The sequence below is a fragment of the Mytilus trossulus genome, chromosome 4 (assembly GCF_036588685.1).
Source record: "Mytilus trossulus isolate FHL-02 chromosome 4, PNRI_Mtr1.1.1.hap1, whole genome shotgun sequence".
Lineage (NCBI taxonomy): Eukaryota > Metazoa > Mollusca > Bivalvia > Mytilida > Mytilidae > Mytilus > Mytilus trossulus.
Window position 1 is genome coordinate 40,543,046 of NC_086376.1, and position 72,089 is coordinate 40,615,134.

At 30.7% G+C, this 72,089-nt stretch overlaps 6 protein-coding genes across 7 annotated transcripts in view; 3 read left to right on the forward strand and 3 right to left on the reverse strand.

Annotated features, from left to right (window-relative positions):
• Window positions 1-7,499: 7,499 nt before the first annotated feature.
• On the forward strand, window positions 7,500-9,338 carry LOC134716613 (uncharacterized). The gene is made up of 2 exons (XM_063579623.1): window positions 7,500-7,960; window positions 9,177-9,338. The coding sequence occupies exons 1-2, from the start codon at window positions 7,763-7,765 to the stop codon at window positions 9,336-9,338; spliced, it is 360 nt and encodes a 119-aa protein (XP_063435693.1). The 5' UTR covers window positions 7,500-7,762.
• Window positions 9,339-20,423: 11,085 nt separating this feature from the next.
• On the reverse strand, window positions 20,424-29,498 carry LOC134715293 (ras-related protein Rab-28-like). The gene is made up of 6 exons (XM_063577395.1): window positions 29,298-29,498; window positions 26,091-26,187; window positions 25,222-25,310; window positions 24,476-24,605; window positions 23,746-23,849; window positions 20,424-23,173 (listed from the first exon to the last, which is right to left on the reverse strand). The coding sequence occupies exons 1-6, from the start codon at window positions 29,370-29,372 to the stop codon at window positions 22,997-22,999; spliced, it is 672 nt and encodes a 223-aa protein (XP_063433465.1). The 5' UTR covers window positions 29,373-29,498; the 3' UTR covers window positions 20,424-22,996.
• Window positions 29,499-29,750: 252 nt separating this feature from the next.
• LOC134715294 (golgin subfamily A member 7-like) lies at window positions 29,751-38,666 on the forward strand. Its single transcript, XM_063577396.1, has 5 exons — window positions 29,751-29,921; window positions 32,244-32,365; window positions 34,076-34,228; window positions 35,026-35,127; window positions 35,692-38,666. The coding sequence occupies exons 2-5, from the start codon at window positions 32,246-32,248 to the stop codon at window positions 35,728-35,730; spliced, it is 414 nt and encodes a 137-aa protein (XP_063433466.1). The 5' UTR covers window positions 29,751-29,921; window positions 32,244-32,245; the 3' UTR covers window positions 35,731-38,666.
• Window positions 38,667-42,793: 4,127 nt separating this feature from the next.
• On the reverse strand, window positions 42,794-45,256 carry LOC134713929 (complement C1q-like protein 4). Its single transcript, XM_063575205.1, has 3 exons — window positions 45,170-45,256; window positions 43,543-43,623; window positions 42,794-43,192 (listed from the first exon to the last, which is right to left on the reverse strand). The coding sequence occupies exons 1-3, from the start codon at window positions 45,249-45,251 to the stop codon at window positions 42,813-42,815; spliced, it is 543 nt and encodes a 180-aa protein (XP_063431275.1). The 5' UTR covers window positions 45,252-45,256; the 3' UTR covers window positions 42,794-42,812.
• A 2,871-nt stretch (window positions 45,257-48,127) lies between these two features.
• LOC134713930 (histone-lysine N-trimethyltransferase SMYD5-like) lies at window positions 48,128-64,033 on the reverse strand. The gene is made up of 12 exons (XM_063575206.1): window positions 63,933-64,033; window positions 59,817-60,065; window positions 58,441-58,568; window positions 57,619-57,688; window positions 56,650-56,754; window positions 56,184-56,246; window positions 55,126-55,196; window positions 53,250-53,356; window positions 51,432-51,488; window positions 49,999-50,093; window positions 49,252-49,322; window positions 48,128-48,252 (listed from the first exon to the last, which is right to left on the reverse strand). Exons 1-12 carry the CDS (start codon window positions 63,987-63,989, stop codon window positions 48,144-48,146), a joined length of 1,182 nt encoding a protein of 393 aa, XP_063431276.1. The 5' UTR covers window positions 63,990-64,033; the 3' UTR covers window positions 48,128-48,143.
• A 172-nt stretch (window positions 64,034-64,205) lies between these two features.
• LOC134715295 (cell growth-regulating nucleolar protein-like) overlaps window positions 64,206-72,089 on the forward strand; it is a 9,269-nt gene continuing 1,385 nt past the window's right edge. The window contains exons 1-6 of one of the 2 annotated variants that reach the window (XM_063577398.1): window positions 64,206-64,307; window positions 65,271-65,403; window positions 67,726-67,846; window positions 69,052-69,159; window positions 69,859-69,942; window positions 71,326-71,677. In XM_063577398.1, the coding sequence (XP_063433468.1) occupies window positions 65,279-65,403; window positions 67,726-67,846; window positions 69,052-69,159; window positions 69,859-69,942; window positions 71,326-71,677 (790 nt within the window). In that variant the 5' untranslated portion in view covers window positions 64,206-64,307; window positions 65,271-65,278. Of the gene's footprint in view, window positions 64,313-65,270; window positions 65,404-67,725; window positions 67,847-69,051; window positions 69,160-69,858; window positions 69,943-71,325; window positions 71,678-72,089 lie in introns of both variants that reach the window. The other variant, XM_063577397.1, reaches the window with a different exon arrangement.

The following is a 72,089-nucleotide window of genomic DNA, read 5'->3' on the forward strand; positions in this document are numbered from 1 at the left end:
CAAGTTCAATTAATTCTCCATGAAGAAACAACCATTTTTTTCTGTGTCCAGCAGCATCGTATATTCTGAAAATATTTTCTCGCCTAATGCCTGGATATCGGTGATCATGCAACATTACACAGTGTGACACGTTTACAAATGAAAATCAACACTCAGACTAGTCATTCAGTAGGACAATAAATGAACAAAAGACAAATCCGGGAAACAGAGGTAAAAACAATAGACCATCAACTCTCAAAACCAAAAGTAAAATAGAAACATGGATTATGTAAAACATGCAGGGGCGACACCAGAGAGTAAAGAGAACTTGCTTCTTGCAAGACACTTTCCTTTGAAACAATTTGATATGAAGACAATCTTTTTTTTTTTTTTTTGAAATTTAAAACATGAGGCATTTGCCTCATTTGCCTCAATGTAGTTAGGGCCCTGAAGTCTACACTTCGTCAAATAGTAGTCCGACAGATCATGAAAATCTTCACCTTGAGCAAAGCCCTGAAGTTGAAATTCAACCGTCTCCAGAATGCATTGAAAGTCAAGATGTACAAACAGAAACAAGTAACTCTACCAGTACACTGACCATTGTATCCCTGAACTCAGAAAATACGATAATCACAAATATCAAAAGAAAAGAAAAACAGGAGTTGACAAGAAATGGCTGATAAAATTCCCTCGGTTAAAAAATGTTAATGATGGATTTGGTAAGATTTTTATGTTTTCTGGTCTGTGGCTCCGTATGTTCGTTCGTTCGTTCTTCGGCAGGTTAAAGTTTTGGTCAAGGTAGTTTTTGATGAAGATGAAGTCCAATCAACTTGAAACTTAGTACACTTGTTGCTTATGATATGATATTTCTAATTTTAAAGCCAAATTAGACTTTTGACTCCAATTTCACGGTCAACCGAACATATAAAATGAAAGTGGGATTTTCAGGTTAAAGTTTTTGGTCAAGGTAGTTTTTGATGAAGCTGAAGTCAAATCAACTTAAAACTTAGTACACTTGATGCTTATGATATGATATTTCTAATCTTAAAGCCAAATTAGACTTTTGTCCTCAATTTCACGGTCCATGGAACATGGAAAATGATAGTGCCAGTGGGGCATCTGTGTACTTTGGACACATTATTGTTTTATTTAGTTTCTCTATTCTAAAAGTTTTGGGCAATTGACAACCTCAGACCAAGATATATATACACTAATGTGCAGCATAGGTGACTTTATGGTGCATTAAAAGACTGTATATTTTAATTGTATTCAGTCTTGTGTTATCATGTTTTGTAAATTTTAGAAATATGTAAAATAAAGTTGAGATTGGTACATATATATATATGTGATTATCTGACTTGAAACTCTATGGAATTTTCTAATTGAAAGGGGGTGCTTAGCTTTAAGCACATGTTTTTATATACAGCCTCTTTTCCAAATAGCTGCTGAAGGAAAAACAAATACAGAAATTTGGTGACATTCAATTTCATAAAATATTTTAGTCCTCCCCCTTTCCCATTCTTCCACCTTGAAAAGAGGTTTTCATAAAATATTTTAATCCTCCCCCTTTCCCATTCTTCCACCATGAAAAGAGGTTCGTTAAAGGTTGATTCAAAGAGCGGTATCTGCTTCTAAAAGTTGAAATGTTTCGCTGTTATTAAAAAAAGTTATAGTCAAGGGGAGATAACTCTAAATTAATTGACTTTAAAAAAAAAATCAATTTCAATAAGTGATAACATTTGTCTTTTCATTTATTTCAGAATTTTCTCATTAGTTCATATTAAAAGTATATTGTATATTTAAATTCATTATATGTACTTATAATTGTAGTGTATGCAAATTTTATACATGTATCTTTTGATATGATTGATTTTGAAACATAAACTGTCACATCTGTGGCCTGCATCATCATAATATGTGTTAGTTGTTATTTTGACTTTAGCGGACCATAAATATTTATATATATGTTTAGACGAGTTGGATACATTTATTGTCGAAATCCGGATCTGGTGTACTAAAAAAATATTGACACCTTATGTTTGTGGCATAACATCGTGGCCACAAATATTTTTTTTTCTGTTTAGTATTAAATTTATATTAAGATCCATTTTGTTACATCTTGTTATCAATTTTATTTGGCAATCGCCAATAGCAGTCAGCAGGGTTAAAGAACCTCAGTTGTCCAACCTGTTAGACAAATGGGTTTTGTTTAAATATACTTTTTCACTTTTTTGGTCTTTTGGAAAATGTTGTTTGTGCTGTTTTTAGACCCTTCTACAACGAAATTTGATTTACATGCACATGTATAAAAATTGCGGTTTTTATCCAACGCAATCATAGGTTTGAACGTAGTTTTCAATTTAGACACGTTTATATATATATATATATATACGAGGGTTGTCCGTAAAGTTTGAGGACAATCTCAATAAAATATTATTTACCCGCCTGAAAAGAATAAAACAAGTATGTAACACATTTCATGATTTACTGATAAAGTGTACAAAATTTTATTTCAGTACCTGCTAGAATAATCGTATTTTCATCACTTCAAAGATCATAAGCAACTCTCACCCGGAGCACCAAAAACAAATATTTCCGACGTTCTGACGTTTGACGACGACAGCATTTAAACTTTTCTCAACCTAGTCTCCTTTCAAAGCAACACATTTTTACATCTTTTTACCCAGTCATCAAATGTTTTCTCAAACTGTCCTTTTTTTATTTTTAAGATTATGTTTATTACCTTCCATCTCAGTTCATATAAATCGTCAAACGTTTGTCCACGGAGAAAAAAGAGTTGGTATGCAGGAATACCGCAAAATCCATTGGCGCTAAGTCAGGGCTATAATGTTTTAGACATTTGAATCCAAGTAAATCAATGTCTAGACTAGTTTTTAAAGAAGTGTGGGTCGGTGCATTGTCTTGCTATATTTCTCAGACTTTTGAGATTTTTTGTGTTTCTGTTGGCGTTTTTCTGATGTCTACACAAAAGTTGATAACTGCCCATTGCTCCACCTTTTCCGAAAACGTCCATTCTTTTAGTGATGCCGATTTTGGATTCAATACTCCAAATCGAAATTTCACTGCCATTTCAAAATTTTTACCATTCAATTTTTATGTGTAACGATAAGACTATTGCAGACGTCACAATGCAAGTGTCATGCATTTTTGGCAGATTTTGAAACTAAATATTACAAAATTATGAAAATGCAAGCCTGTATGTAATGTGATATTTTCGCCGTGCTCTGGATCCCTATTGCTAATATCTATATAAAGTAAGTGTTATTATTTCGCATTTAAAATTGGACAAATATTGATATAACGGAACTAGGATATAGTACAGGATTACAAATATGCATAATGAATTCCCCTGAAATGCTATTTTTTAGCAGACTGTAGCTTGTCCACGAACTTTACGGACAGCCCACGTATATATAAATATACAAATTACTTTATTTATTCTATAAAATTTCCATTGCAAGCATGCATGCAGCAACATCACTGCAAGGTACAAAATATTTACTATAATCATTTTGAACAACTGTTTTAAAGATTTTTGACCAACTAGATCTATTATTTTCTATAAATATAATATAAATTGATCTATTTAATTAAATTTTAAAATATAATTTCCAGGTCTGTTGTACAATATCTGTATCACCTTCAATAAGATACCAATGAACGGCAGCCTCATATGGACATGTAAGCCTTGTTTTACTGTCACCCTTGAAAGTATTAGTAAGCATGCCAAATCTGATGCCCTCAAGGAGGCAGAACAGTTGGAAGCACAATGTATTCTGTCTGGGAATGGTCAAGGACTAGTGCAAGCTGTAGCAGCTCGGGTATCTCTGGAGAAGACTGCCTTGATTGGAGCATTTAGAAGTATGTATTCATTGGCCTGAGAAGAGATACCACGCACTACCAAATACTCAGGCTTCTCTGGCTTGATTGGGGCATTTAGGCAGCAACTATTTGATTTTCTGTAGGGGGCTATGGATATTTTTCCAGACAAACTTTTTTTCCATCTTCGACGAAACAATTTTTTTCTTTCAATTTTAGCATTACAAATAGTGGCAGCTGAGGCTGAAACAAACAATTTTTTTCTCAGGGTCAAAAACTGATTTTTCTCTCTGAAAACTGGAAACAAACTTTTTGTTTGTTTAAACAATTCACCATGCATGATACTTTTTTAATGAGACCTGTTTAAACTACCGTAAATAATTCAAACAAAATATTTTTTTACTTCAATTTTAATTTCGAAAAAAGTGGATCATACTATATCAAAGTTTCCTGATGATCACTTTCTAAAGTTTTTTCTCCCTCAGCTCACTTCTGATGACCTCCATTTTTCAGCTGGTGACCCAAACAGGAAGTTATATAAATTACTGTTTTTCCCAGAATGGACTAAATAGTGATAAGGTGTATAATTGCAGAACAGATTGCAGCCTCATTACTGCAGGACATATGTATATCACATTATATTACAGTATCCTGATTTATAAAACCACTGGATCAAGCAAATGACCATCCTAGCCAGATATATAACAGAAAATAACCAGTCAGTAATGTTCTTATAATATACTTATTTGTTATACTACTTTAGGTAATATTACTCAATCTAATTCAGACATAAAGAGGTTGTATTCATAAATAAACATTCTAAAATAAATTGCATTAGATAAAATATTTGTGATAGTTGATGTAATTGAGTTTTTTTTATTATTGTGTAAGGTAAAAACTTCATTTCTTGGTTATACGGGTGCCAGATGGGAAAGCAGAGACAATAATGACTGCTTTGGACACATCTCTAATTATCTTCATCTGCCAACAGAGCATTTGATAGGCCTTGGAGCTTATGATGCCTCTGTTATGGTGGGAAGAAAATCTGGGGTAAGCAGAGATATAAAACATTTTTATCAGATATTAATTTATATTTATTATAAGAAAGCATCATTGACTCTTATAAATAAATAAAGGACTTTGACTATGTCAAAATACTTTAATCAGTATACCTGTAAGTTAAAAGATATTTTAGTAAACAAGTAAAATGGTGTTTCCTCTGTAATCTTGTATCACCCATAGTTGACTTGCATATCAAATGTTGTCTTTGTTTCTACATGTTGCTGCAAGGCTAAAACAACGTAATCCTAAGCTTGTAAATGTTCATTGTATTGTCCATCGATTGGCACTGGCTGCAGCTCAGGCTACAGACAATATTCCATATTTAAAGAAGGTCAAGGACTTATTGCAACAGATATTTAAATTCTACCGACGCTCAGCAGGTAGAAATTCTATGTCTGCAGGACTTAAGGAAATTGAGGTAATAATGTGTTATCTACATGCATGTACAACACTTATACATTTTTATGGTAGTCCCATTGTTACTAAATTATGATTATATTTTTATATGAATACTAATAGTAAACAGAAAGTCATTACATATTACAGTATTTGATTAACTTAGTTATTTGAGTAGCTTAGTTTGAACATACAATCCACACATTATTCCTTTATTCTATATTCAGACAATACTAGGTGGACCACAATTAAAGATGAAGGAAGTCCTTGATACAAGATGGTTGTCACATGATAGAGCAGTGACTGCTATAAGAGAATGCTTCCCTGCACTTATATTGCTAGTTTAGAGAGAGAAGCCAGTGAGAGGTCAGATGCAAGAGTACTGGCCATGGTCTTGCAATGTTTTTTAATACAAAAAAAAATATACAACTAAATTTGTTGCATCGACAATCAATATGATGTCTGACCCCTGGCAAGATAGTCAAAAAAATTCCAAGTAAGTTAAAAATTACTTCTTATTTTTTTGATTCATTGTTATTTATCAAATTGAAAATACCATGTCTGTGCTTTCTTACTCTCAATTATATTCATATATTTAAAACTATTCATCAATGGGTCAAGAAAGACAACTCTTTCTAAAATGTGAAAGGGAGAGAACTTGTGGGTTAATAGAAGCTATGTATAGGGGTAAATTCAGTAAATAAATATGCGTCTTCAGGGACCACCCATTTCGGGGAGAGCTTTCTGTATAACACTGAAGTTATATGCTCTTCTGATTGGCAGATAATGTTTGCTAAAAAAAAATTTTGGTAGATGGATCAATACTAGAGTTGGAAAAAAAAAGATATGCTGAATGTACTTATTTCTTCCCTTCAGGGTTGAAAAGTAATGGGGGTCAGTATAGGAATTCAGTGCGAATCTACATTGTTTGTAAACAAGGCCATGTGAATGCCCAAAAATCCCGCATGACCCTATGTTTTTATTGTTGAAACAGATAGGGCTACATTTGTACTTTCATGAATGAGATATGAAAGATTTTAATTTCTAAAGGTAAATCAGGTATAAATTTATTTCCACATATAGATTAGCATTAAAGTCAATGGGAGATTTTTTACTGAATTTACCCCTATAGGAAAATATGCACTTTTTCACTGTACTTGTCCAAGGCCACACAATAATCACAAAACTCATTTCCTGTAAATGTTAATGTAATGGAAGGATTTTGGAACCATTTAAAGCTGTTTGTTACACACATTTCTATCTTTAACTGTGGCTATCCATGATGCACTCAATGTACTGTGAGAGAAGCATGAAGTATATTGTAAAAAATCAGTTTTTGTGTCCAGATTGAAAGAAACAATAGAAATTACACTTGAGAGTTATGATATCAATGAACGGCATACATATTCTCCCCATTTACATCAGATTTTACACATATTTCTCCTCATAATGTATAAAATCATATGAAAAAAATGGATTACCTCCCTTTGACATAGTGGTGTTTTTTTTAGCTGTGCTACCCATGTTAAGATGTAGAACAAGTGGTAAATAAGCAATTTCTAGTATTTTAACACTCAAATAATCTGACCGCATGAAAGTATTCATTTTTTTTTACACAACGCCTTGAGTTTCTTTATTTAAAGAATATACTAGACAAGTTTTCATGATAACAGGTCCTTCATCCATGAAACAAGTTTTGAAATGTTTGTAATTGGATTTTTATGTTAAATAATTGCTTTTAAATATTCTAAATTGTTACTTCAATCTCCCAAATGTAAAGTTTGGTCATACCTAATCTTTTGTTTTTCATATTTGGCAATTTTTTTCTACTTCAGTTCTAGCTGTATAGTTTTGGCGAAGAACCCATCCTGATGTTGGGGTGAAACATAATTGTTGTTTTATTTGGTATGAAACTGCATAACAAAGCCTTTGAAAAGTCTTTTTGTGGTCTTTTCATGGTATTTAACCAAACACTTCCATAAAGGAAAAAGCTAACTAAGAGTACGCCAAGACTTTAGTTTCTAGATGTACTTGCAATACTAGTCAAAGCAAACACAGAAAACAATTCATATTTATTAATATTATTTTACACCATTCTTTTAAAAACAGTCTATGCGCAACTTCATATACCAAATATACATTGGCCGCAGTATGGGCTGTAGTATAAATTTTGCTCTATCTTTACAAATTCAGCATTTATGAAGGTTGTATTGAAACTGGAATTTGAAAATTGGATACATTATATGTTTATTACCACAAAAGTTGGAAAAGAAGTAAAAAAGTCCCTTATAATAATGCCTATGCTTATATTAATTAATTTATTAAGTTAAATTCAATGGTTGTAGTGGAATTCCATTTCTTTCATATCTATCTTTGCAGAAAATAGATGTTGACTTCACCTTAATTGAAACTCTTGTGTCAGCAACACAAATAACCATCACAAAACTGATTAAGCAACTTGGACACTACATGTAGTCATTGCCAAATGTGTCAGAGTGTTGTGGGTGTAAGAATGAGACAGTCTAACATTGACAACTTCCAAAGGCCTTACCTGGAAAATGTGGTCCAGAATCTAGATGACAGATTTCCAGACAACCTAGTACTTGTTGCACTATCTGTCATGGATCCAGACCTCTCAGCTGACCCTTCATTGAATGAATGGATTCAACACATAAAACTGAAGGTATGTACATTGAATTATTCATTAACTTAAATTGTTATGAAATATACATAATAACTAAAGGGGCTCGCGGGTCTAAATCAACTTTTTGTTCTAATATAGGATTTTGTTATTTTTATGCCCCACCTACGATAGTAGAGGGGCATTAGGTTTTCTGGTCTGGGTCCGTTCGTTCGTTCGTTCGTTCTTCCCGCTTCAGGGTAAAGTTTTTCTTCAAGGTTGTTTTTGATGAAGTTGAAGTCCAATCAATTTGAAACTTAGTACAATTGTTGCATATGATATGATCTTTCTAATTGAAGAGCCAAATTAGACTTTTGACCCCAATTTAACGGTCCACTGAACATAGAAAATGAAAATGGGAGTTTCAGTTTAAAGTTTTTTGTCAAGGTAGTTTTTGATGAAGTTGAAGCCTAATCAACTTGAAACTTAGTACACATGTCCCCTATGGTATGATCTTTTTAATTTTAATGCCAAATTAGATTTTTTACCAAATTTCACGGTCCCTTGAACATGGAAAACGATAGTGCGAGTGGGGCATCCGTGTACTTTGGACTCATTCTTGTTTTCTATGACTAAACTTTATCTTATACCTAATAGAAATATAAAATAAAAATATGGGGTCACTGTTCATTTAAGCTCACAATCTGCCTCTGAAAGAAGCATACATTTTTGTTAATGTCCTTTTTTTCTGTTGAACTAAAAGGAGAAATATTGGTAATATCAAAATAAAAAAAGAACTAAATTACAGAAATTGCTTAAATTTTACAATTATCTAGTTTTTGTACAGCTTGTTTGAAAACAATAATAAAAAATATAGGTCACTGATGAGTTAAAAAAGATATTTCATTTTAAATGACATTTTTAAACCAAAGGGAGATAATTTGAAGCGTTTTCAATGATATGAACATTTTTAAAGTCATCTGTGGCCAAACCAAATCGATTTGTCTGGGTGATTTTTGTACCATATTATAAAATAATAACTAATAGTGTAATACATAAAATTTGTAATGAAAAAATATTTGTTTATTTTTTTGTTGAATTTTTTATACCTGCGAGCCTCCTTAACACAAATAAATCGTACTTCTTATTGTCTGAGGATAAATGAAAAACTTAAAAACAATTTGTACCAAATTGTATTTATCAAGCTGGACCATACATATGCAGTATGATACTTGAACTGTAGTTTTTGACAAATAATCCCTGCACTCCATTTTTTCAGACTCTAGCCAAACATTTCAAGTCAGTTGGTATTGAAATAAAAGTTCTGGAAGAATGGGAAACACTGAGAACAGGGTTAGTGAAAGAATGTAAAGACATGACATTTAGGAAGACAATGAACAAAGTTGCCAGTTTCGGAACTTTGTATCCTGTGTTTGTTTAAGTATCAGCAATTGGCCTTTTTTTGCCAGTTTCAAAGCTAACTGTGAAAGATGTTTTTCATGTTGGAACAGAGTGAAAACATCTTTGAGAAACAGATTATGCCAATAGTGCTAAATTGTTTAATGCACATATCAATTGAAGGACCAAAGGAGGAAGCTTTTGATTTTGACAAATGTGTAGTGACCTTTAGAAAGTTAAAACAGAGGAAAATATCAACAAAATAATGTGTACATGACATTAATAAAACATTTTTTATCAGATATTAATTTATATTTATAATAAGAAAGCATCATTGACTCTTATAAATAAATAAAGAACTATGACTATGTTAAAATACTTTAATCAGTATACCTGTAAGTTAAAAGATATTTTAGTAAACAAGTAAAATGGTGTCTCCTCTGTAATCTTGTATCACCCATAGTTGACTTGCATATCAAATCTTGTCTTTGTTTCTACAGGTTGCTGCAAAAACAATGTACTCATCAGAGCTTGTAAATGTTCATAATGTATTGCCCATCGATTGGCACTGGCTGCAGCTCAGGCTACAGACAATATTCCATATTTGATGAAATTCAAGGACTTATTGCAACAGATATTTAAATTCTACCAACACTCAGCAGATAGAATAGCTGCCGTATTTTAGGAAATTGAGGTAATAATGTTTTATTTACATGTACAACACTTATACATCTTTATGGGAGTCCCATTGTTACTAAATTATGTTTATATTTTTATATGAATACTAATATTAAACAGAAAGTCATTACATATTACAGTATTTGATTTGCTAATAGTTATTTGAGTAGCTTAGTTTGACCATACAATCCATACATTATTCCTTTATTCTATATTCAGACAATACTTGGTGGACCACAATTAAAGATGAAAGAAGTCCTTGATATAAGATGGTTGTCACATGATAGAGAAGTGACTGCTATAAGAGAATACACTTATTGCTAGTCTAGAGATAGAAGCCAGTGAGAGGTCATATGTAACAGCTGCTGGTCTTGCAATGTTTGTAAAGACAACCAAATTTGTTGCATCAATCTACCAAAGCTACTGCATATGATGTCAGAACTCTCCCACACCTCGCAATATTGTCAAAAAAATCCAAGTAAGTTAAAAATTATTTCTTCTTTTGATTCATTATCTAATTAAAAGTTATTTATCAAATTGAAAAATAACATGTCTGTGCTTTCTAACTCTAATTAAAACTATCCATCAATTATGGGTCAAGAAAGGCAACTCTTTCTAAAATGTGAAAGGGAGATAACTTATGGATTAATAGACTATCTGTCAGAGTATGGTGTTAGACTGAGGTAGTCTAACATTAACAACTTCAAAAGGGACATATACCAGCCCTACCTCGAAAATGTTGTCCAGATGACTCCAGAACCTACATGACAAATTTCCAGACAACACGGCCCGCTAGTACTGGATGCACTATCTGTCATGGATCCAGACCTCTTAAATGCTGATGACCCTTCATTGAATGAATGGGTTCAACACATAAAACTGAAGGTGTGTACATAGAAGTACTCAATATATAACAAGTTATGAAATATATATTATTCTAATATGACGTGCTTCTTTCGCTTTGTAAACAACACTGTGATAAAATTCTCGATATATCTATACTTAGCGCAGACTCCGTGGTGTACATAGTAATGGCTGTTACAATATACTTCCCACGTAAATCCACATGTATTGAAACCTATTTGCAAACCCTTTGTCGATTTAATTGTTTTTAAAATTGCAATTCAGAAAAGACAAAATCACTTTTATTCTTATTCGGATGCATAATAAAAAGAAGTCATGCATAAGAGCTCGGAGAAACCAACAATATAAAAATAAAATAAAATTCCGCGAAAGTCTATTAATGTTTTTGGCGCATTTAAGTCATTTCAAAACATGACGTCATACAAATGAAAACTCTAGAGTTGAACGTTTTCTGTTACGTTAACTATTGACATGTCGTTTACTATTGTATTAAAATTGATTATCAAGGTAGGTTATGTTTGATTTTCTATTCTATTGCATTATTCGCATATGTACTGATTTCAGCAAGTAAACATGGCGGCTCATTGGTTACGAAATGTCAACTTTGGATTTGACGGTAGCTCACGGGAAAAACATATAAATCAACATGACAATTGTTGGTTTTGAGAATGAAACATATTTTTTTTCAACGGTTGTTCACGAAATAATCCGTGCAAGCTACGGATCTATTAAAATGATGAGCTTTATCTAACAGGGAGTAAAAAAGAACAGCCATACACACAGATTTACCCACCCTCGCTTCAGTTTTTTTAATGATCGTATTTGTCCTATTAGAATCGAAATAATTCATGGAAGCCATAGATTATTGGAAATTTACACATGGCCTGGGCCGTGATATTCGTTGATTTTATCCCTCGCTAACGCTCAGGATAAAATTCGAATATCACGGCCCAGGCCATGTGTAAATTTCCAATAATCTATGGCTTCCATGAATTATTTCTTAAATAAAATACAAATAAATCTTTCTACTTATTGTCTGAGGATAAATGAAAAACTTAAAAACAAATAGTAACAAAATTGTATTTATCAAGCTGGACCATACACATACAGTTTGACACTTTAACTGTAGTTTTTGACAAATAATCCCTGGACTTCAATATTTTTTCAGACTCTAGCCAAACATTTCAAGTGAAGTGAAATAGAAGTTCTGGAAGAATGGGAAACACTGAGAACACTGTTAGTGAAAGAATGTAAAGAGGTGACATTTAGGAAGACAATGAACAAAGTTGCTTGGAACTTTGTATCCTTGTCTGTCCAAGTATGCAGCAATTGGTCTTGTTTTTCCTGTTTTTTTTTTGTTGGAACAGAGTGAAAACACCTTTGAGAAACAGATTATGCCAAAAAGTGCTGAATTGTTTAATGCACATATCAATTGATTGAGGAGGAAGCTTTTGATTTTGACAAATGTGTAGTGACCTTTAGAAAGTTAAAACAGAGGAAAATATCAACAAAATAATATGTACATGGCATTAATATGTTAAGAACTATTGCAGACTGGATTATTTTTATTTTTGTTTGTAACTTAGGGTGGCTTAGGACTATTCGACTGCGCATAATTTCACGCATGAATTACAAAAGTATTTGTAGTAAATTCGATATAATTTTTCTAAATATTTTGATTGATTAGAAATATTAAATCATTGTTGTAAGAGACTAATAGACTAATAGACTAATAGAATATTTTCGTTTTTATCCGTATTTGTTAAAGAATCGGAATGACATTTCACCCATTTTCAACATTTTCCCGCCAAAATTTGGGTATTAAAGCAAAATATTTTTTTTTCCTTATCGGTGACCTATGTTTTTAATTGGCTCTTTCTTTGAAGATATATTCCAGCTTTTCATATTACAGTTTTGAACCTATTGTCATAGAACGTTTTTTTGATATTCCCATAAAAATATGTCAACACCTCTATTTTCCCTATCATTTCATTGAAAAATGGTCCCTTTTACATACCAGTTTAAAAGTAAAATTTTGAGCTTAAATGGTCCGTGACCCCCTATTTTTTTTCAACCAATTTGATTCATTTTGTTTAAAGAATAAAATAACCAAAAATACAGCACTTCTGATAGACACTTCGAATAGGACCAGGCCACCTTAAAGTCTTTCATTTATTCCTCTCATCTGTGATAAAAACTTTAGAGCTCCATGAATTGTATGAATTGCTATAGAATTAATCAAACAAATAGATAGGTATGACTTTAACATGTTTAAATATATAGTTCAGAAATAAAGCCCATGTTTAAAGATATAAACCTTAATGTTGTTTGAATTGCTCATGATCTGAAATCCTTAACCTATATATAAATGATATTTAGCTGCTCAGATTATACATGTATGATGTGTTTAACAGATATTAAAAGACCTCAATCTATCAAAACTTTTAGTGTTTCATCAACTTGCAGATGGATGAGCAATCAGAATTGAAAAATTATATTTGTACCACTTTTATGATTTAAGGGGGCTATAAATAAACGTTATCCTATAACTAATAGAAAAATGAAATGAAAATATGGGGTCACCATTCATTTAGGCTCACAATCAGCCTCTGAAAGAAGCATACATTTTTGTTAATGTCCTTTTTTTCTGTTGAACTAATAGGAGAAATAGAGGTAATATCGAAATAAAAAAAGAACTTAATTTCAGAAATCGCTTAAAGGAGAAGGTCCGTTAAGGACCGATTTTGGCCTCAAATTTCAGTTTCATCTGGCGAAAGATTTTGACCACTTTTTAAACACTTAAGTGTCTATTTCACATTAATTAATTTATTTAATTGTTTAAATAAACCAATTTTTCAAGACGTTTCGGCAAATGGCCTTCTTCAGTTCTTTATTTTTCCTCTCAACTACATGAAAAATAAAGAACTGATTGGCCGAAACGTCTTGAAAAATTGGTTTATTTAAACAATTATATAAAGTATGTTCCCTATTGGAATTTTGAAAACAAGAATTAATTTATTATTGTGAAAGATTTTAACTTATTTCCATTAAAAACGATCCGATTCAAGCTCAAATATGAAAAATATACATACATTTTTAATCTACCAAATATGCGAATAAATGTCACTTTTCAGATGGTTTTTGTCAAAAATGAAAGTGGCCGCATCCGTGTTCATCCTCAATCTTTATATATGTTATTTATAATCATCAAATACAACTTCCATTTCATTATTTTGGATGAACACGAATGCGTCCACTTTCGTTTTACACGGAAGCCGTCTCAAATTTAAGTAAAATGCTTTAATTTGTGAAGATTTCAGTATTTTAACATGACTTAATAGTGCTAGTACCCAATATATGTACATTGTATTGTCAAAAACAGCTCATATTTATGTAGCAGAACCATTCTACTATCCAATAAATAACTAAAAGTTTACATTTTAACAATTTTGTAAAACTTCCATATTTTGGGGCCAAAAAGGGGTCTTTCTGGACCTACTCCTTTTTAAAATTGTTAAGTTTATGTACAGCTTATTTGAAAACAATAATAAAAAATATAGGTCACTGAATAAGTTAAAATAGATATTTCAATTTTAATGCCAAAAAATGGCATTTTTGCACCAAAGGGAGATAATTTGGAGCTTTTTCAATGATGTAAACATTTTAAAAGTCATCTCAGGCCAAACTGAATCAATTTGTTTGGTTAATTTTTGTATCACATCATTAAGGAATAATTAATAGTGTAATAAATAAAAAAAAAATGTTTTTATTGGTGGAGAAATCTGGAGTGCTAAAAAATACCAACCTTAGTTAGGAAAACTAAAAATCCTAGTCAATTTATTTTGGTCTTGATTGCACCTGGTTTCAAACTCACAGCCTCAGTGTTGACTGGCTAGGGATTACAGTAGTTGAACTACTCAGACCACTTGGCCAATGATGCCCCATTTTTTTTTAAAGAGAAGTCAACATTAACACAATGGTTAAAAAAAAGGGGAGATAACAACTTTGATGTAAAAATGAATAAATAGAATGCTTGGTAAATGCAAGTAAAAATTCATATAGATATACGATTGGGGGTTAAATTAGGAATTTAATTCAATTAACTTTTTCCTTGGTGATATGATAATTTTTGAACAGATCAAGATATTTATTTTATTTTGATTACCCAAAGTTGAGAAGACCTCAAGAATAACATTGATTCATTTATTTTCAAACTTTTTTTTAATATAGTAGTTTTTACCACAGTTTTCCTTATATTATAAAGAGTTGTCATATCTTTTAAATGGCCTTTTTAAAAGTACTAGTCAAACTGAATATTTATTTATTTTCATTAAATATTTTTTAAGGTTGTTATAAATTTATTGAGTTTATGTTAAGATATATTTTAATAGACCCTATTAAATGCATGGTAAAAAAAAAGCCGGTAATACAAATATTTCAAATCAGAAATGATCTTCATACAAAAACAGATCTATTCAAAATAATAGACAGTACTTTGGATTCTTCATAATATACCAGGAAATATGAAGAATCCACAGTGTTGTCAGTTATTTAAAAAAATCTTATTTTGAATAATTTGTTTCCTCCTTTTCATTGTCAAAATAATGTACAACAGTAACAAAAAGCTATTTGCTATGATGATATTTTGTTTATATTTATACAACCCTGAGGAAGCAGATTGTGTCTAATTTCTTTTTGTTTATTATGTATCATAATGCATTGTTATTATATATGATATAATGGTAAATAAAGTTCATTTGAGAAAACCTATCTCATATTTTATTTGATATGAAAAAAAAACAGAAAATGAGGCATGATTGCCAATGAGACAACCAAATTACATAGATTATTAACAAGGGTACAGCCTTCAACAATGAGCAAAACCCATACCACATTGTCAGCTTAACAATTTTCATTGAATTTAGCCTGGATGGTTGCGTAAACGGAAATGGAAAAAGAAATAATTAACATATTTTCTTTTTTAATATTTTATCTTCATAGGCATGTTGTCTTTTTTTTATACTGTTTACAAAGAAAGGTAAATAGATGAATGTATTTAAAGTAAAAGATTTTAAAGCATAAAGTATTGAAATAATAAGCAAGATATGATGAGACTATGTTTTTTTTAAAAATATTTAATAAAGTTATGTGTGCATCGTTCATGCAATTCAATATAGTCTGTGTGACTGTTCTTATTTAAAAAAAAAAGTAGGATAAACGTCAAAAAGACAGTAACTCATCAGCAACAAACAAATCTACATATGGCATAAAAAGATGGAATCTATAGATAGGTTGTGAAGTGATCAAATTTTGGAAAAAGTGATTTCAATAGTTTTTTCTTTGTTTCTTTTTTTCAATTGCCTTGAATCAGAATGAATGATGTGGTGTATCTTGTTGCATTGTTCTGCATTGGTGATTTTCGTTGTATCTTTTTTGTATAATGCCAATGGAAAGAAAACTTACAATAAACCTAATGGGACAATGATATATGGACAACAACCGATAAGGAAACGTGGGAAGTAGAATAGAAATTTGTATTTTTATGTAAAAATTGAGAAAATCACTCACTATACAAAGCCTTTCTTGCTCGATTACATTACCGAAGTATGTTTTTTTAGTTTTAATGTCAATAACACATTACACTCCTGGAATTTCAAATCAATAGTAACGAATTGGTGTGAAATAGTGGTGGAAAATTAGATTCCTACATTGATATACAATTTGCACAGTGCTCGTATCTAGTTAGTCGTAGTCGTGTCCTAGAGTTTTCAAACGAAAATTTTCCACACTGCTTGAAATGGAATGCTGCTTAGTTCTTCTCTGAACATTCAACCCTCAGGTTATTCAATCCATCTCAAGAAGCCATGAGTTTTATTTTATAAAATTACAATTAAAAATTGTGTCACTGGTTCAGTATGCTGTTTTGCCTTAGCTGAAAAACTTAAAAAGAAAGGTGAAAGTAAGATACTAAAGGGATATTCAAACTCACAAGTAGAAAATAAACTGGCAACGCCATGACAAAAAAAAAAGACGAAAAAGACAAACAATAGTACACAAAACACAACATAAAAAGTAAAGGTTGATCAACACAAATCCCACCAAGATTGGTGATCTCAGTGGCTCCAGAAAGACCAACAGATTCAGCTACACATGTGACGCCTTTCAACGGACATGAATTTATAGTCATTCACACTAGAGGAAAGTTGAAATTTGCTTAGGTAGTTTTTATTAAAGATTTGGATGCTATTTCAAGACAACTGAAAAACCATTCTTATCTGTTCTTTTCAAGTTTTGATGGAAATAATTTACACTATGCATCTGGACGTTTGGATGTTTCTTCTGACCAAACACCCAGTAAAATTCAAGATATCACTACTTAAAACACCTGACCCAGACAAATTCCTTGAGATTCTACAAAAGCAACTACCGCAAAGACCAGAAAACATAATGCCCATAAATTGGGCACTAAAGAAAATGCAACATTGACACTCTTATCTGTCTAACAAAAGGTACACTGATCAGTTCAGAAGGATCACTTTACTCAGTTAAACTGGTACAATAGACATCAAAAGCATTGGTTAGGGTCTGGATGCGGTATACAGAATAGTGAATAATGGTTAAAACGTGAAGAATAAAGAAATAAAGAACCCATTCAGACCCTCAAGATGTAGTGTGAGCTACAGCTTACTGCTTTATGACCCTGCTCTTGCTTCTGTGTGAAAGAAATACATTTACTATTAAAAATGTTAATCGATATCAGAAAGTAAGAGCATACTTTATAAGCTTGCCAGTTTTAAACTTGGTACCAAATATGTAGAAGCTATGAAATGTATTTGACAAAAAGTAATGTAAAATAGATCTTTGAAGGTCTAAAATTAAATTACACAACCAATATGCAATTCTATAGTTTTTGACCGAATATCTAATCTGTCCTTAAAACTTAGGCTGAATAATAGTTTATGAAAATAACTTCCATGCTTCCTTGTTATAATTCAAACTCAAATTATCATCAAACAAGAAGTGACTGTCAAGCAGACATGTTACAAACATGTGGTTACAACTCAAAAGTTCCAAACTATATTTTAAATCTTTCAATAATACAGATGTTGAGATATATGTAATCCAAGTTATAAATTTATGAACACCTGAATGTTTGAACATACAAACAGACTTAATGAATGCAGTACACCACCCATTCTGTGTCAAGAATTTGGTAGTATTTACAATCAAAGCAAGCTTGTCCACCAGTGTTTCTATTCTGTATTCATTATCTAAATGAAGAAATCCATTTTTGTCAAGCCTGCGACTTTTGTCGCAGAAAGCTCGACAGGGATAGTGATCCAGCGGCGGTGGCGGCTACGGCTACGGAGGTGGCAGCTCACTTCTTAAAAGCTTTATATTTTAGAAGGTGGAAGACCTGGATGCTTCATACTTTGTAAGTGGATGCCTCATGTTACGAAGTTTCTGTCAGTCAAGTGTCCAATGTCCTTGACCCCATTTTCATGGTTCAGGGACTACTTGAAAAAAAAGTTAAGATTTTTTGTAATGTTAAATTCTCTCTTATTATAAGTAATAGGATAACTCTATTTGATATGTGCGTACCTTGCAAGGTCCTCATACCCATCAGACAGTTTTTTACTTGACATCGACCTCATTTCATGGATCAGTGAACAAGGTTAAGTTTTGGTGGTCAAGTCCATATCTCAGATACTATAAGCAGTAGGTCTAGTATATTCGATGTATGGAAGCGTTGTAAGGTGTACATGTCCAACTGGCAGGTGTCATCTGACCTTGACCTCATTTTCATGGTTCAGTGGTTATATTTCAGTTTTTGTGTTTTGGTCTGTTTTTCTTATTCTGTATGTAATAGGTCTACTATATTTGGTGTATGAAATGATTGTACAGTGTACATGTCTAGCTGGCAGGTGTCATCTGACCTTGACCTCATTTTCATGGTTGAATGGTCAAAGTTAAGTTTTTGAGTTTTGGTCTTTTTTTCTAATACTAGGTGTATGGAAATATTTTATGATCTATATGTCAGTGGCACAGGTTTTATTTGACCTTGACCTCATTTTCACGGTTCATTGCTCTGTGTTAAGTTTTTGTGTTTTAGTCTTAAACTATAAGCAATAGGTCAACTATATTTGTTGTTTGGAAGCATTGTTAGCTGTACATGTCTGCCTTGCATGGTTGATCTGACCTTGACTTCATTTTCATGGTTCAAAGGTCAATGTTTAGTTTTCTTGGTTTATGTGACAGTTGTAATAAAGCTTTATATTTAGGACTTTCAACATAATATCAATGATTAGTAAAGAAGGCGAAACATTTCAGTGTGTGCACTCTTGCTCATAAAAATGACAAAAACAACTTCTGATTTTGTGTATAGATTTAATCAGTAAATTCAGTGAAACATCAGATAATACTGACCTCAATAACAACAAAAGCATCATGCCAATTTAAATTCATTCAATAGAAAAATACATCCAAACATTTTACAATATGCATGCACAAAGATATGGATGGAACAATAAACTGTGAAAAAAATTGATGATGATCAACCAAATCTGTTATCTAGAATAAAAGATGAAAGGAATACAGTGTGTCCTGTCTCATCTGGCTGGCAACAGGCAGCAAAGTTCTAGACTTTCAGTAGACTTGTGATCATAGACATCTACATAAATGATACATTTTCTATACTATTGTTATATGCCTGAAATGTCTAAAGATGGCAGGAATCTTATAATAAAAAGAGGAACAACTTGTATTCCATTTATTACTGTGCATGGACGTCCTGAAAATAAGTTTACTACAGACACATAAAATATTTTTTAAATTTTAGTCCTTTTTCTAAGAAATTATGTCAAATGGAGGAGGATTTTTTTTCAATCAAACGGCCAGAAATTGAATGGAATAATACAATTAAAAATAAAAATTACCATTAAAATATAAAAATAAAGGGAAAAAATATCAGGTAGACAGAGGCAAGAATATAAAACTTAATTCAATTTGGCTTCATAAGATTTTCCATACAAAATTTAACATGCTAATAAACAGTCATGTAAATCCTCAAGGAGGCTCGCGGGTAGAAAAATTTCAGCAAAAAAATAGCAGTTGTTTTTTTCATTAAATTTTTTATTTATTACACTATTAGTTATTATCTTCTGATATGGTACAAAATCAACTGAAAAAATGGTTAATGTTTGGACCCAGATGACTGTAAATATCTTTATATAACTGAAAAAGCTCCAAATTATCTCCCTTTGGTACAAAAATGCAATTTTTTGCATTAAGATTGAAATATCTTTTTTAACTCATAGGTCACCTATATTTCTTATTGTTGTTTTGAAATAAGCTGTACATAACCTAAATAACCGTAAAATTTAAGTGATTTCTGTAGTTTAGTTCTTTTTTTATTTCGATATTACCTCTATTTCTCCTATTAGTTCAACAGAAAAAAAAGACTTCAATAAAAATGTATGCTTCTTTCGGAGGCAGATAGTGAGTTTAAATGAAAGGTGACCCCATTTTTTTATTACAATTTTCTATTTAGTATATGATAAAGTTCATTTATCAAAAAACATAGCAAAATCTTTTTTTTTATTTTTTACCCGCGAACCCCCCTTAAAATGCCAATTTTTATCACACATAACCAGCACAATTTTAATATGAAAATAACATTGAATGGTGCACTGCTATGTCATGTGTTGATTCATCTTCACTCTATCAAATGTATTTCACATCACATCAATAAATCATGTCGTAGATATTTAAAATAGTTAATATATATTGTACTATTTAATCTGTTAAATAGCCAATCCCCCCTTTTTCCATAAAATTACATGTAATAACATCTCAAATTTCAATATGCAAGACAATAAATATACACACATCTACTGTCTTTACAAAAAGACCAAGATATTCATTGAAATAAAATTAGAGATTCAAAACAACCTTTTTCAAAATAAATGCAAAATATTTGTACCAGTAAATTCCACCTATATGTCAGCTTAATTCAACTGAAGTCATTTCACACCTCTATTGGTGTTATATAAGAACTGTAACATTTAAAAAAAACCAATATATCAACTCAAATTTACTAAATCATTTCATACACAAAATAAGATAAAAAATATTGCAGCTGATATGTGACAACAAAATGAAAGGGAACTTATCATAAATAAACAAACAATAAAAATACAACAAATAAAAATACAACAATGACTGAAAGTCTATCAAAACACAGATCAACACTTCTGAATGATAGATCTTCTTGTTCATTCCAGAAACAGTTCTGAGATTATACAAGTTTTACTGTTAATCTACCTAAGAGTGACAAGTCTCCTTTTCTGTATAAAAATGTATTAAAAAAACCAACTTAAAACAAGCAGATTCATTAGTAAATAATTCCTTCGTTTATCAATTCAATAGAGGTAAAAACAATCTTAATATTTGTAAATGTGTTATTTCTGATTTTGTTAGCACTTATCTTCATCTTCCATTATTACAAATTTAACTTGACTATCCTATGTATTTGAAACATGTTAGAGAACTTTTTTCTGGAGTAGATTAATGGTAAATAAATGAAGTCAATAAGTTGTACAAGTATGAAAGATACAACCTTCATTAAAACAAAAATAAATAAACAAATGTTTACAGTTAGGATAAGCTGAGAAAGAACTGAATATCATAATTCGGAAAATTATTGCTACATGTATGTGATGTAATAAGTTGCTGCTTTCAAATTACATGAATCAATATCAATTGTCAAATATTCAAATTTTAGTATATAAAAATTAATTACAAATATCTTTTCCAAACTTAATCTATCTTTTAATGATTTTATGAGTATGGTGGGATGTGGCTATTTGATTGATACAACTTATTGTAAATTCTCTACAAAATATTGAAAATTACAATATTCCTTAAAAATTCTAAGTTTCATTCACAAAATGGCAGGCTAGGATGAATTCAGGTATTCACACATATTTGAAATTAATGCATTCTAATAAAATCAAATTGTTACAACAAAAATGAAAATCATAGCAAATCTTCAAGTAGATAAACTCCTTGCCATTTTGTTATAGACATTCCTACTTTTTACAGTGATTAAGAGAAACTCTCTTATACAATCCTCTAAACAACCACTGCCTAGTTTATAAGAAGCAATGAGTACTGAGTACTATCTTTTTAATTAATGCATACTAGGGTGGTACCTAACACTACAGGGAGATAACTCTGTAAAATTCAGCTAAATGTTTTAATCACATTGATTTGTTAAGGAAATATTAAAAGCTTCTCAATGATCAAAATCAGTGTTTGTCAAACTACTATATATCCAATGAAATTTTTCCAAGAAAGTGTGTGTTTTTTTGAAATTTTCATATTTTTGTCAAAGGATCAAAGTTTTATGAAAATGATACAAGCCAAATTAATTTTAGTAAAGGTTTTTGGTACCACCTTAAGTTAAAAAATATAATGCATTAATCTTGGGTACTCTGTACTTGAATAGGTACATTTTCGTGGAGTAGATAGGATTGTCGTTTATTAGCTAGACTAACATAACAACTATCATACAGGAAAATATTGATAAGTTTACAGGTCTATTCCAAGGATAATATCCTCATCTAAACAGAAAACTGATTCAGATTACTTCTCACAACAAAACATATAACTAACTCCATTACTTCAATTTTGATTTCAAATCTCAACATAAAAAAACATTAAAAAAAAAATATTCCTCAGAAGCAGATCTTTTTACATTTTTATACTGATTATAATATATGTGACTTGTAACTGGAAATCCTTCATCATGTTCTTAAAGTCAAGTACATTTTCTTTAAATGATTAACAGTTCAAAATAGGACCAAAAAAAACCTTCAAAATTTAACTTTTCTTATTAAGTTACACTGTAAAGGAAATAACTTTTACTTTGTGCTCAAATAAATCAGTATTATTTTTAGTGGTGAAATAAAACATTACTAGATAAAGGATCCATAAAATTGAAAATATTAAATTTCCACTAATTACACCAACATAAATTTTAGAATGACAAACATTTTGTCTAAAATTTCAATTCTTCACCCAAACCATGAAGAAAATTAAAAATCCCAAATGCACTGTTCCAAATCTCCGAACCAGCAGAGATGAATCATCATAACATTATTGTAGCGAACATAGAGAACTTTTCTGCGGTTTATTTGTGACAGGTTTAGCCGAAGCTTCGTTCTTATATTGTACAATTTCTGCCTTGATCACTTTCTGATGTTGTTCTACTTCAGGCTTAGTCAGTTTTATACCAAGTATGTCTGCTGCTACTCGTTGAAAACACAGAGACACCTGGAAATATATATTTATAATTTTCAAAAAATATTCTTGAACATGACTTTTATCAAAAATTTTCCTCATTAAACTAAAAATTTAAATGTACAGATAAGTGGTAGAAATCAAGTAATTTTAAAAACATGGATTCACTGTTCACATACGAAAAGAATTGTGTGTTGTGCTGCAGGAAAAAACCCATCTATATAACATTCTTTATTCTTGTTATTTAGTGAAATGATGATAGTCACATACTATGGAAAAACGAAATGGCCAGTTAGCTCATCTGTTGGTAATTACTTTAAGTGTTTCTATTAATACAAGGAAAGTATGTTTGCTGTGTGTTGTTCTCTCTCAAACTGCTCTAAAAATTCAGAGTTTCATTGTTCATAAATCATGTTTTTAATTTATGTGTATGGTTTCTGGCTTTTTTTTTTCATTTGTGCCCTGTTAATGTTTAACATTTTTTCTATATTTCTACAATCTATTATATATTTGAAAAGAAAAAACACAGTTCATGCCATCTCTTTTTTTTTATAGACTGTTTGGACATAGACATGATAACTTAAAAACCTGTTATAAATACTTACAGAATCTCCCGTTTTAGCGGAGACAAAATGACTTGACATTCCTTTTTCCTGAGCAAACTTTTGATGCTTATCGATTTTCACAGTTCTCATGTGTTCTAAATCAACTGTAGAAAAAAAATTAGTTATGTTTATATAAGTTTTTACTCAATAATTTTCTTTTGCATATATTTCATAAAAGTATAAAACACAATGTAGAAATCTATATTATAGCAATGTACTTTTAAAAAACAATAGTAAGTTATGCAGAGACTTATCATATCCAACATTTCCTTTATAAACGGTATGTATATTACATCAAAAAGTTTGTGCAGTTAATAATATAATTATTTCTTCCAGTACATATTTATGTGCTCATCAACATGAGGAGACTACTCAGTGATAGTCATCTGCTTTGATTTGTTCAAAATTCGGTGTTTAAGATGTCAAATCTTTAATTGTCCATTTGTTTGAGTTTATATTATGACCTTTTTTTAGGGGCTAGCTGAAGGACTCCACCGGGTGCAGGTGTTTCTTGCTTCATTGAAGACCAATTGGTGGCCTTTCGGCTTTTTATCTGCTCTATGGTCGGGTTGTAGGCTCTTTGACACATTCCCCATTTCCATTCTCAATTTTATTAATTGACATTTATCATTCTAATCATATGCTGTTGGGCTATTTTATCACAGATTTTCCTTTAAATACTTTTAAAATCTTTAAAGCATTTAGTCTTTAAAAAGAACAGTTTACTTACTTTTATTTCCAACTAAAGCTACATGAGGCAATTTTGTTTCTTTTCCAAATACTTTCTTCAGTGATGAATACCAATCATCTAAATTTTCAAAGCTTGCATAACTTGTAATATCATAAACTAACACGATACCCTGAAATACAGAAGAACAGGCTTTTCATTTATTTTCAAAATTGATTCACAATATAATATATGAAAAGACAAGTTGTGACCAGGATAATTCTATTCCAGGATGCTTATGTTTTCAGAATCATGTTTAAAAAAAAAAAAAAAATCTGACACAAATAATGCATGATCTGTCTTACTTCCCCTTGTAATTCTGTTTGGAAATTGCCACCTAAATCTGAGAAATTACATATGTAGGTATGTGTAAAATACTTCAATGCCAAACACCAAGTTTTCATCTTTGACTTAAAAGTGGATGATCAGAAAGGTTGGCAAAAAAATAAATCAAGATGACAACCAATAAAATTATCTCCCCTTTAATCTTAAAAAAAACTGTAAACCACCCTACTTTTGCAAGTGAGTACAAATCATTGGCATGTGTTAATCTTGAATCTTCTCTAATAAACAAACAAAGATAGAAAATTGAAAATGAATCCAAGGATATTCAACAAGAAAGGACTAACCATGAGATAAAGTATAAGTTATTCTTTTAAAAGTCTCTTCAATGATAAGTATTAATAAGAGCAAACTTTGCTCCCTTAAAAGTTAAAATATCCATGACATGTATGTACATTTAAACTTACATGTGATCCAAATATGTAGTTTTCTAACATTTTACCACCTAATGTCTGTCCACCTATATCCCATACTTGTAAAGCTACATGAACATTTCCTAAAACAAATACAATTTATTTATAGATTGTCATACATTTAAATAAATAAAAGTAAAACTAAAGTTTAAAATTAACCTACAACTTATATGGTAAAAAATAGATTATAAATGTAATAAAAGAATATTTGACTTTATTAAATAAAGAATACCAGTTGAGGGATGAATCAATTTCTAAATTTTTCAATGAAAAGTAATTTAAATGTTATGATTTTATAAAATTCCATTCATTCATGGATTTAACAAGCTTAAAAATTATAATGTAAATTCAGAAATTAAATGCATGGGTTTATCCATCAATTTGGATCTGTGAAAAAAAGTTGAGTTTATTAGTATATATTGTGTATTATATTTCTGTCTGTAAAACAAGAGATAAAATAGTTAGATGCTAACATTCTGTATGCAGATACATGTAATCATCTAAGCAGAATTTTGTATTTCTACTAATATAACTGTGCAAGGAACTGCTTCCCCATTATCCACATAATTGCAATAACTATCCATAATTTGATATAAAGGATGACAAGTCATTTTATCTTTCATTAATATGACTACATTAGGTAGACATTAACTAGAGAAAATCCAAATGGAAAATTGAATAATTGCAATATTTTTCCTGTGATTTTTTTGACACTGCCTTTATTTTCACATTCATAGTGGTAAAACTGCTAATTTAATATGAAGTACTTAAATGAAATACTTGTGTATTAGACACCAAATTTCATGCATTAAAACCCTTTCAATTTATTTGTCAATTTTTTATCAACCTTATTCAACAAATACCTGGTAAAACTATTCTTTTCAAGAAAAAGTCAATTCCAACTGTCTGTTTATACTGCCTTCCAAACTGTTCTTGTGCATATCTAGTAGCAAGAGATGTCTGTAATGTGAAAGAAAAGTACTCCTTTAGTTAATACTCAAAAAAGCTAATTTTAAAATGTAAGTTGCACAAAAGTATCAAAGTCAATAAGTGGACCATGATTACACGAACAGGGCTTAATAATAATAGTGTAATTTTTGATTTTATAAAAATGGATAATTACCACGTGAATCACTGTTTACATTTACTCGGAAGAAATTGTTCTGAGTATTCTTTATTTTGATTGGTTAATTTGTTACCTGGATACAGGACACTCTTATATATTTCTGTGTTTCGGGATTCACGGTACATTTGAAATTTTTTGTTGAAATTATTTATATAGAGATTTTCTTATGTGAGAAGCCTGGTAATTCAATGTATAATTTCTAAAGAGATGAGATGTGCCTGTGACAATGCTCAGGGTTCTCGCTAAGGATTTTTGAAGGCGAGTCCAGGGAGTCGTCATTTTTAGCCATGATGAGTCCAACAGAAAGAAGAAAATATTTTATTGCATTATAATGTAATATTTTAGTCTCCATTTCCTAACAGAGCAATGAAATGACGTTAAATTCAGATCACTTTTAAACTTTTGCTATAAAATGCAAATATTTGTGTTTAACTGTGTTCAGTTTATACAAAATGTTTCAATCTTGATGCATCTGTGGACTCACCAGTTTTGAAAATGGTGAGTCCAGACAGATTTTGATGAGTCCAGGACTCATGGACTTGCCTTAGTGAGATATATTATTATTATGCTACGTGTACTACAACTGCATATCAAATACATGTAGCATTAACTTAGCATAAGTGGTTCCTGTTTAACTGACTTAATAACAAACTCAATTGTTGCATCACATACATACATGTATCACTATGAGGCCACAATTAAAAATATTTTGGTTTGCCCAAACCCTACCCAAAGGTTGAGACAGTGGGTAGGTACTTAGGTAGGCATTTTCTTTTTTTTTCAAAAAGAAAAATTGAAGTATCGGGTGTTAATTATTAGTCTTCATGCCTATCTGATTAAAAAAACCTTCTTCAAATCAGGACAAAAAAAGAATTTGAGGCAGTTTTTTCTGGGTAGGTAGTGTTTGGGCAAACAAACTTATTCTTTTTTATGGCCTGACAGATGCTATAAATTTCACAAATACATATACTTTTTACTTCCAAGACTTTGTCTTAGGAGAGATCGGAATAAAATAAATGTCTATGTAAATTGTAAAGAAGGACTTTTTATTTGTATACCTAATCTTCTGGTGCATATTTAGACAATACAACCCAAGGCATGCAGTATCTTTAACATATTTAGATTAGTTAATTTAAAGGACAATTGATTATTTATAAAATTGTCTTGTTCATTATTGATTGTGACCCACACATGTATGTCATGTATGTATTCTTCTGACCATTTTGTTTGCTTTTCCTTGTTAATTAATGTTTATCAAATTTAACATTATTGATTCTTTTTTTATTTCAAAAATCAATTCATTTTTTACAAATTAGTTAAAACTTCATTACCGTAAAGTTAAACAATTGTTTGCAGTTCTCTTTATAAAGTTATAGTCTGTTTAAGATCTGCATATTGACTTAGATTTTACAAATTAATCAATACTTTAAGTTTAACAATTTTTTGCTGTACAAAATGATAAATTGGTACTGGTTAATTAATACATGTACATAAATGTTCAATATATAAGAAGTCACATCTTAAGTTTTACAGTAAAACTTTTATGTTTGTCTTGAAAAAAGTAATTGATTGTTTGCCTTACATGTACATGTATAAAAGCTTGATGAACACCAAAATGTACTGTAAAATCAAAAAAGATGTTCCCATAGCTAGGTTAAAGTATATCGAAATCACTAAATAAGCAGTTTTTTTCTCTCTTTTTTCATCATTGTATGTTTGGATTGGTTGATTCATAATTGTTATTCATTACAGCCAATTGTGATTTGTAGAAGAAGATGTACATGTAGTAACAAGGCCTCTGCAATATTTGCCCATATACATGTATATATATATATATCTGTTAAAAAAAATAATACCCTTTCACATGAAAACAGGCAATCCTTGTACATGCTACATGTTCTAGTAAATTAAGAGTGGAGTCAAACTCCTCTTGTAAAGAATAAAAAGGAATGTGGTGACTATACAATGTACTTATGTGAAACAGTAATCGATCATTTTTTATAGAAAAAAAATGAATACAACTTTTTTAATAGTATATAAATGTAATACAGTTTGGAGATCAGGAATTATTCAGATATTAACTTAATCCTGTTTGTAAAACATTATTTTTTAGGCTGTTATGTCCCAGATTTTCTGTTTTTGATGCTGAATAAAACAGGAAAAAGATTTTCAATGGCAGACAAACTGGATTTTAGTGTACATGAACTTAAAGATCAAGTATGTACAATGTACATGTATGTACTTCAAGATTACGCCAATTTAGACGCACCCCTTGATTGACTGCAATACAGCAGATCCACTCACTAAGGATTAATGGAGATGTGTCCTTTACAATATTTTCCCACCACCAGAACAATCCCCACCCAAGGGTGCAGGACACCGTGAAGTCTGTTACATGTATTATGGTGGAGGAAACCGAAGTACTCGGAGAGAACCACCGGGCCAGTCTGTGGAAACAGACAAACCAGAGAGATATCAGAAGATTGAAAAACATGAAACATGTCAAAATTTGTGCAAAATTATATGTACAAAATTTTTAGCTAATGACAGTTATTTGACCTTTATCAAATGTGTGTTATGACTCAGTCTGCCATAGAAAAAATAAATTGAAGCTTAAGATTAATATTTGAGTAGTTACTTTGTTTACTTTTACTTTTATGTGTGATTAAGAGTTTTTCTGAGCTATCAGAAGAAGATATTGAGTGATCAGATTTATATTTTTTATGATCTGATTTTATGTTTTTATGTGTTCAACTGTTCAAGGAAGTGATACACGAAATGTGGGTTACAATAAATATTTTATGGAGTATGCTTTATTCAGTTTTACAATCACAAAAACAAACTTTTCATTGTTTCCTGTTTAACAGATATATATATGCCTTATATCCTTGACACGTTTTATGTATTCTCGGTTGCTAAACACAACACTGATGGAATGTTTTACCTTTCCTGAAGCACCATCTCCCATAATAACAATTTTGAGCTGTTTGTCAGGTGCTTCATCTTCTGAGTCCGACATATTGAACAAAAATCAAACAATTTAGACTATAAAAACAGGGATTATTTCTATTTAATCATGTTTTACTCCTGTATTTACATCTACGGTCAGGTCACCCAGGTCTTTCTGTCAGATTAATGCTTGAACTTTTACCTTCTATTTCTGCTTCTAACAAGCGTTCTGTTGACAGGAATGTACCGAAAATAATTAAGGGCACCCTACAGGGGATTTGATGTAAGAAGAAACGCCTGTATAGAAATGCTGCAAATAAGTTATGCTTGCACATATTATCTATTGCAATTTTAAAAGATAAATACGAAAGAACGATATTTTTCACATTTTATACTCTATAAAAGACTTTTCATTCTTCCGGAATTAAATTATCCGGATTTTGTCCTAAATTATCATAACATTGTACCACGTGACTTGACAGGAAGTGCCCGTATCGTCACAACATTGACATTTATTATTATGAAATTGAAAATGCTTTGTATTTAGACAGGCTTTAATTCTGTTTACAAAATACCTACAGCTTTCAAATAAAGACCAAGGAAAAAAGGTCATCCATAGGTAAATTCATATCAAGCTATATTTCTAGTCGAGGTTGTATATTCACCCAAAACCTCTTATTTTTGATAAATTTGACAGGATTTTTGTGCTTTCGAGACGATTCGTACACAACCTGTTCGGCCACAACACCATTTCGGCCATAGATGAAACGGCAGAACTCAAAACATTTGATGGCCATACTGGTGTTATGTTGCAATAGATAACCAACCATATTTCGTATAAAAAACTTATACACCTTATAATGTCTGCCATCTCTGTACATCACAAAAGATCTCTTAAATTGTAATAGAAAATATCTGACACCACAATGTAAAAGTGATAGTTTTCTGCTGTTTAAAGTTCAAGCTGGACAAATTTCCAAAAAGCAATCAGGTGTACATGTATATGAGGAAGGCATTGGCATTAGCAATTTTCTGTGAAAGGTGCAAAGTCTGTATGATTTTTTTTTAATTGAAACAAATTTCAACGAATGTATGCTGTTTCGTAACCTGATTGTTGTAAACCTTTGTGATTTGTAACAACGTTAATTTTTAACTGAGACGTTCGTGTCTAGTGTAATTATATTTGGTTATAAAGTGTTAGTTTAAATTAATAGACCAATTGGAGTTCATCCGTCACCAGGAAAAAAACCTTATCAATTATGCATGCCTTAATGATGTCAATAACCAGTTAGAGGGTCGCCTGTATTTGTTTTGTAGGTCCTATAATTACTAATTACAATTCCCTAATGACAGCAGTGTTGATTGTCAATTAATAGAATTTCATTTGCTGAATGATTCCTGCAATATAACATTATAGTTTACCCGGCAATGCATTGAATTCGAAAGTTGTCTATTAGTTTAAATGAAACAGTTAAATTTACTATTTAAGGAATGACTGTAATATTTTTTTCTGTCTATGAAGAAATAACATAACAAATTTGGAGAACGCTGAATAACGCGTGCACCAAATTTTTTATGTTATTTCGAATAGACAGAAAAAATATTACAGTCATTTCTTATAAATTAATTCTAATTTCCATTTTAAACCGTAGAAAAACGTTGATGAAGTCACGGTCACATGACAAAATTATGTCAGCCAATCAGAAGACGTGTTACATCCAAAATTAAATTATTTATAAATGGTCAAATTAATCATTTAATAATAACAGTATTGTAATATTTTTATTTTAATTCAACTTTCTTAAATCTTTTTAATTATTGGCTAATTGGAAATTATGGTCAGTGACAGCTTTAATAGTTTTATGACAACTAATGACAGGTAATAAAAAGTAATTGTAGCTTAGTATGTGTAAAGTGATTAAGTTGATGAAAGGCACATTACCTATGAATCTAAGTTACTGTCACTGAAAAGGTTTGGTCTGCCAATAAGTATATCTGGCAAGCTTAACACCGAACCTGTGTTGGAGTCACTGTCACTGAAAATGTTTGGTCTGCCAACAATTGTATACATGTATAGTGAGCGTAACATCAGACCTGTGTCTGAGTCATTGAAATGGGCTACATCATGTACATGTGTGGCCGGTCTCTGTGAGACTAAATCATGATCTGATTAGAATCACTGTATGCTACAAAACTTAGTGCCAGGTATAGGTTGTTGCTCAGTTGGTAAGGGTTGGTCTACAATAATGTAGTTAGAAAAACAATATTGGCCTATGCTTTGACCGCTTTTCTGTATGCATCCCTGGTCAAGCCTGTGTGGCATGTACAATCGGAGAGCCTCTTGGTGGGGTCTGATGAAAGTCTTGCATTCAATGCAGAAGTCCATCAGAGGGATGATGTCTGACATAAAAAAATTGTCTTTGACTGCCTCTATTTTTGATACAAAAATTAACATAATCGACTGCCATTTTTGATCGTATATACCATCTTCTATGTTCTGTTATAATCCTCCAAAGAAGGAGCATATCCGAATAAAGAAAGATGAATCTTATTTTCTCCTAGCATTGAGTTACCTACTATTATAAAAAATGTTCTAAAATACATGTATATCTACTTGCTTCTGGCTTTAGAATTTATATGTAATGTTTAGGTCTTTTGAGTTATGTGAAAAGTTAAAGAGAGTCTTAGTTATAACTGTTTTAAGGAACTTTGACTCATATAAATAAGTGGATATTGTCGAGTGCAAAATAACTTTCCTTATTACTTGATATAAATTCATAACAATTAGTTCTCATAAATTTTTTTACATCTAGTTTTTCATAAAACCACAAAAATAGATACCTACAAATAAAAGTACTTTTACAGAAAAAAAACATATTTAGTAGTTTTATTATACTTTTGGTACACACGTAGTTAGTTTTAATTTCTATTTATTTTGTAGATATGGATGACATAAGTGGTATACCACCCAATAATTGTCAGAAGGTCTTTATACAAAGAGATTTCTCAGAAGGCACATCAGTCAAATTTCTTACTAAATTTCCAGCAGAGCTCAATGGAAAGGTAATTTGATATGGATTGTCTCCCATTTTCACAATTCGCAACATTATCTTCATATGCTTACACTTGTTAACAACTTACCATGACAGCTCCTAAAATAGTAATGCATGTTGACCTAGATCTGTTAGTTGAACTTTCAGAAAACTATATGCAATGTACATGTGTTGTCAAATATATTGCTTAATTAAGGGGACTTCTAAACATAGATTTGTCATCTATGTGAGTGAGCGCAGTGACACAGACTCTTTAGAGCCTCCAATTTCATTTATTTCTACAAAAAAACGATACAAACTACATGTATATACAGTCAAACCTGCTTAAGAGACCACCTGTATTAAGTAAAAAACTGTGTTAAATGAGCACCAATTTTTGATCCCTCTGTAGTACAGTTCATATAAATTGAACCTGAATTGAAAGACCTCCTGTCTTAAGAGCAGAGATGGGTCCGATTACTTACAATGTAATTGATTAAATTACAATTACTTTGTCATTTGTACGATTAAATTAAATTAATGATTACATCATTTCTGGAAGTGTCTGATTAAATTAATGATTACATTGGCAAAGTAATCATAATTACATCTGATTACAATGAATTAAAAAAAAAATGTTTTGAATAACGTTTAATATATAACTATAGTATTTTTTAGAATCGATTTTTTTATATATTTATATTAAAATGATAACTTCCAACTTCAACTATTTAATTAACCACAAAAGTTAACTACAGACATACATGAACATTATGTCAACTTTATTATCATTGGTCTCTGAATTATTTTGACTTCAATTGAATATGGCTAAGGTCTTTATAAAGAGTTTGCTGTTAGTCTTCTGACCTCTTACAGACTTTATATGTATGTCAAGGTATGTCAAGGTGCAGTTTTTGGAAGTTAATATATGGATGGAATAAAGTTACCAGATAACAATTATGTAAAATTTAATAGAATTGTTTAAACAAATTGTAAACAAAATATAAGTACTAAAAGTCGATGCATTTTACATACAAAAAATTGCTTATTTTAAACAAGATATTTGTCCAACTTTTAATTTAGTTTGTGCTAATTAGTGTAATTTTCACATGTTTGATTAATCTTTATCATATATATTGTCCTACAGCTATACTTAATTAGAAATAGCAATAAAAACAAATCTTAATTAATTGGTTTTCTACCTGTCAATTCAAAGTTTACAATAATCACAATATCAAATATTATATATGTACATCTTTTATAAATTGTGAATATATGTACAATATTTTACACTAAGGCCTTCTTTGGCTAATGATGACTTTTTAATATTGTAACAGTTTATTTTTTACTGAAGTATACAAATCAATTCACATGTTTTATAAAGTAAACCAAACTATCTTAACTTGTTAAATATCTACTAAATAAGAATAACAAAAAGGTTCATTTATTGACCATAAACACAGTTCAAGTTTTTTTCATTGTAATCAGAATGTAATCAAAATGTAATCAGGATTACAGGGCATTTTTAAAAGTAATTGATTAAATTAAATTACATGTAATGATTACAATGATTACTTGAAAAATTGAAATCAATTACAGCTGATTAACGATTACAATTACAATTACCCCAAGTCTGCTTCAGAGATCGCTTTTTTGTTTTCCTTTGAGTGGTTCCTCAAAACAGGTTTCACTGTATTTCAAAACAAAGTTAACATTTAAAATGTTGTTGCTATTTTTACAGCTGGAGACTGATGTATTTGTAAGAACTATCACTCAACTGAATAGCATGTTCAGTGAGGCAGAAACCTTAGGAGGCAGGAATTATTGTGAGAGCTGCTTAGCATGTCTTACAGCTTATACAAGTTATATATGTTTTGATACACATTATGAAAAGGTAAAGTTCATTTATTAAGCCCTTATTGGTTGTAGTTGTTATAACATATGTACATGTGTACAGTATCATGAGTATATAGAATTACAAATTTTGATTTGTAAATATCAGAATGAAGCAGGAAATTAATTGTTAGCTCTGAAAAACTTTGTATTAGAGAGAAAGCAATGGACAGAGCAATATGCGTAACTACTTGTATTCCTTTCCTTTAAAAAGCTGCTGCTACAATTTGATGTTTGATTTATATGCTTTAGGACTTTTTGTACATACTCAATACATGTAACAAAGCGCTCCCTTTTATGGATGTAGTAGATGTTTGTTTTAATGATAGTGTGTCTGGCATCCTTTTACTTAAATGTTAGGTTCTTATGACTTCATGTGTGTGTATGTATATAGATATTGTAATGGATGGTGACAATTTAAGAAAATAAATAGTATCTTATGTTATCTTATCATGTAACCTTAATTGAGTGTGAATTTTGTTATTTTGAAGTAACAATGGCATAAAATTTAGTGTTGGATTTATATCTTTACGACACTTGTAAACAATATTGGAAAATCTTTAATGTGCACACAATGTCATTTTGATATATGAAAATCTGGAGACAAAGAAACAAATTAAAATGCAGCTATATATATTTTTTTTCTCAGAAAAACAAGTGTAAAAACTAGAAAAAATAATGTATTCTTTAACTTGGGAACTAACAATAGTCATATTGATATAAATTCTTTAATATTCACTTTCACAATTACAAATCTTGCACATAAGGCAATAACATGACTTTGATTTAATTTTGTAGATGTTAAAGAAAATAACCAAATTCATCGCAGAACAAAACCAAGATTACTATGTACCAAGAGGACTGATGTTAGTTGATCCAGTAGAAAGAGGACTAAGAACTGTATCCTTTTATTTCCACATTTGGCTGAAGGGCCAGTCTTAGCTGTTGCCACCATTAGGCGTTCAGCAATTTATTAGCTTTTCTAAGAATCTTTACGTGATGCTGCTTTCAATATATAAAAAGAAAGTGAATTTATTTCAAATCTTTTTTTAATGACATTTAATTTTTTGTTTGAAGCTATTAAAATACTTTTGATACCAGAAGTTTATTTTCACTAAACATTTGTAAAAAAACTGATATATCACTTTCAACTTATCATGCTTTGTACATACATGACAAAATATAAAAAAGAAGATGTGGTATGATTGCCAATGAGACAACTCTCCACAAGAGACCAAATTTACACAGAAATTAACAACTATAGGTCACTGTTTGGTTTTCATGATAGCACGTAATAACAGAATCAAATCAGTGAATGGCAAATGTTCCTCATGTATTGGCACAGTGTACTGCAGAAACCTTTGCAATGTTTTTGTTTTCTCTACTTGCCCAGTTTTCTTTTTCCAGCATGGCCATTTTGATTTTATCATACATTATTTTAACTTTTCCTTAACTAATTTTCAGCTTGAGATATGTTTATTGTCTGAAAACAATGGAAGATGAGAAAAAGATTTCAGAACTAACTTTATAGTCTTCTATCTGTGAATAGTTGTTTTCTTCCGAACAGCTATCATGTTATTGAATGATATACTTTGTGCTTTTAAACAAAATATTTCTTCAAATTTCAGTTAAAATATTGTTAGATATTATTGTACTGCTGCTAAACATCAACTCCAAATTAGGTTTGCTGACATTTAAATTTTTAAATAGATTTTTCTTTTTATTACCTGTTTTTTTTACCAATTTTAGAGAAGAAAACTATTAAATTCATTTACATGTATATAACGTACAATTGATCTCATGTTTAAAAAAATAACAATTTAATTTCTATTAATTTGGTTAATTCCAAGCAACTTCCATACCTGCCAACTGTCACTATTTGTGCGAGATATCCCCCATGGAGGCCCCCAATTTGAATATTTGAAAGAGGAAATTTGTCCACATTTTAAAACAAATCAATTAATTTTACCATGGCAATAGAATTTCAAATACACGAAGAAGCAAATAAACAACATTAAAGTAGATTTGAAGGTCCCTTTAAAGGTTTTGTAGGACTATGAGAGCAACCTTGACCATAAAACCCACATGGGCATTTTAAAATGTTGGCAGGTATGAACTTCATACATATATATATGAAACATGTGTAATGCTTATGTCAACATAGCTAATGTCAATCAACTGATTAATTCAGAATTTGTGTTGCATTATGGGAACTTGTTTCTAATGTAACTAGGTGTTTTTAGGATGGAGTTAATTTAACCTATTTAATGAGAATTGAATATTTTATAATTCATACATTTTTAACACAGTTCTGTGTGCAGATAGAAATCACAATAGACATTATCATGTGAACATTTGTGTGTATCATCTAAGTAATTTATTATACTTCACTTTCAAATGCCAGATTTTGATTGGTTAATAGGAGCATGATAATTTACTTTATCACATGGCTCATATATTCTATTACAGTTCACAAACACACTTGATCAATTGTGAGCGTTACTAATTATAGATGGTTGTCATAGTTTATAACGTTCAATTTTCAAATTCAAATGACAGTAATAACAGAGCATTCAGTATAATAAATTAAATAATACACAGCTTAGCGGGTGAAAGAGCAGATTGTTACATCTCAATAAAACATTGTCAAATTTGGCTTGTCTTCTTGGGTTACAGTACGCTGTTTCACACTCTCCGCTATGTGTTATTTATATAGAATCATTTACATGTAAGTATCTAGGATGGTCATGCTATCTTATAAACTGATTAAAGATAACAAGGTTTTTTAAAGACATTACCATCATCTATTGTTATCTTCCCTGTGTACATTAATGACATCCTTTTAATGATTACTATCCTACATCCTTTTAGTGATTATTATCCTTTTGTAGAAATGGATATACATGTGATCAAAATTTCCCATCACAAATTTCATGTCATTGTATTTATGTCCAATTTATTGGTATAATTTTTTATGGTCCAATCAACCTGAAACTTCATTCACGTCTTTCCTATGATATGATCTTTCTTATTTCATTGCCACATTAGATTTTTTACCCCATTTTCACGGTCCACTGAATATGGAAAATGATAGTGTGAGTAGAGCATCTGTATACTATGGACACATTCTTGTTTTCCAAATGATATACAATATATCACAGACATTTCATTATGATGTTGTATCTATTTATTTTTTCATACATATATATACTATGTATGATATATACTACAGTGTGTAGATAAGTTTTCTGGATGAAGTTGTAGTTTTTGGAAAGTATTTCCAGAAGTAGATGTATATAAATTCAGACTTTATTTATCTTTCCAGATTGAAACAAAGAGGTTGACATGTGACTTATATCAAAATCATGTTTACACAGGTCGTCAATCATATATTCATATTGTATGTTTTCACGTGTTATATTGTAAAATATTTTATTTAAGTTAGTTGTGACATATTGAGACATAATTTGACTGTGATATAAGCTTGAGGTTTGTGAATGATGGAAAACAGGGAGATGCCATATACCAATTATTTTTTTTTTGTACATTGTTTGTGTATGTTTTATTCTTCCAAATACAGGTGCATTCATGTTGTATTTCAATCAGTCATCTTAGTCTTTGATATAACTAGGATTTATTTGTACATTCTAGATCACAAAAGAGCAGATGTTGAGCTCTTGGAAATAAATTCTTCTCATTATTCTGATACTTGAAGAGTTTTTTCTATTGTTTTTCAAAAATTGTATCTTTGATAAAGTGAATGGCCTAACAATACATCTCCCCATGTATCTATCTGTATAGGATGAAATGACTTGTGTGTGATGAGTCATTATCATTGTTTTTTTTTTGTTTTTTTTCTCTAAAAATACCTGCGTAGTATAGAAAATATCTTTTAATGCTTTATTAGTTTATATTTAGTCATAGACATTGTGATCATGTTAATTAAAATTTAAAATGACCAGAGGGGTATTTAAATCACACTTTTACATGATGCATACCATTTCAAGTTTTTGTCTAATTTCCATGTAAATTTTGTCTTTGGTTTCCATATGATTAAAGCTGTTACAGTAATGAATGTAGCAACACACTTCATAATATTATGGTACTACAGTTTCAAAAAGTGTATGAGCTATAGTCAAACCTTCCTCCCACAGTTTGTTTTTAACTAACTCTTGGTGAGAGTTGTCATTTTGTTGTTGTATCATTGATGCAAGTTTTGATGGATCCTGAAAATTCCCAACTAGATTATCAAATAAATTTATATAGCATTACTGAATTGTATGAACATTAGTGTTCAAAACCTTCCTTAATTTTCACAAGGCCATAACAAAATTTGTTCATATTGTGACATGAATGTGTTTTCCATCATCATTATTTTCAATGTACTTAGAAATATTCAATTTCATTTAACTCTTTAGACATATGTTATTGAGAGACAATGATACACCTATCCTCATCCCTAATTGTTAGATATTGTTGTATTGAGTAAATCTGATTCATAATTGTTGTAATATCATAACTCCTTCCAATATTACTTGGTACATTTTTTCTCATTTTTTGAATTCAGGATTCATTTGTGAAAGCTATGGTATGATTTGTTTCAGTATGTTGTGAACCTATATAACTTGATTATAAGTGTTAGTACAATTAATATTACAAAGTCAAAAATTTTGATCAGTTTTTCATTTTTTCTTTCCTTTTGCTTTATTAATTTCAACCTATAAAAATGCACACTTAAAACTTAGCACTTCTACTTTATCATTACATTGAAATTAACTTTTTATAAAAATATGCAGAATGTGTACTCTCTTTTTTTTTTTTTAAATTTGAAGGATGTCAGAAATGAAGTTATTACACTTGAGATAAAGGAAGATTTGTCTTAGTCAAAAATTGGATTGTAATGAGATACAATGAAAGCATTTACAGCTGATTTCAATGAGTGTTTAGCTAAGGGAAATATCTTTGGTTAGCTTGCTTTCTAGCTGAACTGTGAAGTCATTGTTAGATAAGGTAAACTTAATGGAGGGTAGCTTACCTCACCTAACAATGACTTCACACTCATTATAATCAACTGTAAATTCGTCTAAATTTAACTTGATTATTGATTTCAGAAATAAATTTAAAACTCCTCTTTTTAAAAAGTTTTGTTCCTGGTCTATTCCAAGAAGCAAAAGCCAATACCATAACATATCTATACAAATGATACAATATTAGTAATATTTTGATAGAAAATAACTCACCTTATTAGTAATCAAAAGAAAATATCTTTTTATAGTTCATCATTCATGATTTGAGAATAAAAGATTTGAGTCTTATTATTTTTAAGCTTATTTTATGAGAACATTGTATTTTAAAAATCAAATACATGTATTTATTAATTATTTGTATCTTACACTGCCTGGTTTCACCTTTGAGAACTTTAAAATAATATGAGTTTTTTTGTTACATTTGCAAGAATACTAAAGAAGAAAATAATTTTAAAGAAATATTTTAAAATTATCATTGTGTATGAATTGAAAATATTATTTCCTGTTTATTTTTAAAACAAAATTTGATATGCAGTATCAATGTATCATGATTGTCAAAAAGTTTAATGCATGTACAACCAATAATTGTGATTTGCAAACGTTTTTCAAATTTATAAACAAAAAATCTTCTTCCTATTCATACTCTCCAAATCCAAGGCATCAATAAGCTTGTTTTTGCTTTAATGTCTGTAGAATCAGCATTGTAATATGTAATCAGTGCAATTTTGTTTTGATATCATCATTAAAGTCTGGTAAAAAAAGACAGTGTTTTGTTTATTTTGTCATCAATTTTGAATAGTATTGCATGCATTTTATACTGGTTTACTTAAAAAAAAATCAACTGATTAAGGAATTAAATATGAGTGCTTTATTTTTCTGTCTTTTTATCAAGCATATTTATCTGTGCTCTGAAACAATTTAAAAAGAACAAATTTGTTTATGCAAAGTGTGACAATCCCCGCACAGGCTGTACCAGTTTTTGTCGAGCCTGCAGAAAGCTCGACATAGGGATAGTGATCCGGCGGCGTCGGCGGCGGTCTTAGCTCACTTCTTAAAAGGTTGATATTTTAGAAGATGAAAGACCTGGATGCTTCATACTTTGTATATAGATGCCTCATGTTACAAAGTTTCTGTCAGTCACATGTCCAATGTCCTTGACCTCATTTTCATGGTTCAGTGACCACTTGAAAAAAAAGTTCAGAAATTTTGTAATGTTGAATTCTCTCTTATTATAAGTAATAGGATAACTATATTTGGTATGTGCGTACCTTGCAAGGTCCTCATGCCCGTCAGACAGTTTTCACTTGACCTCGACCTTATTTCATGGATCAGTGAACAAGGTTAAGTTTTAGTGGTCAAGTCCATATCTCAGATACTATAAGCAATAGGGCTAGTATATTTGGTGTATGGAAGGACTGTAAGGTGTACATGTCCAACTGGCAGATGTCACCTGACCTTGACCTCATTTTCATGGTTGAGTGGTTATAGTTATGTTTTTGCGTTTTGGTCAGTTTTTCTCATATTTGATGCAATAGGTCTACTATATTTGTTGTATGGAATGATTTTAAGGTGTACATGTCTAGCGGGCAGATGTCATCTGACCTTAACCTCATTTTCATGGTTCAGTGGTCAAAGTTATTTTTTTAAGTTTTGGTCTTTTTATCTAATATATGCCAAAGGTCAACTATATTTGGTTTACTGAAATATATTATGATCTAAATATCATTCCCGCAGGTTTTATTTGACCATGACCTCAATTTCACAGTTCATTGCACAGTGTTAAGTTTTTGTGTTTTGGTCTATTTTTCTTAAACATTAAGTAATAGGTCAACTATATTTGTTGTATGGAAGCATTGTTAGCTGTACATGTCTGCCTGGCATGGTTCATTTGACCTTGACCTCATTTTCATGGTTTATTGGTCTTTGTTTAGCTATCTTGGTTAATGTTAAGTTTAAGTGACAGTTGTAATAAAACTTTATACTTAGGACTATCAACATAATATCAATGATTAGTAAAGAAGACGAGACATTTCAGTGTGTGCACTCTTGTTGATATTCTTGTAAATATACCAAAGGGGATTACAAAAGTTTAAAGTCAAACAAAAACAAACACCATGTTCTTACTGTTACCACTGTAACAGATTATGGGAGGGTTGGCACACCTTCAAAGTAGTTTAACCAACCCCACCACACAGTATATGTGCCTATCCCAAGTCTGGTGACTATAATTCAGTGATTGTCATTTGTTGCTGTACATCAAATTTATTTCGTTCATTCTTTTGTAAACAAATCAGGCCGTATGTTTTCTTGTTTTACATCTGTCAATTTGTGGAAATATATAGTTGAACATGAGATATGGGTTTTATTTGTTGTTGTAGGGTGTATGGTGACCTATAGTTGTTCATTTCTTAGTAATTTGGTCACTTGTTGAGAGTTATTCATTGGCAAGCATCTTCTACAATGTATAATGCTCAAAGGAAATTAGAATAACACACAAACAACACTTGTCAAAACAGGTTGAGAAACAACATATACAATAATCTATGACCTTTGGTTCTCTAAAAGTATCCCTTTTTATATGACCGCAAAATAAATAAATTGCGTATATTGGAATCACATGGTCTGTCGTCGTCGTCAGCGTCATCTGAAAGACACTTAGCTTCCAGACTATAACTTTAGTAAAAGTGAATGAATCTCTATGAAATTTTAAAACAAGGTTTAAAACCACAAAAGAAGGTTGGGAATGATGTTGGGGGTTACGGTCCTAAGAGTTTAGGAACAAAGGGTCCAAAAGGGGTCAAAATAAGTATTTTTCTAGTTTCCAGACAATAACTTGTGTGAAAGGGTATGGATCCTTATGAATTCGTATCAAGAGGCTCTATACCAAAAAGAAAATTTGGTATTTGGTATTGGTTTTAGGGGTTAATAATGACCCAAACTGTTTAGGAATTAGGGGTTCAAAAAAGGGCCAAATCAATACTTTGTATAAATTGCTAATTTTTTTACCAATTTATTCTTGAACTATTGTTTTTTTTATAATATGCTGAATCTAACAGTGTTTAAAGTTTTTTTAATTTGATCCCGTTTTTTTTTTAAATTGGTCTACATGAGGTCTACAGGGTCCAAAATTAAACTTTGTTTGATTTCATCAAAAATTGAATTATTGAGGATCCTTGATATGCCGAATCTAACTGTGTATTTAGATTTTAAATTTTAACTTAAGTTTGATTTTAACAAAACTTGCAGAGCATTTTATTAATAAATAAGCTAAAGCAGTTAATGTGATTGAACAATCTGTTCTCACTCTGAAGTAATAACATTGTGACATAAGAAATGTCTTGGAAAATGCACAGATTTGAGAAGTCCTATAGATTCAAACTAAATTAATCATAACAATTTGGAAGCTGACTTCTTGTTGCAGCAACAATATAATTCAGAATCGTTATAGTGACACTAAATGACAAAAAGAGCTGACAGTGCAAGACCCTTATGGGTAGTCAAGGTCTTAGAAACCTTGTCGACAAAAAATGAAGAACGAAAAAGATTAACAATTTATTGTTACAGTAAGTAACCAGAAAAGTAGGAGTACTGTTTTTGAACATTATATTTGCTACCACTTTTAACATAAACATGATCTCCTTTATCCAGATCCATTATCACACTTTTAGTTTGTGATCCATAATTGGTATTAACAATATAACCTCGTAGATAAATACTGCTATTCTTCATCAAGTAGAAGTATTTATTTCCAGCCCTATTGACCTGAATCGTACATGAAAAGTAGTAAAGGCCATCCCTTGGTGCTGTAAACTCTCCAGTGTACAAGTTGTAGTTGTTTCCTTGATTCACTTTAACTTCATCAAATTTGAAAACATAGTTAACATTTACTCTTATATTGGTCTTAAGGATAGCTGTAAATGCTGTTCTAGTATTACTATCTGAAAAAATAAATATAAAATGAAACATTCCATGAAACATGACACAGAAAGTCTTGAATTGTGAAACACAAACATCGCATTAGACAGAATGTTAAAGTCTATTTATAGATCAAAGGGAGCAGCATAATTATGGAAGAAAAAAATCTGTGTCATTTGTAGTATTTTAATATTTGCATTGCCAAATGGTGTTATTTTAATTGCTTGTCATTATAGTATACATCTTTTGTAGTTTGTGTGTACACTGCATGCCGGGGATCTTTGATTTTTTAAGCACAGTTGTTTAGGTATTTTCTCCCTGTAATTTTTAAAAGGAAGTGACAAATATCTGATTATGAAATATAAATAATAACCTTTGCATTCACATTTACTGGAGGAACTTAGTTTCTTCATCAATGTATGGAAAAGATCCTCTGTTATAGATATGGTTTTACCTGTTAAAAAAAAATCTGTGAAATACAAGATATATGAAACAAACCAACATGTCATATCAAATAGATAATTCTATAATTTATATGCTCACAGTTTAATATTATACCTCACTGAAAACTGGAGGCTATATTGTAATTATAGGTTATCTCAGTCTGTCCCTTCATCTGCCGTCAGTATATTGTCCATCTGTTTTTCTGTCCATTTGTTCTTACATCAAATATGTTTATCATACTTTTCTAAGGAACCAGTTAACAGAACAAACAAAAACAATGTAGAAAACTACAACTGAAAATCATGAAACAGCTCCATGTTTATCAGACAGTTTAGCACTGTTTTTGACATTTCAGGACCAAGTTAAACCAGTACCTGCAAGTTTCCCTACCTTTTTCTGTTGCTTTGTAGTAAATATGAGTATATGATAAATTTTATTTAACAAAAACTCTAGGTCTGGAGAATACAGAAACTGTCCGCAAGTAGGCGAATTTACCCTAGTGTTTGAATACACATTTTGATATATATATTTATATATATATTATTTGTTTTTAATATATAATATATATTTAATAAAGCTTACTGTACTATGGAATTAGTGAAAGTACAAGTAATGAGTATTTTTCAACATAAAAGACCAGGATACAAACCAAATGAGTTTAGACTGACAGGCCAACAAGACTGTGCCTGGGAAGACTTTGGTATTGATGACTAGACTTGACTATATATAGATTTAGTTGTTCTCAACTCATATTTTTGAAAAGGATATAAATTCAATTCTGTTCTTTTGTTTTAATTATTTTTTTTCATTGAATCAACCTAAAATGCAAAAAAGGTTAATATAAAGGTTAATTTTTGGTCAGGTTATAATTCCAATAGGTCAGGAAAGTTTGGCGTGTTCTTATCCTATTTGGTAAGTTGAACAAAAGATTATTGCAGAAGCCCTGAGTAAAATCCCTGATAAGTAAAATTCTATTATTCTGAGTGAGTAAATGTATACCAAATGTCCCCATCAAAATAAGAATAATACCTAATAGTATCATCAGAAAACGAAATGGACCTACAAAAAGTTAATAAAGAATACAATTACATTTTATTATAACAACAATTAGATTTGAAATTGTTTGATTATGACCCTCCTATAATAGCTCATTTTGTTGAGCAATTTCAGTGGTGGATCCAGAACTTTTCCTAAAGGGGGGGCCTGCTCCAGTCTTGCTTCAATGATTCCCTATATAATCAACCAAATTTTTCCCACGAAAGGGTGGGGGCCTCCCTGGATCGGCCTATGAATCTCTGCATCTGTCAGTCCAGTATCATATAAATGTTTGGTTCAGATCGAGTAGTTTGTGACTTAGATTTTGACTAAAATTTTGATTGAATATAAGGGAGCTGAAGCAAAGTGACCTGAGGACACATTTTTTTTTTTATTGAAATAACTACAAATATTAATGGGAAAAGTTGCAATGTACCATCGAACAAAAAGTGTCACACAAAAGGGGAAACAATTCATAATTTGATAAAAAGAAGGAATCTGTATTAGTTAAATTTGCCTACCATGTCCAGGATTATAATTTCCTTCTACATCTAGAAAATTTATCCTGAATATTATTATTGCAAGAACTAAATACCACATCATTCTCACTCTTTGACATGGTTCTATTGAAGAATTTAATTTGGTATATATATATTTTTTTAGAAAATATACCATGACATGCATGACTGTTACATGTTGCAATTGATATTGATTGAAAATGGATCCTGGTAATTATCTTCTATTACATGCAATTTTTTAGAAAGAGAACTCTTTACAACATATTCAATCCTTATATGTAGAGAACTATTTTAACTTACTTCTTCAAGTTATATTTAGACTGTATCGTATGTATGTATCACTTTTCAAATGAAAAAAAGATGTACGTATCTTCATTTCTTCTTGTTCTATATTCTACCTATTCCCAATAATTTGTAAGCTTTTTTTTCTGGTGTTGACTATCAGACAAGGAAAGTTCAGCACTCCTTGACAAATGAGAATGATGAAAAGATTTATATTGATCAAGTCTTAGTTGTTGAGTAGATAAAACTGATTCCTCATCTGTCATTCTAAAAGTCCTCTGTATGTTTTCTAATGGAATACATTAATTGAAACCACTGAAAAACAACTTTGAGATTATTAAATTTTACTATATGTTCTTGTAGATGCATTTTTATACGACCACAAAAAAATTTCATCGTCATGGTTCACGGCGTCTGTACACTTAGTTTCTTGACAATAACTTTAGTTTAAGTGTATGGATCTCTATCAATTTGTGGGTGTAATGGCCCCAACTGTTTAGGAATAAGGGGCCAACAAAAATATAAGTTTAATACTTTGTATAAATTGCTTATTTCTTGGCCAGTTTTAAAAGGGTTTTATTCTTAAATTATTGGGGTTCTTTGATTAGCCGAATTTAACTGTGTATTTATATTTCTGTCCAGCCTGCAACTTAGAAAGCTTGACATAGGATAGTGATCCGGGGGCAGCTGCGTTAGCTAACTTCTTTACAGCTTTATATTTTAGAAGGTAGAATACCTCGATGCTTCATACTTTTTTGCAAGGTCCTCATGCCCTTTGGCCTGTTTTCGCTTGATCTCGACCTCCTTATATATAATTCAGTGGTTATAGTTAAGTTTTTGTGTTTTGGTCTGTTTTTCTTATACTGTATACATTAGGTCTAATATAGTTGGTGTATGGAATGATTATAATGTGTACAATGTGTCTCATTGGCACTCACACCACATCTTCCTTTATCTATGTCTAGCTGGCAGGTGTCATCTGACCTTGACCTCATTTTTATGGTTCAGTGGTCAAAGTTAAGTTTTTGAGATATGTCTTTCTTCTAAAACTATATGCAATAGGTCAACTGTATTTGGTGTATGGAAATATTTTACGATCTATATGTCAATCGAGCAGGTTTTATTTCACCTTGACCTCATTTTCACTGTTCATTGCTCTGTGTTAAGTTAGTTTTTTGGTCTGTTTTTCTTAAACTATAAACAATAGGTGAACTATATTTGTTGTATGGAAGTATGTTAGCTGTACATGTCTGCCTGGCATGGTTCATCTGACCTTGACCTCATTGTTCATTGGTCAAGGTTTAGTTTTCTAGGTCAAAGTTAAGTTTATGTGACAGTTGTAATAAAGCCTTAAATTTTGGACTGTGAACATAATATCAATTATTAGTAAACAATGGTTATGAAGGTGAGACATTTCAGTGTGTGCACTCTTGTTAATTTTTGGGGCCCTTTAACAAATTGGTCTACATTAAGGTCTAAAGGGTCCAAAATTAAACTTAGTTTGATTTTAATAAATATTGAATTCTTGGGGTTCTATGATATGTTGAATCTAACTATGTTTCCAGATTTCAAATATTGGAACATAATAGGTAAATGTATAATATATAATTTCTAAGCTCTTAGACAACATCCATTCTGTATCAGAAACCTATGCTGTGTCAAATATTTAATTTCAATTCAAATTCAGAGCTGTATCAAGCTTGAATGTTGTGTCCATACTTGACCCAACTGTTCAGGGTTTAACCTCTGCAGTTGTATCAAGCTGCCCCTACAGAACATTTTATTAACAAATATTTTGAAGTGCCAGATGACAATCCCCTAAAAGGCAAATACCAGCTCATATCCTGCCAAGCTAGCTATGTGTCTTCAGAAAATCACTGAGCAGGTAATGCCAGCTTTGAATTTCATCCCAGGTTAACAAACATATCTTGATGTGTCCTTGAACATTACAAAAGGTTGTGTACAAACCAATTCTTTCCTGTGAAGCAATCTCCCAACTTGCATACAACAATATAAAGGGACATAACTCAAGAACAGTAAAAGTGATGTTTACCAAATTTGTATTTGATTTGAGTTTTGTGGTAATATGCATTATGTATAAGTTTCATAACATTTGGTTGATTCAAATTTAAGTTTGAAATCAGAAACAAAAATTCCACAATTTTTATATCTGTAAAGGGGCATGACTCTGGAAAGGTAAACGTGACGCCACCAAAATTCTAACTTGGTTTGTGTATTGCTGTCATAAGCATTGTGAATAAGATTCCTAATGTTTAGTTGAGGCAAATGTGAGTTATAAAATAGACACATAAAATTCAGCAATTTTTCAATTAGTAGCTTGACATAGCTCTAGAGGATGGTAAAATCAACACCACCTTAATTCAAACAAGATTTATGCTTTGTGATCATGACAAAAGCAATGTGTTTAAGTTTTATAACATTTGGTTCAAGCAGACTATAGTGGACACCACCTTATTTCAAACTTGATTTGAGTTTTGAAGTAAGAAGCATTGTGTACAAGTTTCATAACAATTGGTTGAGGCAAATTTAAGTTTTTTTTGTCTTTGTACTTGCCCTGTGACGTTTAAATAAAAGTGAACAACAGAAAATGTTATCAGGCCACATTATCTATACATCCATGTTCACATCACTTATTAGAATCAACAACAAATAGAAAAGTAAAATGTAATTTTTATTATTCCATATCCTCATCTTCTTCATCCTCCTCTTCCTCTGATGTGACGTCTGCTTGATCTGCTTCAGACAGACACTTCACACAACCACAGGTAAATAGGTAATTCTCTCTGAGGAAGATATAATTTATACTTTTAAATGATATCAAGAAATGTGTACAATACATTTGAATGAATCACACTTAAAATCCAATACAAACATAATTTTTTGGGGCCCTTTAAAGCTTGCTGTTCGGTGTGAGTCAAGGCTCCATGTTGAAGACCATACCTTGACCTATAATGGGTTACTTTTATAAATTGTGACTTTGAAAGAGAGTTGTCTCATTAGCACTCATACCACATCTTCCTATATCTAATAGTAAATACTGCTGTTTTAAATTAGATGAAACTTCTTAAATCCAATTTATTCATTATATAAACAGAGTCTATGAGAAAGAATTGAAGACATCTCAATGTTATATCATATTATGATCACCACTTAAAATTGGGAATGTTTCATAACTTTTAAAATATGCAGTCCTTAATAAGGTATTTCCACTTTTTAGTTGAAAGTCCTATTAGTATTGTTTTGAGTTTTTTTCTTTCACCATTTCTTTTTTCTTCCACTGTATTTTTGTTTCAAAGATGTGGCTGATATTTTTGGTATACATATAACATCATCAGGAATTATCTGGAAACCATCTGTCTTCGGACAACAACAACAACATGATACCAATATACGATTATAAAATGTTTTGGCGGTCATAGAAAATGTATCTCAGTCATTTGACTAGAGGATATGTCTCCTAGATAAATAGCTGAAGAGAGTAAGATTATTGCCCTATGATTCCAAACTCTGCTCTTAAGTAGCATTAAGAAGAAGTTTTGCCTTCTGGATCCCAATGAACATGATTTTGATATGTTGCTATTTTCTCAGTGTTTTAAAAGTAAGCTCCACCTGAACTTTTATTCAAGGTTCCAATTCATTCAAAATTAACATGTCCTCATTCTCAATGAAAATGAAAGATACCAACTTGATGTCAAACATTCATCTATCAATCAAGTTTAAAAACATGACTAAATTTTAGTTTTCCAGGGATTTGTATACAAAATTACAAAATTAAGACTTACTTTAAATATTTCTGTCTACTATGCCTACTTCTGTTAACATCACAATCACTCAAGTAGCAGGTGCAAATTTCCTATGAAAAAGGAAAAAGTTTACATAATAAGTTGGAAATAAAAAGCTAGATAATTTCACAATTGAGTATGATTAGGTCTGTTCCAGTGGTACAAAAGTACACCATTGAATAAATGGTAAAGTAAATTAACTCGAAGTCAGATTTTAATATCGAAAGTCAAAAACAATTTTCCAACACCTGACTACCCAAAAAAATCAAAATTCTTAGCATTGTTACAACCAATAGTTGGTATTTTTTGTTGTAAGAACCACCCTTTTATATATTCTTATCACCTTTTTTTTAATTTATTTCATTCAATATTTTGTCATAAACAATTTAGTTTTTCCATAACTGTGTGGAAATTAATTGGTTTTCTGTTGTTTTACTGTTATATAATGAAAATATAGCTTTAAAAATATATGGACCACCACACAAATAATTCTTAATGGGAGACTACTGAAATCTAGACCCACTTTGTCCTGGAATAGGCAAATCCATCTTGTAAGGGAAGCAGCTATATATTGATCATTATAGACATAAGAAAAACATTGTCTTTTAAGAGAAAATAAGAATGTGTTAATAGTATATGCATGTCTGTGGAAAGGACAATTTTTTTTAAGCACTTACATTTTGATATGTTTTGTTTACTACAAAAAGCAAATTACAAATGTAAGCGGAGAGTAGTTTGATGACTTACCTCCCCTTGACTGATATTTTCTTTAGCTACCATGACTAACTTATGGTTGTTGTTTGGAAAAGTTATTTCTGCATTTGGTATGCAACTGTGGTTACCTGAAAAAAGACAAAGTATACTGTGGATTCATTTTTATTCGTGGTATACCAATTTTCGTGGTTTTCGTGGGTCACAGCAAACCACGAATTTAAGAATTCAACGAAGAATAATCCCGATAAATGTGTATGAAGTCGGATGTTTATTTCCGGTTATGGTATGCAGTTTTAGTATAGTGTTGACTAGCGATAAACATTATAACATAAAACGTGTTTTTTATTAAAAGAAGATACAAGTGTTTTAATTAAATCAATAAAAAATATATCCAATATCAGTGATAATTTACTTTTTAAAATTGATTAAAACTGTTCATGGAAAATAACTGCAAGTTGTTAATTACCGTGTCATAGTTTGGTTTACAAGTGATTAAAATTCAATAGGATTAAGTACGGGGATATTGCCCATAGGTAATATTGTTTATGACAGGAACATTCATTTTCACACCTTTTACTTATATGACTGTTTATTATATCGTGATTAGGGAAATGAGCTTTCAATCATAAATTTTTGATTGTCTTATAGAATCCCGACAAGCATTTATAAATTGTATATCAAACAAATAATCAGTTGTCTTTGTCCATTATTGTAATAGAAGTTTTCAATGAACACTTTAACCTAAAATGACCAAGCGAGGATTTTGACAATTCAAAACTTTTTCAATGAATTCCTTCTTTTTTGTTTGTTTTATTATTGATCAAACCAAGGAGGTTATATGAGCTTCTAAATCAAAAAGAAATACACGAATTAGGCATCTGATTTTTTTTTCTTTTGTAGTCAGCGATCCACGAATTTACGTATACATTGTACCATGAAACGTCTTTTTTTCTCTATCCACGAAAATTGATACCCACGAAAATAAATGAATCCACAGTAGATCATTAAAATATCACACCTTAGGTAAGGGTGGATGGTTGACAGGGGAAAGCAAACATAGGAAACTAATGGTAGAAAACAGGGGGAGGAAAGCAGGAATCAAGGGAAGAGGTGTGGTAATATTATTTTAGTATTTTACAGGTACATAAAGTGTTTTTTGATCAATTGTTGTCAGGCAGTTGATGGGTAGGAAAGTGGGAATCAAGAACCCCCTATCCACGCCTCTTAGAAAGTGTTAATGTTTCAATAAAATTCCTGCATATGATACAAATTTATAAGCATTTTTTAGTGAATTGAACATTAAATATAAATTAATTAATCAATGCACACAAAACTTACATCTTTACCATTAATTTTCATCTAAATTGATATATTTTTAGGATATTAAAGTTTATATATTAACTAAAGATCTTTGTATCAACATTACCGGTAGTATGATTTAAACAAATTGTCATATATTTACTTACATGTACTTTGAAGTTGATATAAGCCAGAACCTTCACAGTCCAAGAATGTCCCAGATACTGAAATCAGAATTTTACCAATATTACAAAAATTTCTAACTGGAGTTGATTTTTTTAAGTATTACTACTGAGGGGCAAGCTGCACCAGGAATGAATGATGCAGCCACCCCCTGGATATGTATAAATCATCACCTGTTGCCATATTTAATGATTTAACAAGTTCATACCTGTCAACCTGTGACGATGAAAATGCAGGTCATGACCTGCATTGAAGAATCAAATCTCAGGTCATAACGCGTACAAACTTTTTCGAGCTGAACTTGAAGTTAGAAAGTTAGATAATAACCTCTTTGAATTTAGTTTTTGTTCCCTATGTTTTTTAATCTATGCAAGAAAGACACTCATAAGTAGTCAAAGTAAGAGCTTAAAATGATTATTAACTAAAATAACACTGCCATGTAATCATAATCAAATCATATGATTCAACCATGATTAAGTAAAGTTAAAATGAAGAAGCATTACTGTATATTCTGAAAAAAACTTCATACTTCTGGACTTAACATTTTTTTTATAAAAACAAATAAAAGCTTATTTTACTTAACAATATTGAAAACAATACAATGCAACAATATAGAAAAAAATAAAAATAAAAAAAATATTGAACAGCCGTAATCCCCCCCCAGCTTGAGTAAACAAGAAGGTTCTAACAGAGAGTTACATGTCATTTCAGATCTGTATCTGATATAATAACATCTTAAAATAACCATAAATTGGCATAATTTATATGATTTTTTATTTGATCTACTGTCTACCAGTGCAATCAATGACTGCAAATGATCTTCAGGGGGCTCGCGTGTCTTAATCAATTTTTTTTATTTAATATAGGATTTCACTATATTTTTCTATAAATGAACTTTATCTTACACTTAATAGAAAGATGAAATAAAACAAGAACTATCTTTAAAAAAGATATCTGACGTATTTAAATTTGAGTATATGTTAAAAACTATCATTTCGATAACACCAAAACCCTGCGGAAATCTCATATGCGAAGGTGTGTTCTAAAAGTCATGTACGTTCATACAACAAAGTTTACATTGAAAATTATATAATTGTCCCGAATGAAAAGCTGTCATGGATGCAAAGAGCTATTTGAGAAACAATTATTTTAATAAAAATATAAATCTTTGTAAGATCTAGTTCAAATATTTATAGTTTTTCACTTGCTTTCCATCACGATATAATTAACGAGACATTTTTTTTCAAACACAACCAAATCACCTCTCATGACAGCATTTTGTCCAATCACAGAAAGGATTTTCGAGCATGCATATTCTGTTGCCATAGTTAAGCGTCCTAAAGTTCAAAGGGCACAAACCGAAACTATACTGACTACATTGGAAAAATGGGGTCACTGTTCATTTACGCTCACATTCTGCCTTCGAAAGAAGAATACAATTTTGTTAATGTCCTTTTTTTCTGTTGAACTAATAGGAGAAATAGCTATAATAAAAAAAGAACTAAATTACAGAAATCTCTTCAATTTTACAATATTTAGTTTATGTACAGTTTATTCGAAAACAACAATAAAAATATAGGTCACTGATGAGTTAAATAGATATTTCAATTTCGATGCCAAAAATTTTTTTTTGTAACATATGATAAAGTATCAACTACTATAGGTAATTAACAAAATTTATAATGAAAAATAAATGTTTTATTTTTTTCTGAAAATCTTATACCCATCAGCCTCCTTAAATAGTTTTTTTTTAAAAAGTCTTCCTTTATTTCTGAATGTTTTGTTTTTTTAATTCATCTTACCTTTATCCATATCGTCATAAAGTTGATCAATAAAAGCATCCAGTTGTTCTTTCTCTTCGTCTGGTATGGCTAAATCTTCACAATTCTTCACCCATACACTTATAGAACTGTAATAACAAATTTTTAATTATTCTCTAATCCTTTTAGTAGTTTAGTGTACAAGGTTAAAAAGATAAGTCAAAAAAATAACCTGACAATGCCATGTAAATAAATTGTGTGTGGAAAGCTTCTGCTGAGATGTGACAATCCATTAAATTAACTAACTTATTCTCTGAAAAGCCTGGTTGTGATCTTTATGATCAAGAAGATGCACACATACTTCCCCATTTTCAGAACCAGATAACAGGAAGTGAGAGTGTAATGAGGGTGGTGAAGGGGGGTGCTTGTTAAAAAAAAATGTGAAATAAGACATAATTTCACGTTGAACGTGAAATAATTTCTGTAATGAACGTTGCAAGAAAAATAATTACTGTCTTCTTTTATATATTAACTCTTTGTTTTACTTGATTTTCTCGATTTAGTATATACATTCATGATATAATTAGTTTACGGCTTTTAAAAAAGTATTTCTTGGCGATCCATGCCAAGTGTTTGAATTTTATTTGAAAAATAACAAGCACGCAAAATAAGACTTTGAAAATCACGATGCACGTAAAATTAAATATTAAGCAGAACATGTTGAAAGGGGCACCGATCTTGCACGACTGAACGTCAAATAAAAAAGTAAAAACACGTTGAACCTCAAATAAAAAAACGTCTATCACGTTGCATGAAATTAACCCTTAACCTCCCTCTGTTATGATTTAAAAAGTGCCCACACCGTACAAAACAAATCTCTTCAGAATTGTTTTACATTGACATTTCAGGGCTTTTTATAGCAGACCAAAGTCACCATGTGGAATGGGTTTTGCTCGTTGTTAAAGGCCAAACAGTGACCTATAGTTGTTTATTTCTGTGTCATTTGGTCTCATGTGAAAAGTTGTCTCATTGGCAATCATAACACAACTTTTTTTTTATATCTATTAAGATTCTGCCCAAGTATTAAATCCCTTTGTTTTGAAAACATGGAAATATTATGTGTGACAAAAAAATATCAAGATTACTAAACATATAGGGAAGTTATTCCAAACTGATGCCTTCTGCTGTGTGAGATTGATAGATTCTTTAAAAAATGACAAAATTCTTAAACAAGTTCATCTGGCAGACTTGTCTTATAGATCCTACATAAAATAACTTATTTGTTATTTGTTAATTATGAATATTCATGAAATAAATGCAACTTAACATTGAGCAAAAGATGTGCAATCAAGCAATATAATTCAATTATCCTAAAATTTTAATAACTTAACATTGAGCAAAAGATGTGCAACCAAGCATCATAATTCAATTATCCTAAAATTTTAATAACTTAACATTGAGCAAAAGATGTGCAATCAAGCATCATAATTCAATTATCCTAAAATTTTAATAACTTAACATTGAGCAAAAGATGTGCAATCAAGCAATATAATTCAATTATCCTAAAATTTTAATAACTTAACATTGAGCAAAAGATGTGCAACCAAGCATCATAATTCAATTATCCTAAAATTTTAATAACTTAACATTGAGCAAAAGATGTGCAACCAAGCATCATAATTCAATTATCCTAAAATTTTAATAACTTAACATTGAGCAAAAGATGTGCAATCAAGCAATATAATTCAATTATCCTAAAATTTTAATAACTTAACATTGAGCAAAAGATGTGCAATAAAGCATCATAATTCAATTATCCTGAAATTTTAATAACTTAACATTGAGCAAAAGATGTGCAACCAAGCATCATAATTCAATTATCCTGAAATGTTAAACTATCTTGTTTTTACAATCATACCTAGACCCTATTCCTTGCCCATTTGTACCAATCAATGCAAATAGGGATCGGAATCCTTCAGGTGTAAACCACTGAAAAAATAAAAAAAGAACCTATGTTAGCATGCCTAATGAAAATTAAGGAGCATGCTCACAGACCCCCTGTCCCTGTCAAAGACTTATAAATCCTTGTGGATATGCATATCTTCATATTACGTCCTCATTAAATACAAAGTATCACAAAAATCTGTTGTGTAGTTTCAGAGTTACTATTCTGATAAATGTTCCAGTAGTATATTTCGTTAAAAAAACTAAGGTTAAAGGGGCATAACTCCTAGAAAAAAACTTGAATCCCAATTTCCTGTCAAAGTACAAAACAACATAGTATGTCCTAATACAAAGTTTCAGGAAATTATGTTGTGTGGTTTCAGAGGAGTTGTGCTGACAAATTGCTGCAGTTGTATAATAAGGTCAAATTTCTAAGTTCAACAAAAACAGAAAAATAAATTAAATCATAATTTCCTGACAATGTGCACATCTATATTGTATGTCCTCGACTCCTTATTATCTACAAAGTTTCATCAATTTGTCTTGAGTGGTTTCAGAGGATTTGTGAAGAGAAGAACAGGACTGATGACCGGGTTAAAAACTTAATACTTGCACAAATTATCTGTTTTGTATATAAAAACTTGGAAGAAACAGGCTCAAGAGTTTCCTTTTTTTGAATAAAGATGTTATACAGGCAATCACTTAAGTAACTATTATATAAAAACACCAATATATTTTTCAAATTCCAAGTTTTTTGTTTATTCCGAGTCTAATTGAACTTGTGCCCTTTTTTCAAAGAAAGTATTAATCTTCCGCAAACCCTTTTCCCTGTGACATTACAACTTTAATATATGCCCATCATCTATCCTGGTGAACCCAATTTTGCAGAAAATACCTATTGTTTTTATTTTTTTTCCCCTGTTGTTGAGTATTATAATTTGTAGTTCACCTTTAGCCCCTAATCTACAGATATAAGTACCCCACTTAAAATAATAAATCCACAGTATATAATACAATTTTTAGAGATTTTACCTGGGAAACATTTTCTTCAAAAATAAAATCGGCAGTCATCTGTCTTAGTAATTCAAGTTGTTCCTAAAACAAAAGATAAAAATTTAAATAATCTTTTCAAATTTTAAAGTTTAATGAACTACATAAACGTATATCCTTTTTTTATTTTGTGTTTGAAGAAAACTACAAGGATATGTTGCTGATGCTATATCTTTATTCATGTCTGTTGAATTGGGACATTTTATAAATGTCCTGTGCTTTGCGATCATTTCTCAAGCTGAAGGCCAAATTTTGATCTATTGATGTCTATATTTGTTAGCACATTTGTTTTATGTCAATAGAGTCTCACTGACATTTACCCTCAAACCTTCTATCCTTCTTATCATTAGTATTATATCAAGTAAAAACGAATGTTCTTGACTAACAATGCATTAACTAAATGTAATTATCTGATACTGAACTATCAAGAAGTTAATGTATAATTTACCTGGAACTGTTTACCAAGAAGTTTGTGCACAATTTCATCTTCCTCATTTACTGTGTTTTTTACAAATTGTGAAAATTTCTGTAAAACTGTTGACTTGTCTTTTGCCTATTTAAATGAGAACAAATTAAATCATGTCTAAGTTTATACAAAGAACCATCAGATAATTTTTATCTAATCGTCAAAGACATCATTAAAAAAACTTAATGTTCCATTCTCCTAGAAGCAGAGGAATAAAAAGTAGGAGATGTACAACAATATACATAGGGTACTAAATGATCTAGTCAAATTAAGTTCCAATTTCTATAATAACGTAAAGGAAAATGTTATGATGTTATCCAAGTAAGATTTCTTCAATTCCTATGCTGTACAAAATGTAAAATGTAGATGATTTTGAATTACCAACTACTGTGAATAACTAATACAGGAACACACAGACAGGAAATTAAATACCCCGTATATGAGGGAGATTGATACAAACTGTGCTGGCAAATACAAATATGCATAGCAATACATAATAAATACTATGCTAGCTAATATAACATTGTGTACTGTTTTATGACATATTATCACTCTATGGTAGGAAATGTCATGGAAACATCTTTGGAAAGTGTTTTTTTTTAATAATTATAAAAGTTAATTTTGTGACATGATATTGAAATAGAAACTGTGTAATTAAACTATTCTGTTTAAGTTTGGGTCGCACATGAACAACAGAAAGTGTAGATGATGTAAAATTACCATTGCCATGGCTGCTTAAATGTAGAGGAGCAGAGCACCAAGGAACCATTGTTGGTAATATTGTTTTGGATTCACTGAGCTTCAGTAGGGATTAAATAGTATAACTGTACAATTAATTCATTAAAACAAATAAACTTATATTTATACCAACTGCTGATGAATTATTATAACTATAAGAGCAAAAGAGAATGTTTCAAATTAAATGATTTTAAATCCTAGCAAAATAATAACCTGTTTGACTAGGGCTACCATCTTTACTATAAGCATTATGCTGGAGGTCTCTGGTGGATAATGGATATTTCTGAAAAGACAATCAATTAAATAAAATGAGCCTGACTTATTTCATAACGTCATCTTAAACATGATAGAAAATGACTTTGTTTTCGTAGCAAAATATAGTACAAGCTCATTTAGTTACAACAAATTCTTGGTGGTTAATTTTCAAAAAATGTTTGCAATCTTCAGCGCTTTACTCTAAAATGTCTCTCTTTTTTTACATACATTATATATGAACTTTTGGTAAATCAGAAATCATTTCCAATGTCCAAGTATAATCTTTTTTAACAACAACTAACTAGTTTTTCACATTATTGAAAGTGATTTTTCACTAAAATGCATTATTTACAAGTTTTTCCATGACACAAATTGTAGGTTGTTTCTCCCTATATCCCCCCCCAAAAAAAAACCACCAAATAATAGAAAAATTTTGATTTTTTTTTCTTCTAGTAAATTTTGGATCATTTGAATAGGTTTTTACCATTTTCCAGCTAAAGAACATAATCATGAACACATTCTGTTTGCTTAGAAATACCTGTTTATATTATTTTCCTGCTCACGAACATTATCAACGAATACATTTGTTTAGAATTAAGAGAGCAACTAAAGGTTTGATTCATTTTGTCAACAATTATACATTTGTAGGTCACCATTTTGATTTTGGTAAAAAAAAAAGCCATGTCAAGTGTATAAAATGTACATTTGTTTAAAACAACCTAACTGAAGGGTGAGATATCATTGTTAACATCCTCTAGAGTTAATACAACTTTTATTCACCTCCAGGTTTCCTGCAGCCTAGCTAAAGGATGATCATTGTCTTCGTTTAGTCTACTAGGACCCATACACAAGACTTGATGATATTCATTCCATGCCATGTTTCTACATAACTCACAGCAATATGTCACCTGTAAAATGAAAATTCATATTTATAATTGAATTTATAAGTGAGTTTTCGCTTTTAATAACAATAGTCTGTTATGATCATGATGATTAGGGACTCAGGGTAAATAATAACTATTATTCATCAGGATATTTCTCATGTGTATGTCTGTATGATGCCATTGTAGTAAATAATCAATGATTGACATTTATGATAATATATTGGATTGATTAGAATTTTTCTCACTTTTTTTTCGCAATAGTGAATGGTGCTAAAATTAGGAATGCACTCAAAAATATCTAAAAGTGTTGATTCATTATTACAATGTCATGAATGTATTTATGAGATACCAAATGTTGTTATTTGATCAAAATACAGATCCTGAGTCAAGGATTTTCTTATAAAGATCTGACTACATCCTGTTTTACTTTCTATTCTGGTGTATTTTACATCAGCCAAGGCAATTGTAGTCCTTAAACTTTTGATAGTGTGTATTAATCCAATAATACTGGGGGTATCAGGAAAGGTCTTAAAAATATAAAGTAGAAAGGAGTGTTTTCAGATCCTTTTTAGCAAACCTTGACATGTATTTTAGATAGAATATTTTGAAAATTTCATGGGTATATGTTAAAACAACAAGTTAAAATGTTTAATGCAGTACATTGTCACAAGTTCCACAGGGTTGTATCTGCAGTTTTTGGCAAGAACATGCTATAAAATATCAAAGAACAAACTATTTAACTTCTTTCATGAAAAAATAAAATCCTCCACTCATACAGCAAATATCGAAGACATAGCTCTGCACTTTACAGAACCCTTTAGCTTGCAATAATTTTTTGACACATCTGTGGCCTGTTACAAGGAAAAGATTCAACCCCTATCCTGAGTGCCTTAGCATACTATTATTTTCCAGGAGCTGTACAAATTTCCTGCCCTTTATCCCTCTCCTTACCTACCTATTTAATTAATTGTTACTGTTAATTCAGAAATTATCGCGATGTTTTTATTATTGCAACAAATGCAACAGGGTTATATTCACAATAATTCTTATTCCTTTTTCTGATTATTTTTATATGAATTAAATAAAAAAAAATCTCAATATCACAAAAATAAAAAATTGCATTTTAATAAAAAATTACAAAATCTCAACATTACAAATGCAGGTCATAACTTCTGAATTTACAGTAATAATTTCTCATTCTGAATATGTGAAATAATTGCCACTGAACATTAATCAGTCAACGCTCAATTAATCTTTTCACAACTTAGTTACCTGACAACCAGGACAATCCACATATGTTGACTGATCAGTAATATCACATTCCGGATGTGGAAGACTTAAATGTGGATTTGTTGATAATCTACGAGCTTGTTCTTCTACTGTTTCTAATGATTTCATACAGTATTCACATGCTTTGTATTTGTACAACTCATTCCATAGAAACTGTGTGGAAACAATGGGTGTCTCTTCAAAAATAACATCACCTTTGTTTATGTTTTTCTTTGCAAACAAGCCTTTTCCCTGGAAAAAAATAATATGTATATCATGAAATGCCAATCCTAAAAAATAATCTTTTGCAAGAAACATTTTAATTTTATAATAACTTTTACCATGGTTGCAAACTTAAGGTGTCTTCCTCCATTTGGATTTTGAATTAGCAGAAAAAAATCAATTCGGTCTAGATCTTTAATGAAATGAGCAAATTTCGAGAGTAGTATGTATTTCATATGCAAGACTTTTCATGTTAATATTGAAAATAATGAGTTTTATCATATTTACGCCTACATACATGACATATTACAAATGAAAGTGATTTTTTGGTTTTATCAATTTTTTTCCAAACTTTTCCATGTAAGGGTAGATAACTCAGATAAAGAAATCTTTATAGAAGAATGTGTTGTGTGAATTTATTTTTTTTATTATGTAGGAAGTTTGGAAAGAATACATGTACATGTATGTAACATAAATTATCTCAACTAAATCTTCAATATATAAGGACACAAATTCTTGCTACAATTGACTTATACATTGTACATCAAGCATCAACCTACAATTTTTGTATTGTTTTTTTTATGACTAAGCCAAGGGCAAAACATTTGTTGACAGAAGGTCATTACAAGAAAGGAAACATGAACTTTAAACACTTGAAAACTGTAAAACTCTTTATTTTTTTTACAAGATTTCTAAGCTCTAGTAGTTATACCAAGATGAGGAAAATGAAGCTGATGACTCATTGAACCAAGGGTCTGGAAACAGTCATATATGCCAGTCATTACTGATTTGGAAACTCAAAAGTCCGAAATGAATTGTTGGGATTTAGGTTTTTTTTTTTTTTTTTACAGAAATAATTTCGGTCATTTCGTTGAGATCAGTTTTCTTAATCGCCATTTTGAACTTATATTTGTTTTGTTATCCTTTTCAAGGATTTGTATACAAATCCTTGTCCTTTTCCTGCAATAAAACTGCCACTCCAGTATAGTGTTATAATCCTGAGGGCCATCACTTTTGTTATGCCTCAGGGGAATATTGTCTAATGATCGCTAACCTCTTTACCTGTGTTTTTAATTTATATTGGACTTTTGATCACAAGCTCTGAATTAAATTGTAAATAAACTCAAATTCCACAACTGTTTTCATTATTTATTTTTTCAGCTAAGGCAATGTCAATTCTGATTTAAAACTTGATTTAATTTACGTAGAAAAAAGTATTTTTTCACTTTTAACGCACATGCTTTTTACCATGTAATACACATGCTTGATATTCTTTTCCGCAAATTAGACACTAAATTGTAAATTTAAAATGATTTCATGCTAAATAAAGCAAGTGCAACTATTTTCATTAATAATATTACACCATTAAAGGCAATATATTAAAAAGTCGATGATTTCCTGTGAATTTGATAAACAAAACTAATCCCTCAAATGAGTCCGATTGTTCGTTGTAATATTGTTGCATTACATCCGGATGGAATTTCGACTTCAGAATCGAAAGAAACTCAAGCGATGACAGAGAAAATTATCGTTTTGAGCCATTAAAATCATTTCAATTTTAAACTGTTACCTTCCCTTAATTTCTCTTGATTGATCTTTGAAAAATAGAAGGATAAATCATGAAGTAAATGCGATGCAACAGTGAAACAAGTGCGTTGATACTACGAGTATGAGCATACTTATGCATAGCTGCGGAACCATAGCTTTAACGGGTCCTTTTTCTACTATTTGCGGACCACAGTAATGAGATTTTGACAATATTTTTTTGGAAAGGGGCACCAACTTTGAAGTTATGTAAAATGACGGAAATTAGGTGAAAAAATTTCCGGATCCTTGCATTGAACACATACAGGTACATGAACATGATGAAGGTGTATTTCAAAAACTGGTTTATACACATGATACATGAGGGTAATAAAAGGGGTACCTTCATGAAGAATAAAGGTAAAAAATCTTGCCAAAATGATATGTTAACAGTAATATTTGGTGCGCATTATGAAAAAAGTCTTCTGATTTTAACGAACCACCTAAAATTCTTCGAAAACGGTAACAATAACTATTTCAGAAATAACCAGGAAATGCAGGAGTCGAATTTTTTTAACTTTTTGTATCCTGGCAAGACGGAACAGTGGAATAAAAAATCTACTAGTTAGGCTGCAAATCTTAACTGGTCCTGCAAATATGACATTCATTTGACAAACACTTAACAATTTCATAAAACAATATTTTATATTAATTTCTTCAAGTTAACAGGAAATAATATTTTATTTTCAATGTATACAAATAACCTCTTTGACATGCTGTTGACATTAATAAACTCGATTAATTGTAATACTTAGTACCTCCAGTACAGTGTAAATGATTTCGCAAGCAAATTTGTTTGCAAACAAACCAATATTGAAATGCAATCAGTGAGTTAAATTATCGACAAGTTTCTACTGGTCCACTGGACCACCAGCAGACAAAATCTACTTCTCCAACACAAATTCTTCTGGTCTATGACCGCAGGACCAGCATCAATTTCAACCCCTGGAAATAACTCTGACCAATCCTGATATACAATGTGTATGACATAACTTGACATGAGGAAAATAAATCTTTAATCAATTTCACACAAACATTAGCTGAAAAGTACTGTTTCACGCCTGACAGTAAAGGTACATTTTTACCCTTTACATATATATGTAGTGATGAACCAAATTAGGGTTGTTGAAGTAATGACTAAATGAATGACAGGTGAGGTGTGATAGGTCTGAGGAAATGAATTCTAGACAGTTCGGCACCCAGACAAATCGGTACCCGGACAAATCGGCACCTACCATAGACAAATCGGCACCCGTGAAAGACAAATCGGCATCCAGAAAAATCGGCAACTAGACAAATCGGCACCTAACATAGACAAATCGGCACCTAACATAGACAAATCGGCACCTAACATAGACAAATCGGCACCTTATAAATTATATATCTTTGATCTTTATATAGTGAACCAAAATTAAAATTTGCTGGCACTGTTTATGTATGAGGGCATTTTGGTGTTCACAATTATGTTTGAGTGTTATTTATTTGTCTCCTGCACTATTTATAACATTATTGTCAATTTTGTACATAGTTTCTTTGAATATTTATCTTATTAAGTGGTTTATTCCTTTTAGTTATTTGTTTGGCACCCAGACAAATCTTTGAATATGTATCTTATTAAGTGGTTTATTCCTTTTAGTTATTTGTTCGGCACCCAGACAAATCTTTGAATATGTATCTTATTAACCCTTACCATGCGGAATTGTTTTTAGAAAATGTCTAATTTTCGTTTATTTGCCAAAATATGCAAATTTTTTTGGCAGGAATTTGCCCCAAAGTGGGTCAACAGGTGCAAAAAGCGTCAATTTTGCCGATTTTTCACCCCTTCTCTTGACCCAGAAGACCCAGGGTTGCTGGTTAAGGTATCCAGCTGTAGCCTGCGTGTAGAGTGGACCCTAGTGAACAAATTGACCCCGACAGTTGTTAGGTCGGAGTGAATCTGATCTTGATTCATCAGTCTAAAGAAGGTCATTTGGTGATGATTATTCTTTTTGTAATGCATATTTTATATACGAATTATAATATCATGCAACAATTCTTTATTTTTTGATAATAAATTTATTTTTGAAAACGAGGTGCCAGATTGTCTTGGTGCCGATTTGTGCGGATACCGAAATGTCCAAAATGGATGCCGAAATGTCTTCGGACTTGGGTGCCGATTTGTCTGGGTGCCGATTTGTCTTGTTACCTGAGGAAATTTGTAGATTGGAGGAGTGCATGAACAGTTTATCAGTACTTTATCAGAAGATTGAGGATTGAGGAGTAAATTTGTGACTTAATTATTATATTCATCTGAAAATGTGTTCCCCTCATTACTTTTAGTTCATCAATAAGTTGTATTTCTACAATTTCTGTGCTGTTTTTCAACTCCATTTCTATTTGGTGAACCGAAGACGGAACGGAAATAATACGAACATAAATATTAGTGTTATTTTTCTTTTAAATAATAATGAAATGTCACCAAAAATATAAATCATATATAAATGACCAAAATGAAGAAATTTATTCTAGTTATTTTGTTCAAATCTTTAAAGAACGACCGTTTGTAAATAAAATTAAACGCGGAATTACATCTAATCCGATTTAAGTTTTTGTTTAGAATCCCATTGACAACTTCCGCCACATGTTCATTATTTTATTTTTAATTTTGATATAAGAAAAAACAAGCATTTTCTTGTTTTTAATTACTTGGTAAGGTGTGTATGATATCAAACCATTCATCATATAAATTTAGGTTATGATATTATATGATGACAAACGCAGAGTGCTCGAACATTTTGATAAAAAAAAGTTCTAAAATGTAGAAAAATGTATTATACATTTGTTTCAATTACACAGTTGATTGTTTCAAAACACTGACAGCTTCAACTTTACATGACATGGCAACAGGTCGGACCGTCCAACAGGCAACCATAAACCTATTAAAGTTTGGTTGCTATGATATATAATTTGAATGTTTCAACATTGTCTCATCTCATGTCTCCATTTTTTTTAATTTATAATGTACATGTACACAACTCTTCTTTGTAATCAAAGTTCTTCGTCTTAGATATGTAAGCATTCTGTTAGCTTTTCTTCATACATACAGATTTGTATAAATATCAATAATATTACATTCCAAACATGAAAAATCCTTGTTGGAATTAACTGATTTGTGTATATATGTTTTCCTTCTTGCCTTCATGTATTGGCCATACACTGCTGGCCTATAACATAAGATTTATCTACAAATGTAATACATTTACTCTTTCACAAAATGTTTAAGGGCCCCATATGCATGATGTAATGATAATAAACATGTGGATATGTATAAATCAAATGTCAAATTACAAAAATACTCAACTCCAAGGAAAATTCAAAACAGAAAATCCCTTATTGGTGGTATAATCAAAAGCTTAAACTCAAAACAACTGTCACATTCTTGACTTGGAACAGGCTTTAAGTAAATGGTGGATTAAATCTGGGTTTAAGGCTAGCTAAACGGCACACTTGTATGACAGTTGTATATGAATCCATTATATTGACAATGATGCGTGAACAAAAAAGACAGACATAAAAGGAAAAAAAAGTCAAAAATTGGGGTACAACAGTCAACATTGGGGTATTAACTTAATCACAATAAAAATCATTCATACATTGTACATGTACTTTCAGAGGTTGAGATGGTGGTGTTTACTTGCAGCCAGTGTAACGAATCACTGAAGAAGAATCAAGTAGAAAAACATTTTCAGACAAGATGTCGTAACTGCAATATGATATCATGTGTTGACTGTGGAAAAGATTTCTGGTTGGTATATTATATACATTTGCATAGGTTTATTTTTAGCTCACCTGGCCTAAAAGGCCATGTGAGCTTTTCTCATCACTTGGCGTCCGTCGTCGACGACGTTGTCTGTCGTCGTTAACAATTTTTCAAACATCTTCTTCTCTGAAACTACTGAATGGATTTGAATGAAACTTAGCATGATTGTTCCTTAGTATATCCTGCACAAAGTTTGCGCTTCGATTTTTGATCTGTCAAAAAACATGGCCGCCGTTACTTAATAGAACATAGGGGTCAAATGCAGTTTTTGGCTTATATCTCAAAAACGAAATCATTTTGAGCAAATCTGACATGGGGTAAAAATGTTCATTAGATCAAGATCTATCAGCCCTGAAATTTTCAGATGAATCAAACAAACCATTGTTGGGTTGCTGCCACTTAATTGGTAATTTTAAGGAAATTTTGCAGTTTTTGGTCATTATCGTGAATATTATTATAGATAAAGATAAACTGTAAACAGAAAAAATGATCAGCAAAGTAAGATCTACAAATAAGTTAATATGACCAAAATTGTCAATTGGGGTTATTGTCCTTTAATGACAATTTTTCACAATTTGTTCATTATATTTGCTAACTTTAAAAAATCTTCTCCTCTGAAACTACTGAATGGATTTGGATGAAACTTAGCATGATTGTTCCTTAGTATATCCTGCACAAAGTTTGCGCTTCGATTTTTGATCCGTCAAAAATTATGGCCGCCGTTACTTAAAATAGAACATAGGGGTCAAATGTAGTTTTTGGCTTATATCTCAAAACTGAAAGCATTTAGAGCGAATCTGACATGGGGTAAAAATGTTCATTAGGTCAATATCTATCACTTTTAAAATTTTCAGATGAATCAAACAACCCATTGTTGGGTTGCTGCCACTTAATTGGTAATTTAAAGGAAATTTTGCAGTTTTTGGTCATTATCTTGAATATTATTATAGATACAATTAAACTGTTAATAGCAAAAATGTTAAGCAAAGTAAGATCTACAAATAAGTCAATTTGACCAAAATTGTCAATTAACCTCTTAAGGAGTTGTTGCCCTTTAAAGACTTTTTTCACAATTTGTTCATAATGTTGACTTACTTTAAAAAATCTTCTCCTTTGAAACTGCTGTATCAATTTCAGCCAAACTTAGGCTAAATGAGTTTCAGAGTTTCAGAGTATCTAGTATAAATTTTATATTTCATTTCCTTGTATGTCAAGAAACATAGCTCCTATGGCTAAAATAGAACATAGGAGAAAATGATTATTTTTTTGCTTTTGGAAGAAATTAGGACGATTCAAAGAACATTTAAATAAATTGAAAAACCAAAATAATCATTGATGAGAGATTAAACCAAAAAAATTCAGGTGAGCGATTCAGGCTCTTGAGAGCCTCTTGTTTGTTTAGAGTTGTCTCCCTTGTCAAACATTCTAGAAAGGGGACTAATGTTATGGAGTTAATTTATATTTATTTGATAGAAAAATAAATTTACCTCAATCATGTGTCAATATGAAAAAATAAGAAGATGGGGTATGATTTGCAATAAGACAACTCTCCACCAGGGATCCATACCTGTCAACCTGTGAGGATTAAAATGCAGGTCATGACCCGCATTGAAGAATAAAATCTCAGGTCATAACGCGTACAAACTTTTTTGAGCTGAATTTCAGTATTTTTGGTACATTTTCTTATAATGTATATCAAAGATACCAAAACATTAATGCATGTTGACTTGGTTAAGTTTTTTTTTTATCAAATGTTGGCATAGGTTGAAGACACCGGTGAAACCAGGTCATTTTCGGAATTCTCTGGTTATTTCAATGACCCAACGGGTGTCCCGGGTGATCCCTCAGAATTGTGAAAATCTCGGGTCACACCCGCAGAATACGGGTCAGTTGACAGGTATGGGGATCAAATCACTCAAAAGTTTGCAACTATAGGTGAACAAACTCCTTCAGTAATGAGCCATAAATTACAAACCAAGGTATACATGGCATTCTTCATTATATTATGTTAAACATTTCTTACTTACAAGAACAGTGAAATTAGATATCAATTAACACTTATCTCCCCTTAAAACTGACTACCTTCCTTACATAAAAATTATTTGGCAGTACAATGTACCAGTTAAAAAATTCATGTGAACTATCGGTATATCAAAATTATGGAAAAATCCTGATTCTTTTTTTGGATCAGAAGGGAAAATGTAATATGATTATGGTATCATTGAGATCTTCTCAAAATTACAAATGCCTATTATCTGATTATGATACTGTGTAAAATAATCCTTATTCCTAACTTATTACTTACAGGGGAGATTCTTATGCAGAACACATAAAATGTATTAGTGAGGAAGAAAAGTATTCAGGGAAGAATTATAAACCAAAAGCAAATGCCAATAAAGGAGAAGTCAAACAAGAACAGTGGCTAGAGGTATGTAGTCCATAATGAAGGGAAAATCAGGGAAATAACTTATATTTGTGTGGGTAAATATTATGATAGGATTTTCTTTTGTAAATATTTTGTTTATTTGAACTACCTTCATAAAACTCCATAGATATGTTAGCAACAGTACTAGTCATACCAAAGACATAGCTTTTATATATATATTGAAATTTCTCAAATATTTAAAGGGGCACTAGTTGTCAAATTCATGGTCACCTATTTGACTCAAATTCTCATATTTGATTTATAACAATGTAAAACATTTATCCAAACTATCAAAAGTCTAAAATAAACAGTTTACAGAGCATGGGGTAGATAATATATAGGTTCGTTTGTCTGTATTTTAGTCCAGACGCCATCTAATTAACTATCGATTTGACCTCAGATGACGATATAAGCAATGTAAACATAAATAAAGATATGAATAGATTAAACCAACACCTGCAATTGGATTTTTATAGGTCTGTTTGATTATATTTTATGGATTAAAAATAGATGTTTCTCATTGTTTTTAACCGTATAAGAGTGATTTTATGTGCATCGCATTAGTAATCAAATGATTTACCGTAGTTTCACTTTCATTGTTGACATTCTTTTTCTTTAAATAACCAATAAACGTACAATGCATGCGTTGTCAATCTCTAGCTAGGGGTTAATTTGAAGTTCACATGAATACGGATTTAAAGAGGTCGACTCATTCACTTGCAAGTGAATTTACTAATTATCAATGTTTCTTAGCGTAATTTGACAAAATTGAACCTTTTTGGCTGTAAAAAGCAAATTGTTATTTCACTATATCACTTTCATTATTGATTGAACAGAAAAAAATCAAACTTAAGATTTTTTATATATCTCGTAGCTAGTGCCCCTTTAAGCATGTCATTGAAATACACAATTTTCTTGGGGTAAATATAAGCAAAATTTATTTCTGTTCTTTTATTTTATTTTTAAAAACCAATTAAACCAGCTATCTAACAACTGTAATAGGGAGGATAGGCCATCATAGGGTACAAACATGATAACTGTAAATATGAAGGTCTTTAAAAAACTTTTGTACAAGTAAAATAATGCGGTTTTTTAATGTTTGTATAGTGTATACAGACTAAAAAGATTTGCTAGAACATTGTGTATTATTTTAAAACCTAGAGGTAATATATCAAAAGTTAAATTAGTTGATAATGTCCATATTTCAGAAAGTCCAGGTGGCTATTGACAAATGTATCACCAATCCAAGATTGAAAGGAGTGTTAGAAAGAATGAAAGATTACCCTAATATTCCAAGGAAAAAAGCGAAGTTTGAAGTATGTATGAATAATTTGTGATATATAATATGTTTAAATGTAAAGAAATTTATAGAAATTAAACAAAACTTGAAAAGAGTGATATCATGGACTAGACAAAAAAACCAACAACATTATTTTGTCCAAAAAGTAAAAAATGGACTGAAATTCTATTAGTAAAAATTTGTGTTCATCAAATTAGGAAATGAATAAGATGATACCATAAAATTGCAAAAAAAGTGAAATCCTTGTTTATTAAAAAAATATATGATATATAGGCTGGTTTTTGTAGTGCAGATATGTCATTTGTTATGTCACTGTGGCATCATAAAGAATCACAATTTTAAATATTTGACAAGTCAACTTTGTATAAGAGATTCATAAAAAAGAACAGCAGCCTTATTTACTTATTTAAATTAATATGTTTGGTTAAAATTATCTTGTTACAAAATATCTTTTTAAATTGTATTTTCATGAATTCTTGATTTCTTGGTCATTTGTTGGTTTGTAGAAATTTTGCTTACTTATATGAATACAAGTTTCACTGTTTGTCATTTCTTGCATATATTTGAATTCCATGTTGTACTGTTTAACTGCAGTCATCAAATGATATTGCCTGACTGCCAAATTAAGGCGTTATCAATGATATATTGAACTAAAAGTTTATTGAGAACAGGTGTCTTCTTAGTTAACATTCAGAATTTCTCTTGATATTTCCAGAATTTTGTTAGTAACAGTATGAATGTTAGAGATAGACGATTGGTTGGTGAAGTTTGGGATTTACTGTTAGCCAATACAGAACAGGTATTTCTTCTTCTTCTTCCAATAATTTGCATACCATCTCTGGTGTATTATCGCAAACAACTATTTACACATGCCCAAAGGAAACATCCTTCCAACAAACTATGTACACAAACCTGGTTAAAATCCATTGTGGTAAGCTGTGACGACAGCAGATGATAGTTCATTCCACAGATGAATTGCAGATGGAAAATATGATTGCTGGATGTTTTGTATTCTCGAGTAGGGTAGTAGGAATCTGAATGACTCAAAATAATTGAAAGGCATTGCAAATCAAAATAAAAAAACAAATTCTTATTTTACATAAATCTTTTTTTTAATCTTTTAATCATTTCTGAACAAGCAGTCACAAAATACTCAAACTCTGCATAGCTTTAATTTTTCCATTTAAAGGTGGAAATTCAATATCATACAACTAGAAGAAGCTTTCAACCATTTTATTTTGTCCAACAAAAACAACTGTTGAAATTGAAACATTTCTTCAATAAAATCTGTACCTTCTCATTATATGACTTTACACCACATTTCTAATCAATAGATTAAAGCATTGCAGAAAAAGTATGGAAAACTTTAGTGTGAGCATCTGTCTAACAGACTTCACTGGTAGGGGACTATTAGAAAAAAAATGTGTGTAAAGAAGTGAATTGATTTTCAATTATTCAGAACCAAAAAAACAAAACAATTAAATTAGAACATTCATCCTGAGGGCACTATAGAATCTTCAACAATAGAGGTGACATTATGGCGAAAATTGTCTGAAAGGTTTGAATAAAGTTAGTTTATTTAAACTGGTAATTATAAGGACACACTATGCATCTACAATTATAAAAAGAAAATGGTGTTGGTTCTTTTTTTATATCATTTTGGCTAAGTGTGACAAAGTCAAAGAATGCAAGACTTATGAAATTGAATGATTATCTGATGATGGTGGCAGCTTTAAATATTTGCATAAGGCTGTATACTGAAGAAGGCAGAAGACCTGAATACTTTATATCTTGTATACAGGTGCTTTGTATTAAGAAGTTTCCATCTGGCATATATCCATTGCCTTTGACCCCATTTTCATTGTTCAGAGATAGCTGGCAAAATCAATATGGTCAATGTTTATGTAGTTAAGACCTATATCATATACTATAAACAATAGATTAACTTTATTGGTGTATGGAATGAGTGTTAAGTGTACATGTTCATTTTGCAGTTTCACTTGATCTTGACCTCAGTTTAATACTCAAGTTTTATGTTACCCCTGTAGTAAAATCTTACATTGTAAAAGCTACAAACATATAATATTCAAACATAACCAATAAAAAGGGTGAGACATTTCAGTGTTTGCACTCTAGTATTGAATTAATGAACCAATAAGATTTGTTTTTCTTTTTAAATTAGCCAAAACCAGAGCCCCCTAAGGCAGAGGAAGACAAAAGTGATGAAAATGGGTCTCAAAAAGAAAACAATGTAAATGGTAATGCTACAAATAATGAAGAACTTAAAGAACTGTCAAAAAAAGAGAGAAAAGCAGAAAGAAAAAGAGTAAAAAATAAAGATGAAGTAGAGGAAAATACTGTGAAAGCAAAAAAATCTGATAGTAAAAACAAAAAATGTTCTGAAAATAAAAGTGACAGTTCTACAGAAAATGATGAAAAATCTAATAAAAAGAAATCTAAGAAAAGAAAAAGAAAAGATACAGATGAAGACACTGAAGAATTGGAAGTTAAAAAACCTCACATAGAAGAGGGAGGTAAGCATTTAAGAAAAAAAACCCACATTTGCAAAGTAAAAAGAAAAATAATGTTAGTCATGTGCTGGACAAGAATTGAATAAATTTAAACATCTATGTTGGGTCACACTGAAGTGGGATGTGTTCCCTGATGTGCCATGGTCTATATTTATGAAGTGTGATGGCTAGTTTAAAATCTACATATGTGCAGTTATTATGATGAGAAGATTTTTTTTATAGTTTAATGTAGTATATACATTTGCATTGATTATTGTCAGTTGCATACTTTGATTTTCTGCATGGGGATATAATTCTGCATTAATATCTTCACTTTATACCTTGTTTATAGTAATATTATAATATTATATGTTGTCCCGTGTGTATTTAGAGAATGCCACTCTCCATTATACCAATATACGTAAAAAATTGAAAA

Bases quoted from the DNA above. Each gene is read 5' to 3' on its own strand.
- LOC134716613 (XM_063579623.1), top strand. From the start codon at position 7,763: ATGTGTCAGAGTGTTGTGGGTGTAAGAATGAGACAGTCTAACATTGAC. The intron at 7,961-9,176 runs GTATGTACATTG...CCATTTTTTCAG, and splicing joins TTCAACACATAAAACTGAAG to ACTCTAGCCAAACATTTCAA.
- LOC134715293 (XM_063577395.1), bottom strand. From the start codon at position 29,372: ATGTCGGACTCAGAAGATGAAGCACCTGACAAACAGCTCAAAATTGTT. The intron at 25,311-26,090 runs GTATTTGTTGAA...TATTTGTTTTAG, and splicing joins GAAAAGAATAGTTTTACCAG to GAAATGTTCATGTAGCTTTA. The intron at 23,850-24,475 runs GTAAGTAAACTG...TTTTTTCTACAG, and splicing joins AGCTTTAGTTGGAAATAAAA to TTGATTTAGAACACATGAGA.
- LOC134715294 (XM_063577396.1), top strand. From the start codon at position 32,246: ATGGATGACATAAGTGGTATACCACCCAATAATTGTCAGAAGGTCTTT. The intron at 32,366-34,075 runs GTAATTTGATAT...CTATTTTTACAG, and splicing joins CAGCAGAGCTCAATGGAAAG to CTGGAGACTGATGTATTTGT. The intron at 34,229-35,025 runs GTAAAGTTCATT...TTAATTTTGTAG, and splicing joins TTGATACACATTATGAAAAG to ATGTTAAAGAAAATAACCAA.
- LOC134713929 (XM_063575205.1), bottom strand. From the start codon at position 45,251: ATGATGTGGTATTTAGTTCTTGCAATAATAATATTCAGGATAAATTTT. The intron at 43,624-45,169 runs GTAGGCAAATTT...TTTTTTTAACAG, and splicing joins AAATTATAATCCTGGACATG to GTAAAACCATATCTATAACA. The intron at 43,193-43,542 runs GTTATTATTTAT...TTATTTTTTCAG, and splicing joins CAGTAAATGTGAATGCAAAG to ATAGTAATACTAGAACAGCA.
- LOC134713930 (XM_063575206.1), bottom strand. From the start codon at position 63,989: ATGGAGTTGAAAAACAGCACAGAAATTGTAGAAATACAACTTATTGAT. The intron at 55,197-56,183 runs GTAAAATCTCTA...TTATTTTTTCAG, and splicing joins TTGAAGAAAATGTTTCCCAG to TGGTTTACACCTGAAGGATT. The intron at 48,253-49,251 runs GTAAGTCTTAAT...TATCTTCCTCAG, and splicing joins AGTAGACAGAAATATTTAAA to AGAGAATTACCTATTTACCT.